The 72,089-nt window shown below is 39.4% G+C and overlaps 1 protein-coding gene and 1 long non-coding RNA gene across 2 annotated transcripts; both read left to right on the forward strand.

The window, feature by feature from the left end:
* Nucleotides 1-23,892: 23,892 nt before the first annotated feature.
* On the forward strand, nt 23,893-33,353 carry LOC124867505. The gene is made up of 5 exons (XR_007038080.1): nt 23,893-24,059; nt 24,153-24,208; nt 24,516-24,655; nt 24,723-24,838; nt 32,254-33,353. It is a non-coding gene; the product is annotated as an uncharacterized LOC124867505 (long non-coding RNA).
* Nucleotides 33,354-60,929: 27,576 nt separating this feature from the next.
* LOC124867249 (protocadherin-20) lies at nt 60,930-64,923 on the forward strand. Its single transcript, XM_047363605.1, has 2 exons — nt 60,930-61,192; nt 61,596-64,923. The coding sequence occupies exons 1-2, from the start codon at nt 61,151-61,153 to the stop codon at nt 64,215-64,217; spliced, it is 2,664 nt and encodes an 887-aa protein (XP_047219561.1). The 5' UTR covers nt 60,930-61,150; the 3' UTR covers nt 64,218-64,923.
* The last annotated feature ends 7,166 nt before the right edge of the window (nt 64,924-72,089 follow it).

Genomic DNA, 72,089 nt, shown 5'->3' on the forward strand with positions numbered 1-72,089 from the left:
GTACTTTAACATATCTGAACCTCTCACTATCCTTCTTAGGAACAAGTTTACGCTCAGACTGCCTTCCCATTTATATTAGAGATGTCCTTGTTCTGTCATTCAGCCGTAGTACCTACCAGTGCTATGCTGATGACAATGAACCTCACCTTTTGTCTCCCTCTGGCAGTACACAATAAGAGGCATTCATTTGCCAAAGCCACATTGACATGTCAGTGAACTTCTCCTCTTTGAAGGCTGTTTCTGCCCTCTGTGAGATTTTTCTATTGTGACTCAACCATGACCCCGGCTGCCTGTCAACAATTTTACTGTAATTCCCCACAACCAGCTGTCATTCATCAAATATGTGCAATCACAAGTCCATACCATACCTCATATCATGTTTATTGGTACTTCACATCAGCCAGGTCTGAGCCTCCTAAGGAAGAGGCCTAAAGAGGCCACCTTTTATTCTCTTAGTCTATTCGAGTACCCTTCATTTAGGCTTCATTTTGTACCAGAAACTACAAAACGTACATCAGTGTAACAAATTACCTAATCATCTAACCATTAAAGTATTTTTTTCTCTCTGAGATTACTTGAATATTTGCAGTATGTATGTTTACTTCCCAAGTTGAATGATTTTCTATATAAAATATCTTCTTCCTGGGAAATAACTGTGTGCATTTGTGTCTGCAATCATGTCAGGTGATGTCTATCACACAACCAAAAGAATTGTTCAAAAGCATTGACACTGAATTACCCCTTAAAACAAAACATCAAATTGGTAATAGCCACAGTAGACTGCACAGTGCTTAGGGAGAACCTTCTAAAGCTATCTTGTACATTTTCTCATCCTTTCATTGCTGTTTGCTTCCATGTTTCATTTGTTTGTTTTTTTCTTTTAGCATCACTTCTTTCTCACATTGCCTAAGGGCGTAAGGTAAAAGGCGGATTTATCAGACCAAACCCCAACGCTGCAAAAGGCTTTCAGCTCCACCAATTGAACCCACATGCAGCGGAGCTGTCAAGCTATGCTGCTGAGCCATGTGAAGGACCAGTGAAGGGGAAGGAAAATGCAGACGCCATTACTGTCTGTTTATGCCACTAGAGGGGTGAAGAGGGGAAAAACAGGGTCATTGAGCAGAACACAAAGGGAATTGTGCTGCGACGCAAAAAAAAGCTTAAGATCAAAAGTCTGTTATCCAAGATAATCAGATCCTTTCATTTCACTGTGCACTGTATTGGCTGGTCATTTTTTAAGTTTTGTAAAATACTTCTTGTTTTGGAAATGTCATAGGTAAAGGTGCATGGTTTGCATCAGACAGAATATTAAACTTGTCTCCAATGTGAAGTATCTCACTAAAGTGACTAATTCATTGCAGGAAAGCATTATATGGTCTTTTACTTTTAAGAATCGTAATTTCTTCTTATTTGTCTAAACCAATATAAATTGAATGCCTGCAAGTCTGTTTCTCTGTGAGAAACAGACTTGCAGGTGTAACTGATTGCAAGTAATGGCAGCCACTGCATAGCAGTGTGATGCACTCTATGTGTTGTTGTGTCTGGAGTGTTCAAAAGACTATTTTTGGAAAAGAAACCAAATGAAGAAATAGGCCCTGAGAGTTACATAAAGTGGGACTCATCTGAGAAAATGCAGTCATCATGGCTAACAGCATTGTTTTAAATTTACAGTGGTGTTGTGATTGGTTTATTTTTCCTCTAGATCTGTTTGTGTCAAACTCTCTTGTGATGTGGTAGTAACTCAAAAGAAATTCAATCAAATCCCTGCCTTCAGTGAAGTGGTTTTTATTGCATTGTAGATTGTCAGAAATAACAAGGCCCACCAACAAATTCTACATCATAAGGATATTTCAGTGTAAGAAACATTCATCACAGTAACATGCCCTCTGTGACAATACTGAACAGTAACTGTGCATGAATGTAGAGGTAGGCATGTAAGAGAGCTATGCAGAATAATATATATATATATATATATATATATATATATATATATATATATACAACTGCTAAGTCATTACTTTGGGAAGAAAATGACGAGGCTGCTTCTTGACAGTTTTAACAAAACAATATCTTGACAACTTTATTGAGAAAAAACTCAACCACTTAAGGAATGTGAGCTGTATAATATTTGGTAATGTCACAAAATATCTTCCTGATTGAAGCATAGCTTAAAAAATGAAACATTCAGGAAGTTTGAATATTTCTTAAACTCAAAGATAAACTCTTTGTCCTGCATGGTACACTTTGTTGTTTTTTTTTCGCTGACCTTGCTGTGAATTTTTTCTTTAGAGTTGCGTTTGAAAACATATTAACTAACTCAGAGTTGTTATAGACCGCCACAAGTTTCTACTTTAGGCATTGAAATTTTCGAATTGCCTGAAGGCATATAGAAAAACAAGGCCTGTTAAGAGACTGTGTCCAGACGGCCTTCTGACTCTGCAGGAAAGCAGATGGTTTTTAATAATGCCCCGCTCCAAGCTTCATGTTCCCCAGCTAGCTAGCCACACAAACACACATTCATGAAAATCCCCTTCTCCCACTATCACACACACACACGCACCCCCCCCCCTCCCCCCCCCAACGCACACACACAAAAACTTCTTAGCATTGTTTTAACTATTATAGTTTGTTCAGACCTTTAAACCAGTTAAGCTTACACATCAGATGAGATTTCCTCTATTATTATTATTTTCCTCTATTATTATAATTCATGAGTCAAAAATGCACATGTTTCATTAAAGATATCCTCCATTTGAATTTAAATTTGAAAATAACATTAAATGCAGTCACAACAAATGAGAAAGAGCATGAATTCTAAGTAGATAGTCCATTTATTTTTAAGGATTGCTTACGAAACATTAAAGTACCAAATTAATGTATTATACTGCCCTGTTAAGTTTAGACTTTAAATCTTTTTCCAAACAAGCCTTAATACAGAAAACTAAGAAAATTTAAATACCAGTCTTTTAGATAGTTTTGATCAGTTACTGCTTTTTTTCTGACAATAACACCGCATAATGCAAAATTGTAAAATAGATTCACAGAATTTTACAATCTTTTTTACTTAAAATCTGTAAGGATTATTATTAATGATTAATTAATATTAATCAAAAATCATAATTAAAAAGCATAATTCAGAAAACTAATTTTCTTAACCAAATACCATTGTTTACAAATAGAAATCAGACGTCCTCTGGTGTTGTGATTATGGTCTCAAAGCACTTAATAATTACAACTTGTTAATTATCATTAATAATAATATTTATTAACCAAAACCACACCAAATGTGGCACAGTTGGTAGCACTGTTGCCTTTCAGCAAGAAGGTCCTGGGTTCGGCTCCTGGCCAGGGGTCTTTCTGCATGGAGTTTGCATGTTCTCCCCGTGAATGCGTGGGTTCTCACCAGGTACTCCAACTTCCTCCCACAGTCCAAAGACATGCCTGTTAGGTTAATTGGTCTCTCTAAATTGTCCTTAGATGTATGAATGAGTGTGTGCATGGTTGTTTGTGTGTTGCCCTGCGATGGACTGGCGACCTGTCCAGGGTGTACCCCACCTCTCGCCCATAGACTGCTGGAGATAGGCACCAGCTCCCCCGCGACCCACTATGGAATAAGCGGTAGAAAATGTCTGACTGACACTAAATGTCACTGTTTAATCAGCTGCTCCACCGATTGGTGGGGGAACTTTGACCTTATTTTGACTCTTGCACAAAATAAACACAAACACTTCTCTTTATATATGTGAACATTTATTGAAACCATATAGCAATACAATTACTATTCTTGTCCACATATCTTCACCTAACTAAATATGCACTATTCTACAAAAAGGGGTAAAAAGACTATCTAAAAATAATAATAAACAAAAGGTCATAAAACTCTGAGCCGTGAACGAGGCCTAGACCGCAGCTGCTTTAAATGAAAAAGTTTCAAAAGTCCAACTTGTAATTCCTGGCTGATTTGTGATTAGCCGGACAAAATCATGAACATGCACCTTGCTGACCGCATCCGCGCTCCACGATCAAGCAACGCTTGCACAGCAAATCAAAACAGCTCAGCCTAAAACACTTCAATCTGTAATGCATGCAACAACTTAGTACCTGAGATTAACTACTGGTACTTAATTATGCCTCACCCTGCCCAGACCTCTAAATCTATCCAATTTAATAAGAAAAAAGAACGAAATTACTTTGGTTGATTTCTCCTCTTCACTAGCGGAACCACTGAAGTCAACTGAATCAACAAGGAGGAAAACTCATCTCCTTGGAAACACCTCTTTGGGTTTTTCACCTAAAGTGTCGGCGTGGTCTTCGATTGGTTATGAATCTTCTGACCTTCTTTTATCAGACAGAATTCCAGCTTTCAAGCTATTCCGGGAATGGCTGTGTGGAGGAAAAGTTTGCCTGCGACCTTTTGTCTCTCTAGATTTACGCCTCCGTTGCGTCGTCCCGTGAGACACGCTGGCAATGGCGGCGAAAACTTTGTTTCCTTAGCTTTTTATAGCTCTGATGACATCAGCTTCAATGTCCGTCACTTCGATGAAGGTTGAACGGCACAGCCCAGCCTGTCTATCCGACCAAAATGGATGACCCCAACAAATCAATAAATAAGAAAATTAGAATATGAAATATCTCTCTGTTAATAGTAAGACAGAAAGCCAAAGGTGCAACATAATTTTGATTTAAAAAAAAAATAAACAAAAAAAACTATATATATATATATATATATATATATATATATTGTTTTTTTTTGTTTGTTTTTTTTTTTGCCATCTGTACAACAGGCACAATCTACAATGCCGAAATTGATGCATATACTACTGGCCCACGTTTCTGAGAAAGGATATAGGTAATCTTCATTATCTATTAGTACAACAGTGTGTGTAGATGTGTTGTAGGACACTGGCATTAACTATAGCTGCCAGATCTGGCAGAGGGCAGGCCATTCACAAACTGTCACAACCACCTGATGTTGTGGAACATTCCAAAATTTTGTTCTGATTAGAAAGGGTTTATTTTTTGCATTTCTTGCATATAGATTCTTCCTAGTGTTATAAACACATAAATCACAATTTGAATGATGTGCAACCATTAAGTTTTGACTAATACAAAAATTAATTATAATCTTGTATAACAGAATACCACTGATTTATTCGTTCCCAGAATGTAAACGTTTGAAATCTATCACTGTGACATTTGTTTGCAAAGACTGGAAAAAAATTACACTGAATTCATTGCTAGTAATAAGTAATTTATGCAGAGATTTAGGTTTGAGAGAGCCACCAAATACAAACAAGTAAAAAGGGGAATACACAGGACTCAAGCAATACTCAGGACACCGATGACAAGATCAAGTAGTGCAAACCCCCTAAACAACAGAAATTAACTCAGCTATCTTGGTGCAAGCAGGCTATCTGCAGCACACGTGCTCAGGTTGTGTGTTTTGAAAGTTAAGACAAACTTTATTTAAAGGGTGATTTTAAACAGAAGATTGATCATAACGCGCCATCTGCGCTTATGCATTTTAACCCTTTTATTAACGGTATTTTAAAGGTGTGTGTTTGATTCTGGTGCTAAGCTATCAGCTTCTTTTGTTAGCTTTAACTGCTAACAGCTAAGAACATGTGCTAGCCTAATAAAGATCATCTACCCAGAAAGGTTGTTAGTTTTCAATCCAGTAAATAATATTTCCCTAAACATTATTTTACTAAACATGATAACTGAGTAAATACCATTAAACCCCATTTCTCTAGAAAGATTTGGCTCTTTTCCAAAATATTTCCTTCAATATTTTACTATTTCCTTAATAATATTTCTTTAAATATTATTTTAATAAATAAAGGCAGCTTATGAGACACCGTTGAGAATTGGTCATCCAGAAGATTGGTTTTATTCAGCAGATCATTCTTTAAAACATTATTTTATTAAAATAATATTTTATCTGATCTTGCATTGTGAATGGTTGTCTAAAGGTTTGCTGATTATTGTCTAAGTTGGTTCTAAGACTAACTTAACTTCACTTCCAGATTCTTCAAGATAATCCTTGGTTCTCAAACATAAACATTGGATGGTAATGTTGCATCACTCTTTTGGTCATGGTTTCAACCATCTTTAATCAACTTGTTTATATTGTACATAACCCATTAGTCTTCGTTATTCTGTAATTCTGCTTGGTAGTTTAGTTGGATTGTTTTAGCATAGTAAAGAGTTTGTTGATTGAAATATGTTTGACTTTGAGTTGACTTATTTTTGTTAATAAATTCTTGTATTTTAAGAAATTGTGTGAATTCATTCCATGTGTACAGAGTTTTGCTGTTCAATAATGTCAGAGCTTGGCTCACCCTATTCGATTTTGTGCTAATACCACCACCTTACTGGGCTGGTATTCACAGAACAACCCTTAACAGACCAAAATATTATTTAATAAAATATTAATATTAAATAATATATTCATATTCATAGTCGTCACAACATCTTCTTTCTTTGAACACTGCAGTTGCCAATAATCATCATTGATGTAATTTGTTTTCTGTCTTTAATGAACTCAGGAATTGGAGTTGATTCAGTTATGTTTTCACATGAAGTATAAAATGTCTAAAAGATTTTTACCTGTGCAAGTGAATACTTCAGACAGTCTTGGCAAATGTCACTCCAGGTAAAATTACAAAGGTCAAATGTACCAGCAGCATAGACTCCAACATAATAATTTCCAAACATCCCAATCAATTGTCCTGTGAAATGCAACCTCAGAACACCAACTGTGTTCTATTTTATGCTGCATTAAATATCTGGATTAAAAAGAGAATGCAGTGACCAAACACAGATTCTACCTTATACAGATCAGTAGAACTGAAAGGAAAGAATATTTCATGTAGCAATTCATCATTTCCTTGTCAAATGAAAAACAAACGTATTCTGTTATTGATGACAGAGATTAATTTCATGTCCTCACTTTGAAGTTAAAGCCAATTCCTTGCTGTTTCTCTGCACTGTTCATAACACAGGTGTAATATAAATACTGTGCAGTCTTAGAAAATCAATTATGAACACATCACAACTAGAAAAAGGTAGACACAATTTATATAGGCCATGCAACTTTCTATTACTTAAGGTTAATATAAAAATATGCTTTACTTTTAGCTTACTTTCAATGCCTTTTGAAAAAGAGCCTTACTGAAATTCTCAAAGGTTCTGTAAATAATTCAGCTATGCATCTCTCATTTAACAACACATTTGCATTGTGCCCGTTTTTAGGTCAATAACACAGAGAAGAAACATCCACACCCATGTAAAAGTATTTTTTGGTGTTACCAGTGCAGAAACGTGAAGGTCTTTCGTAATGCAACACCACTGAGGAGCCCCATGGGCCGGCTCCACTGGCATCTATTTCAAAAAGTGTTCATTTCCGTCATTAAATGCTCATCATTTTCTCCAAAAGTCATCATGGTGCCATTATCTTAAACTCACATGACCACTGGGTTTAATGGCAGCCATGTTAAAAATCTAGTTGAATTGATAGAATGGCTCAAACTGTTAGGTTTCTTCTATTTCACTCTAGTTACAACTTAATGTCTAGATATGCCTGTGTGTGATTCAAAAAAAAGTTATTGACAGCCTAATATCCAACATAGAGTTTAAAATAAAATGATTTTCTGTGATTATACTATAAGGATAAGTGACTGTGTTAGTAGCTTACATACAATCTTTCACTGCTCATCTGGCCATTCAGAGTAGAATCATTCTGCCTGGAGATATATCAAAAACAAAGGAACTTAAAAGGAACCTCATCAATATACAAAATGACTGGATGGAGCATTCTTCAGTGTTAGTAGATATGTTTGTTATTCAGCATTATGACAAGTAAAATTATTCTACTGGGGCTCAAAAATAAAGTTATGTAACTGGAAATGTGCTGCAATGCAGTAGTTCTATAGAGCAGTCATTTTTATTTTACAGCATTTTGCAAATGTCCATATCTCTTTAATGTGTACAATTTGTCAGGTTATAACCATATACTTCAGAGCATTTTGTTTGCATTTTATGTGATTGACAAACACAAAGTATCATAGAATTGTGAAACAGAACAAAAATGATACATGGTTTTCAAAATATTAAGAAGTAAAATGTAACATATATTGTATTTGTATTCGGTCCTCTTTACTCAGGTACCCCTAATTAATATAGCCACCAAGTAGACCAATTAAAGAAGTCTACTATTCTGAAATTCACTCTAAGTATAAAAACAGCATTTTCCTCAGTGGTGTCCAAAAAAGTGTCAGAACCTATATAAAAAAAAAAAAACACCGAAGACTTTGGACAGAGAGCCAGAGCAACATGGAATGGCTTAAATCAAAGCATACTCATGTGTTTAGAATGATCTGGTAAAGTCAGACTTAAGTTCAGCTTAGAATCTGTGGCAACATTTCAAAATTGCTGTTCACAGAAGCTATCCAGCTGATCTGGCTGAGCTAGATTTTTTATAAAGAATAAAAGAATAATGCCTCAACAGGGCCCTCTAAACTGAGTTAAGCCTACTGGTATAAAGTAGAGATTTGACATTTGGTACACAGATAGAACCCCCAGAACAAGAAAACAAGTCTGTAAAGATATGTCCTAAAACTAACAGTTGGCCATTTTGGGTCAAAGGGTCATTTTTGAAGGTTTATGAGAGTTTACACATTTTGAACTTTGATGAACTCCTCCTAGGGATTTTGAGCTATCGCTTTCAAATTTGATCAGACTCAACTTGCTCCAAACTGGATATGAAGGATATTTGTCAACCCACAAACAGCTCAATTGGATTATATTGAAATTAGAATGTACTGTGCCCCTAAAATATTTCAAACAGCTATATCTCCCTGATGCATTATCAGATCCACACCAAGTTTTGGATGACTGTCACAGGTATCTGTAGTGCCTGACCTCAATGAGAGTCTGTAGAGGTTTCAAACTTAGTCTAAGAACAGACAATAGTTTCAAATGACATTATCAAAATACTACAGTAAGTCTTCATTAATCCTTCACCACCTAAATGGAAGTGACTACAGCTTCAATCAGGAAAGTCAGAGTTCAGATGAGGTTCAAAGACTTCTCACCAGAGCTGAACTGAGCCTGACTGAACATAATGTCGCGGCCTGGTTATGGTACTGCCTACTGACGATGTGTGGAATTGTGAAGCTTTGAGATGGCAATGCAGGACTCTTGTTTAATTTTTAGTATTGGTTTTTCTCTTTAAGTTTTTCTGTGTGCTTCCATTTACAGATACACATATTTCCCCCACTGAGAGACAGAAAAGCATATTTCTGTTCTTTTCAATTCTATTCTGTTTTGTTTGTAATGAAGTAGAAACTACTTTATGCTTAGAAACTAACTGACATTTGACAAAACCAACAGATTTTTCTTTCCTCCATCCACTCCAATGTTTGTTGCCAGACAGTTTTTCAAAGAAGAACAAAGTCAAAGGATAAAAAGTCTCTGCCCTGAATTCTTGAATCTCTACTTGACAACTCCATGGAAGCAATAGTGCCTGGGTGGCAACAACTGTCACTGTCTGAATATGCCGTTCTAGATTTTTTGCCAGCTGGAGATGACTGACAATTCTCACCACCCACTTTGCAATATTTCAGCACATAATGATGTGACTGATGTGTCTAGATGAGCATAGGATGTTATGTGGTACCATGTTGTCAGTCATGCCAAAAAAAGCTAAACCAAGAAGGGGATAGTTCTTTGCTAGTTTAATCTTTAAGACATTAAAAAGCCAATACCCAATGGACCAATTAAGAAGCCTATTTTTGTCGACATTTAAAAAAACAGAATGAGGACATGGTTTCACTTGTGGATGTTCATAAAGATTACTGTGAACACAATGGGTACTTAAAGTACAAGTGACTACATGTTCGATAGATACAGACTGTGATGTTAAAACATGCTGCAGTAATGTAACCAGAGCATTCCATTAACAATTTATTTCAGTAAATTATGACAATAGTTATTTAACAACCTCCGATACCCTCACAGAATGGAAAGTAAAATGTCTTTGTAGAAGTCAATAGGTACCAAAGTGACACAAGAGTAGTCTAATATGTGGACTAGCCTAGGCACCCATTAGTAGGTTACTGGCAAGCGGTTCCATAATCATGATGAAACTCACACACTTCTGGCTCAATCTGAGGTTTACCTACAGGCTAAGTTCCCATTTTCAGGATTCCAGAAGGTCTTTGATAAAAAAAAACAAAAACAAAAAATTTAGAGGTCTGATTCTGCTGGAGTTGGAATAAACCAAATGACCTGAAAGTCATGTTCCATAGTCTGATCAAATCTTTTCCAGTTTTTGCTGTTGCTTAAACTTTATTGGGCTTTATCTGCCTTTACCAATCAGTTCCCTTTGCAATATTAAAGTCTAGCCAAACTTGATAAGAATCCATCTTCAGAATGACAGCTCCCTTCACCTAAGGTGTCAGCTAAAATGTTTGGGGGTAGGTGCCCTGACATCGTAATGCCACTCCCTTTGACAACCACATCTGCATTGAAAGCTCAATATACCATTTGAAGAAAACGTTCACATGTTTTAACTCAAATGTCTAAGAGGTGCTGACAATATCATGGCTTGTTTGTAAAACAAGCCATCAAAATGACCTGGGATGTTGTGGTGGAAATGCATTCAGGAAAAGTCTAGCTCAAAATTGTCTTGACAAGCACAATCACAAAACAACAGAATACGAGTGAGTATAAGATCAAGCAGACTGTTTTTCTCAGTTGCAGGACTCCTGGCTTCACTGTCAATAGCCACAGTAATATCTTCCAAACAATTTGTCAAGGAGTTTACATTACATCCCATCCATCTGTGAACTCTCAGCAGTAGACTCATTACACTCATTAGATCCATTACAACTAATAACAGAACCAGTTTACCATTCTAAAGGTGTAAGCTATTGCATTCAGCCTCTCTCCAACAGTTTGGATGCAGAAACTGTGTTGTGCATTAATAATTACTTGACAATAACTAAAGTGTATCTCAGTCTCACACACTTGGACTTTTTCCCTTAAATGAAGTAAGACTTTCTATCTTTGTTGCTACTTTTCCCATGTTCATACTGGTCAAGCCTTTACCTCAGACTGATATGTGGTCTAAGGCTAAAGATTTTCTGAATTCGGATCCAATTCTGAATTGGGCCATTCAGACTACCATGAAAAAGTTGGATATGGGTTGCATATGGGTAAAAGAAAATGGATTTGGGACAAATTCGCCTGCTCTGTGAATGTATTCTATGTCACATTTTCAATCTGGATTCTTGGTAATGAGTAGCATTCTAAGGGTCTTGGGGGCAGATCTCTCACTACAAGCTTCTTCTCATTTCCAATTGCTTAGCCAAGCAAGGTATTTAAGTATGTATATACACCGACAAATTTCAATAGTTCTTAGTTTGTCATAAACTCTACAGGATTTGAATTACAAACATCACATCAACACACCTGACAACAAGGAAAAGACCCAGTAATGTAGTATATACATCAGGTTATTGATTGTGTATCAAACTGGTGTATTAAACTTATGTAATATATTTACAAAACATCCCTTTGCTCCAAGAAGTCATGTTTAAAACATTTTAGTTAATTTTTTCACTCTGCAAAAAATAATGTGTATAACACATCTTGTAAATCTTATGCTACTAGTCACAGGATTCTTCAGGGGTCTGGAACTATTTCTTTTCAGACAATATACAGTTATATATGGCTGTAGTACTTCAAACTGGTACCTTGGTTGGCTGCTGCCAAGCGATGGTTGTCTAAAAACCTCCTGCTACACAATGCGCTCAAATCCCAAATTATTGCCATTGTTCCATCTAAATTACAACATTGCTACGATGCCCTCACTGTGTCATGTTTGGTATTTGGAAAGACCAACATGCAGGCAAAACCAGAGGCAGAGGGATAAAGTGAAGAGTCTTAATAATTAAATAAGCAGGACTTCCATAGTTGATTCAAAAGAATAAGTACATAGGAGTAAGAGAGGTAGGTTGAGAAATAGAACAACACAAAGCAGGAGAATCCAGGAATAAGAACTGCTGTGCATATATGATGAGGAAAGTGAGGAGAAGGATATAAGAATGTGGAAAATACATAAGAGAAAAAGAGGAAATGAGCAGGGCAATAGGACTTCCAGTAACTATGATCAATATATTAAGCAAGCTTGAGTCACATCCTATAGTTAAAGCACAAGTGAAGTATTTTAAGGACACACGATTAGCTGAAGAATTTTTTATTTTTGTTTTTCTTTAAGTAATTTAGAACTATTTTATATTTAGTGGATTACACCTCAGTCTGGCAGATGGCGGTTGACTAAGATTGTAAACTTCTAATAAAATCTACAGAAGAAGAAGAGAAGACATAAAATGCAGGGGTGAGTAATTAGGGGATAACGAGGAGCAGCTGAGGCAGAAGGCAGGCAGAGAAGCTGAGGGTGGGAGACTAATTAACACTCAGGAAACTGAACTCAGACACAAAAAAAATTTCTAATCAAGGGGGAAAGATTTAACAGAGATCTAAGTGGTTAATCTCCAAAAGCAAAAATAACAGAACACGAATAATCTAAGAAACAAAAAAAAATAAATAAACCATCAAGACAACACCTTTCTAACAATAATGAGCACAGGGAAACGAACTGAATAAAGCAATACCTTATAACATAACAGCAAGGAAATTATCAACACATCAACACAATAGAAAAAGGAAACCCCAAACACCTGAAGATCGTGACACACTGTTTTTTTGAATACCTACATGATTTGCTATGGTAATGTACTTAAACAGCAGTAATTTTTGAAAACTTAAAAAAGGTACAGATGCCAGCCCTTTTTCATTTGAGAAATATTCTGAAGATCAGATCAATCCTGTCTTTCAGAATGATGAGCTCTTTAATCCACACCCTTGTTTCTTAAAGGTTGAAATACTGTAATGTTTTTTTTTGTTTGTTTGTTTGTTTTGTCGTGGTTTCCTTACCAAGTCTTCAGATTGTACATAAGGCAGGAGTCTTGACAGGTACAATTAAATATTCAAATATCACTCCGGTGCTGGAATCCCTGCCCAGGCTTCCAATAAAAGCTAAAGCTGATTTGACATTTGGCTCTTAACATATAAAATGTAAAATGGCCTCTTTCCATTGTATTTGTCGGGGATGGTGATCCCTTATACACCTGCTCTGCGATCCCAGGGTAGGCTTCTGTTGAGCATTCTCCAGATCCGCAATTGGACAGTTGGTGAGCGGGCATTATCATTTCATCCAACAATATGAATGAAAAGACTTTGACCAGTCAGTTTATTTTTTAAGGACAAAAACAAAGACAGAATTGTTATTATTTGTCTTAGTCTAATTGTTATTGCATTTTTAATTGTTTACTTTCAATGTAAATGGTTTTAACTTTTTCTGAATATTTATTTACTTTGCGTTTTTGTTTGCTGTTATTTTTATTGTTTATAGTTTTTATTATTTTCATCTTTTCATTTATGTGTTTTACGTCTTCAGCTTAATACACAGCTTTCTCATTGTACAGCATTTTCCAGTACAGTATGTTCATGAATAAACAAACAAAACACTTTTTTTTTATTGAATGCTAAATAATTAATCCAATTGGAGCCCAGTAGGGGTACTTCTTAAGAAGAATTGCTTAATGTATTTCAGCCAACTTTCTTTGACATAAAGGTTGTTTCATGTGTTTGAGTTGGACCAAAGTGCAGACAGGAACTCGGGATTTGCATAGTGAAGGATTTAATAATACAACAGAAACTTACAGGTCATGAGCAGGGTGAAAATTACATGGACCACAGACATCTGTCTGATAGTGGATAGTGTAATGGAGAAATTAACCAAGACTCCAGCAAGAAATAATAAAACAACAGGAGCTTAAATGCTGAGGCAGGGGTGGAAAATTACCAAGGAACCTGATGAACTAATATGAGGAGATGTGGAATTGCTGTAGCAGAATGAAAGCAGGGAAGCTGAGGGAGGAAGATGAATTAACACAAAAGGAGCTGAATTAAATCCAAATGCACAATGAAGAAAACACAAGACTAAACAAAGAAACTAAACACAAAGGAATATACTAACTTGGAAACACCTTACTAACAATAACGATCACAGAGAAATAGAACTGTTTATGGAAAGAACCATAGAACATAAATAGACAAATGGAAAATGATCAAAACACAAACACAAATAAAAACCAAAACCGAAACACCCATGGATCATAACAGGTTGGAACACACTAAAAGAAACAGAGGATCCAAAAGGTCATTGCTCATGAATAAATTATATGGGCACTGGGCTTGAGGGTGTTGTGACTGCAGGTATAAAAAGGACGACAGACTGGGAGTGACAGAGACATACTAAATTATCTGAAAGGGGATTTAAGGAAAAAAAGCATTCTGAACTAAAAGATTTAAACTGAAATAGTTTAAATGTCTTTAAACGGGTCTTAAAGTTAATTTAGTTAGCTGTTTTCTTCATGCAATTATACTTTAAACCTCTTGAATTTATACAGATTTAATCTCAACTTTTGTTATAATTGCCCTCCAGTTATTTTTTCCCAACATTAGTAACTATGCAACATTAATGATCATGGTATTAAGTATCTTGCCACTTATCTTTTTTGTTCGGAATGCACTTAAATTGTGTGGCCTATAGAAATATGAATAAAGACACAGTGTGATAAACAGATCCTCTTAGTTATAGACCTTGTGCCAGCTAGAAAACCCTTCACACAGGAGAGGTCAAAGTGGTCAAGGTTTCCCTTATGTCCACACCAGCAAGCCCCTGTCTGTTGATTTATGCTTTTGCTGGGCGGTCAAATGTTTGTTTAAACCATCAGTGCAACATTAATGGCCAGAGTGGAGGTTATCTTTTCTTATTTTGATGATCTTATGTGCAAAAAACATATTTTCAAAACCCCAGTGATTTTAACTAAGTACCCTTGCAGCTAATATAGGCAAACCATTTGTCTAGGGGACCATATGAGAGAGAGTCCTGCCACTTCCTCATAGATGAAAGAACCATCAGTCATGCTCCCAATTTTAACAAGAGTACCCCAGAAAAATTGGGTAAATTACTCTACAAGACTGTTGAGGGTATAGATTCATCGCATTTGCTGCAGATAGAGGAAAGGGAAAAAAAAACTCCCTATGTCAAAAAAATCTGTGGACAGGTGAAATAAAAAAAACAACAGTTTTTCACAAAAGAGGTGGTGATGAAATTGTGCTCCTTTACTCGTGCCTTTAGTAAAAAATATTAATTGATAGATGGCTACAGCTGCTTCATAGCAACATTTTGAAGAATAATATGTGAAACTGGCATACAGTGGGAGATAAAGGAATTTAGCTGTTCATTTATTTTGCAGAATTTTAATCATTTCAGTTTTTAACCTTTTAGTTAAAGCAATAAGATGGATGTTGACAGAATTTAAGTCTTTCTGTGCCAAATAAGGGGGATTGCAGGCTTGTTCTAATTTAAAATACTTCTAAATGTGGGAACCTTTGCTAGAGCCATAATCCTGTAGAATGTCTTATTTGTGACACCCTCTTTTCACAATCATGCTACTTTGAATGAAATGTATTTTTAGATAGTGGAATTCTGTTTTTTATTAAACAAAATATGCAGGTGTAAGTGTTATTCTTTACTGAGAATACCTTCTTGACAGTAGTATTTTAATGACACATACAAAAGGCATTTTTTTAAATAGAAGTAATATACTATGTTTCAAATTGTGTGCTAAAAAAGGTTTCTGGTTCAAACCTTTTAGCAAAACGTTTACAATGAGACTTTAAAAAAATGTTTTTTTTGTTATACGAAGTTAAAGGAAAATAAATACTAACAGTCTGCGAAGCGTGTGGAGAAGTGAGGTGCCCTCTAAAGTGTTCTGATCTTTAGCTGGAAGTGAAAGGGATGAGGTTATAGGATAATGTGAAGCAGTTGAACCTTGGTGCCCTGACCAACTGGCTAGAGTGCTGGCTTGCAGAGGCCAAAGACCTTCTCCAGATGCCGTTTAACCAGGTGCTGTTTTAAATAAACAACATTCTGAGATAAATATTTGACAAAAAAACAGTATACAATGAATATTTACAAATTCACAACAAAGGTAACCATGTGGCGTATAAAGAATAAGGGTTTATGTGGGTGGAGGTCAAACATGGCAAATTTTTTCCCAGATTAAAAAAAAATATATTGCCTGGCTGGCTGGTTTTAATGTTAGGTCTAAATCGCCACTACCTTCATATTTTCGAAGAATAAATACTAATTGCTTATTATGCAGTAGTTTGATTTTTGCACCTTTTTAAAATATTATTTCATTAGATAACACTAAGTCAATGAAAAGAATGTATTTTATGGACAAACAAAATTTAAGCTGGAATTTGAATGGGTGACTAAACAATATGTTTAACACACAGACTGTTTCATTAGGTAAACCTGTTTTGTACTATTAACACAAAGAGTGACTAAGCCATTCACAGGAGAGCAACTTGATACATTTAGTCACCTAGGCATGGTGAAGATGATTTGCTAAAGCTCAAAATAAGCATTACAATATGAAAGATGGAGGATTTAAGTGTCTTTGAACATTGCATGGTTGTTGGTGCCAGACAGGCTGGTCTGAAGAATTCAGTAACTGCTATCAATTGGGATTTTCACACAGAAACATATCTCAGGTTAACCCAGAATGGTCCAAAAAAGTGAAAATGTCCAGTGAGCTGTAGTTTTGTAGACTAAAATCCCTTGCTTATGTCTGGGAATAATGAGCAGACTGGTTCCAGATGACAAATTGGCAATTATAGCTCAAATAGCCCCTACAACCAAGACATGTATTATATCATCTCTGAATGCATAGTACTTTGTGGCCCTTTGTAACCCACAGCCATCCTGAGTATTGCTACTGACCATGTTCATCCTTCTGTGACCACAGGGTACCTACCTTCTGACAGTTACCCCCAGCGAGATTATGCACCATGTCACAAAGCAAAAATCAACTCAAACTGGTTTCATGAAAATGACACTGGATCAACTGTACTCCATTGACTTCCAAAACACTACATCTTAATCCAATAAAGCCCTTTTGGAATGTGGTGAAACAGAAAATTTACATTATTGATATGGAGCCAAGGAATCTGCAGCACTTTCAGGATGCCAACATGTCAATATGGACCAACTTCTCAGTGGAATATTCCAGATACCTTGTTGAATCTGTACCATATAGAATCAAGGCAGTTTTGAAAACAACAGGGGATTTATCCAGCTACAAGGTGTAGCTATTACAGTAGGTGGTCAGTGAGTAAATGTGAAACCGCTCAACAAAAGGGTAACATATATACAGTACATTGATAAATGAATACATAGTCCACCATTCTTTCAATGAATCATGTTTGTTCTATGTGGTTCTGTTTTCAGTGAGGTCCTCTTGATTTTTGTGTTGTAGTTCTTCTTTTCCATTTCCTACAGTCTGTTTCTTATTTTGGTTTTGCTTTCTGTTCCCTTCTTACACCTGATCCTAATTTGTCAATCAACACAGCTGCCCTGTGCCTGTCATTTATTCCCTTGGTGAAAATGTAGTCTGAGCTTTGCAGTAATTCACTGTCATATTGTTGTTATTGTTGTTTTTGCTGTCTGCTCTGACTTCCTGTTGGCCCAGCTTGTGTCCAGCTGTAGTTCAGTAAAATTTTATTCTTGCTGCTTCCGCAGCAAACTTAGTTTTGTTGGCCAGCCTCCTGCGTCCTATTCCTGCAGCTGGGCCCTTTTCTATCTTTTTTTTTTTTTTACCAGAAACTCAATATTAATTTATAAAAAAAATAAAACAGCAGTTTACCTTTATGTAAGACAGTCTATTGTCAGATCATGCATGGTAACTCTAAATAAGGGAATATAATAGAGTGGAAAAAGAAACACTAAGGACAAGCACGGATAATGATAGAAGGTTTCATGAGCCACATCTGCTAGGAATAAGGCCTGCAGTGAGGCTACTTGCTCTGTGAACTGTAATCTTCAGAGTCTAGAACCCAATGACAGCAGGCATTGTTCAGGGTTTGGGTGTGGCCGACAGTGCATTACACAAGGCAATAAGTGTCATTATGGCAGGTAGGGGATACAAATAACACTCATACAGAATAAACACAGGGGGAGGGCATCAGACCATGTACAAGATCAGCATGAAAGGTAGATCAGTGGTGATATAAAGAGAAAACTAGATGCTAGAGATCGGACTCTGAGGAAATTGGCCGGAGGGTGTGAAGGGATGAGAGAGAGAAAACAGAAACTAGGCAGTGATGGTAAATAGAACTGAACTGCAGATGCAGAGATGCAATAGGAGGAATGATGGACAGAATGATGAAGAGGGTAGCTGTGGTGTGAGGAGTGAGAGCTCAAAAGATAAAAGAAAAACAGCAGCTCAAATAGGGAAAAAATGAACTTATAGACTTAGTAGAGAGATGCTGCAGGATCAAGTCTTTACAATGGTAATTGTGTAGTAGAGAACACCTACACATAAATGGGGTACAAATGATGCAAGCCTACTTTTAGTTGATTAAGTTTATTTTCCATTTCTTAGACACAAAATGTAAAAATATGTCCTTTTTTATTAGCTTGAAGTCAATTCCTGTCATAGGTGCATGGTCATGCCTCTCAAGTCATTGTTTCCAAAAGTAACTTAAGAGTTGGAGTTTAGCCCCTTTTCCCATGACCTTCCACCTTGATGGCCCTACAAGTGCCTAACCTTTAAGGAAGTGTTTGGTGATAGGAAACAGGGAGGGGATTACAGGGCAGCTCAACAGATGTGTGCACTCCCTAGGGAGATGGACATATAGTAGACATAGGTAGTAGAGACAGTTGAAAGCTAACGGGAATCGGAATGAAAACAGAGGTAGAGCAACTGGTGCCTTCAAGGGTAGAAAGATGTTGTTTGGTGTGCACCACTAAGGTGGAAATATGTGTATTGCCTGACATAGTTGGTGTGCCATGCCGTTTTTAAAGTAAAAAGAAAAAATCATGGCTCTGCCAGTGAAGATTTTACCACACTGTGTTTATCAAATGTAGAGTGAGTAATGTTGCAAAGGAAAAAGGTTAATAGTTGGTATTTAAAATGTGTTATTTGAACATTTTATGTGCCAAAAGTAAAGGTAAGATTTAATCTATTATGTTGCTTATTAATAATGACAAAATGTGTATGATCTGTTGTTACATTTTCTTGCTGTGAAAATGACACATCTGGCATGCCATTTTGTTCTTATTCAAAATGTTTAGGTTTTTAGCAGCATTTTCCAGCAAAACAGAGCAAATCTAAAGTGTGGCTCCATTCTGATAAATGACAAAGCATTCTCTGAAGTTTGATCAGCCTTAACTTGGAAAGGCATTTACTATGCAGTGCTTGTAAACATCTGATTAATACTGCCTGGGCTCAACACAAACAATACTGCAAACATATTCACATCCATGCCATGTAAATAAGAAATAATCCCTTGCAAAGATGGCTGCACACACACACACACACATACACACATACACAATAAATATATACTCTGTAATGTGCAAGGCGACAGCTCAGAAGCTATTCTAAAAGCACACATTACTGAAAAGCAAGCTGATGGGTGCATAGATCCACAACAAATAACATTACTTCAATACAAACATGTAACCTCTGTTTTTAAACACTGGAGAGCAACACACATCTTTAACTGTCACCCCCATAATACGCCCTTTTAAAGGAACATAATGAAAGATGATTACAGTGGAGTTTCAGTAGAAAGAACCCTTTTCCTTGTTGAAAAAAAATCTAAAGCTCTCATTATTAAAATCTAATTTCAAAGCCAGAGCCATCTGTTTCCATCAGCAGCATTACCCATTCCCCGTAAAAAGGGTTATTGATTTGGGTTCTAATCTACAAATAAATATATTGTTTGACTTTATTTTTTTTTTCCTCTTGTTGTCAACAATGGTAAAAGGACACAGCTCATCTGGCTGATGGATGAGAGCAAATGTAGCCCAGGGCCTAAGGGGTGCTTTGCAAGAGAAATGTACCTTATAACACACAGTTACAAACACACAGATACACACATAAACAACCCCTCCAGATGGGTCCCCCCTTGTAACTGCTGTGCTGGGTCCAATTATGTCTGTGTGTCTGGGATTGTGTGCAGTTGTTCGGTGTGTATGTATAGGGGGAAGGGCGTGTGTGTGTGTGTTGGTGGGTGGATGGGGAGGGGGGTACTTATGTTGCAATATGTTTAGAAAACTAGTAAACTATTACTTTCATAGTTACTCGCAAAATCCTCCAACTTTAAACTTTGTTTTAATTACAAAGCTTGGTTAGGTAAAAAAACATAAATATATATTCAACCACAGTGTGTGTAGGTCAGGTAGTCGAGTGCTGTGTGTTTGGATGCTGTGCATTATTCCTCAAATAAAATAGCAGTGCAGTTGTACAGTCTGACCAAACAACATTGCAGTTTGGGGTTTTGAGGCACTGATAGAAAAACATATTTTAACCAGAGGCTGATGCACAAGTGAGGAGCAGATTGTAAGCAAATGCAATAAAGTACAATTGGGGAATATGCTCCTTCTCTTGTTGCAAAGCTTTTAGTGTCTTCAGAAAACCACACAGAATTTATGCTGTGGTGGCAAACAACTTGCCACACTTGCCTGTACATCATTTTTTCCCATTGTAGTCAAAGCACGTAGTTGTAATACAGGCAACACACCCACCAAGTGGCAAAAAGACCCCTGACTAAATGACCATTGAGTTGTAGTTTGAAAACAGATAACTGACATCCCTAATGGGCTTGCAGTCAACTCTTACAACAAGTTTTGTTGTTTTGCATGGTAAAAATCTAAATTTTACCACATTTTGTCACACTGTAGAAAGACTTTAAAGCAACTTCCATTTGTAGAGCATGTAATCTCAATATTTTGCCAGTTTTTGACAAAGAAAAAAAGATGTACACTCCTTTTTGTCTGCATTATGGACAAGGGTGTGATGTTGGCGAGTCACGTCAGCCTCAGGACATTAGCTTGTGGAGTCTGCTTTTGAAGAACTTATATAATTAAACAATGTCTTAACTTTTCCATTTTTTTCCATTGGGGTAGTGTGGAATCAAAACACTTTCAGTTTTCAAACAGCTGTGCTCTTATTTTATTATATTTTTGAGCTGCATGGATGATTATGTAATATAGTTTCACTTGCCAGAGGAAAAAGAAACATTTTCTACATCTAATTGCTGTAGAAAGTGACTGTTTTGCCACAATAATAAAAAATTAAGTAATCAAAAATGTCATTCTCTTGTACCAAGGGTATTCATGAACTATTTCCCCTCAGATGTGGTAGATAAAACTGCTCTTGGAAAGGAAGCAGCCACTGTCACACCTTCTGATGCCCAGGTAGCAAAGGGAATTGTCAAGGAAATCTTAGTGATTTCTTGATCAGCAATGTACCTCCACCAGCCTATGTCCAGAGTCACCATGGTAACCAACTCCTTTACTGACTGATGAATGATGGTAGTCTAAACCACCTCTATTAATGATTCATAACCTTGTTGGAAGGATGTTTGCTGGTAGCATTCCAGCTAGATTTGGAAATGTTTTCCTAAATAGTAAAAAATAACAAAAGCACAGCAGTCTGCAGTTTGTTGATATAGAAGCGATTGTGTGTTTGCCACTGTAAAACATTGATCAAGGCATGCAAGGAACATTAGTTTTGTAGTTGTTTTATCCAAGTGAGCTCTAAGTCATGTCTAAGTTGTGACTCTTTTGCCCAGCTTTTGTCTTCAATGGGGTGGGGCATCTCTGGTTCCACTAATTTAGCTACATTTTAGATACATTGATGAAAGAAAAACAGTACAGTCCAATACAATACAACCCTCTACAATGATGTCAGATTCGATTTTAATGTAAACAAAGAGTAATTAAATTCCTATGTTTATTGCTCAAACTTCCCTTGGTTAAACATAGACATGTGTGGTATCCTCTGAAACATCAGAATCTTGGCTAAAAGCTGATATAAACCATTTATATGAACACCAAACACAGTTAAAACTACAAGCAGTTGAATCAGAAAGTAAACACACCCTACAAAATGGAGTCACCGGAAGTCTCGGCCTCTCCTTCCTGATTGGTGGGATTGACGTGAAAGACTTAGAGATAACTTTCTAAGGATGAAAAGAAGGGCTCGTTTGTGGAATTGGGCCCATCCAAACTCTAGTTATGGGCATGCATAATGGTGTGTATTTCAAAAATCCACATCGAGTTTAAACAGGGCAGAACTGATTATGCAGCTGAGCATGTATGTGTTTTTTTAAATAATTTTTATGTTGGATTATTTGTTTTTTTAAGCCCAATGGCTTCTCAAAAAAAGTTTTAAACCGTGGATGAAGCATTGCCCCAACTTACGGCTGAGTTTTGTGCTGAGGACAGCAAATGAAGACCCGGACCGTGTTTTTCTCTGACAATGGGACAACAAAGAGTGCTGCAGCTTGACAAACGGTATGTTCATAAAGATGCAGGTGTATTCACTCCTGCTACTTTTGGTCCGCTTTAAACGGAACAAAACGTCTCTTCGAACTTAACAAGCCATTGTCGCTGGTATCAAAGGTGTATAAAGTTATGAAATCATACCTGTTCATCTGGGCATTGCTTATCAATACGTTGTGGGAGAGGACGCCTTATCTTGCTTGTTGCACGTATTTGTCGACTCCGTTCCAAAAGTAAAAATAGAACGCCGCAAAATCTGTGTAGAATGAGCTGCTCTTGGCTCTCACAATAATATTTCTCCTTAAAAAACGGCAGAAATATGCAGAACAGAGCAGCTGCGTGTTGTTGAGTTTGTGAGTCTCAGCGGGCACACTAACATGACGGTTCAACCCCCCACACCACGGGCCGCAGTAAAATTGTCGAGCGTTGACCGGTCCACGGTGATATAAAGGTTGGGGACCACTGATCTAGACCAAACATGAAGCACTGTAAGGATCATGTTCTTTGACTTCTCCAGTGTATTCAGCACAATTCAACCTAATTTGCTTTGTGAGAAACTCCAGGTAGCAGAGATGGTGGCCTCCTGTGCCTTCACCTCTGCTGCCAGGATCCAGGACTTCCTGACAAACAGACCACAGTTTGGGAGACTGACATGTCATGTGTGTGACAATGTAGACAGTAAAACAGGAGCACCACACGGTACTGTACTCTCACCATTCCTTTTCACACTGTACACATCAGACATCCATGAAATGAAAAGTGTTGTGAACTGGTGCTATATAAATAGAATGAATTGAATTTACTTCCACTACAAGTCAGAGGCCTGTCATCTGAAGGAATTCTCTGATGACTCTGCAGTTGTCAGGTGTATCAGGGATGGGCAAGAAGCTGAGTACATAGAATCGGTGGACCACTTTTTGGCATGGTGTGGAAAGAATCATCTTATCTTGAATGTGAACAAAACAAAGGACTTGATTATAAGTTCAGAACAAACAGGAATAGGTCAAACATTATTTCAATCCTGGGACAAGTGGAGGTGGTGGAGTGGTGGAGTATACCTTGGTGTTCACCTGGACAACAGACTAGGCTTGAGATGCATGTAAAGTTGTCTAAAAGAACAGAGCAGACTGCACTTCTTGAGGAAGCTTTAGTCCTTCAGTGTCATATCCACAGTGGTTTGTGTACAGGTTGTGTGCAGACTGCATGCAGGCTGTGTTTGTGTGCTTTGTTTTCTCTGTGCAGTGTGTGACTGGTAGGTGCTGCTGCACAGGTGTTGCTCATCTGAGAGCAATCAGCTGGGCTACCTATGGAGTGGAAACCCAGAAGGAGGCGTCAGCTCGTTTTCTCACATGGCGTGGTAACAGCTAGACCTCTGCTTCTCTGCAGTCCTGCTTCCAAGCAGTTTTTCCTGATCTCCTTGTTTTTCTTCCCCTGCCTTGCAGATCACCCTTCTGTTGTGTTGTGCTATTACATGAAAAGCCCATAAGGGGGAGCTCTGACGGTGTATGTTGGAAGATTCTGTATGTTGGAGAGGAAAAGAAGAACGAGGTAGAAGTAAAGGGTAATTATGTCATAGTGTTAATGGCCGACTTGATCCACATGCAGAAAAACACAACTAAACAGAGAAGCGTTTAGTAAGAAGTTTTATTTGCAGAACCAGGTACTGGAAACCGAGGATGCTGAGCGACTGCAAGAGAAAAGCGAACGCAGGTAAGACACCACCAAAGCAACCTTAACAATGTGCTGTATGACCCTGAGTTACCAATCTATGTCACTACTGATGCCTCGGATTATGTACTGGGTGCGGTTTTAACTCAGTTGTATTCAGATCAAAATGAGAGAGTTGTCGCTTTTGCATCTAGAACACTCTCTTCTGCTGAGCACAAGTACTCCACGGTTGCACGTGAAGCTCTTGCCTGCATTTGGGCTGTGGAAAGTTGGAGAACCTACCTCTGGGGTCGTCACTTTGTCCTTCTTACAGATCATCAGGCACTTACGACCTTACTTGCTTCTAAAGGTTCTGGACATGCTGGACTGAGGATCGCCAGATGGTCTGCTTGACTGCTCTGCTTCACATATGATGTCACTTACCGTCCAGGACACCAAAACGTCACTGCTGACTGCCTGTCCAGACTGCCACTAGCTGCTGCAAATGAGGTGACAGAAGAACCTGACATGATTGCTGCTGTTTTCAGAGAATCACTATGTGCCATTTCTCTTCTAGAGTTCACGTCTGCCAGTGAACCCTGCCCAGAACTGTCACTACTGCGCAACCATATTCAAAAAGGTTGGCCCAAATGCAAACAAGGTCTGCCTGAGAACCTTGCTCCATACTTTCAGGTACGACATGAGATGTCAGTTCATGGTTCACTGATATTGAGAGGGACAGATCGACTAATTGTTCCTGTTTCATTACATGCCAGAGTGGTTGACTTGACACATGAGGGACACCAAAGCATAGTCCATACCAAGCAGAGACTGCGTGAACTGTTCTGGTGGCCACAATTAGACAAACTTGTACATTCTGTCATTGCTTCCTGTGTTAACTGCTAGTTCAGTGATAAGATAGCCATAACTGCTCCTGCTCCACTTACACCAGTTGAGTTGCCCAGCAGACCATGGGAAAAAATTGCGATAGACATTACAGGTCCATTTGACAATGCTGCATGGGACTGCCGCTATGCTATTGTTCTTACAGATTACTACAGCAAATGGCCTGAGGTTGCATTCACCTCTACTGTCACTACAGATGTTATCATTTGCTTTTTAGTCACTGTGTTCAGTAGGGAAGGTAATCCGATGTACCTTTTCTCAGATAATGGTTGTCAGTTTACTTCTCATGCATTTCGCAATTTTCTGAGGGAGAGAGAAATACAGCACTTAAAGTCCAGTGTTTACTACCCTAAAGCAAATGGTGCTGTAGAGAGATTTAACATAGTACTTAAGGATTGTATACAGACCTCTGAAAGACGTCATAATTCATGGAAAAAAGCGGTAACAGAATTCCTACACAACTACCGAGCTACTCCTCATGCAACAACTGGAGTAACCCCATTTGAGTTACTGAGAAATAGGAAAATGCGCACCAAGTTGAACATACTTCCAGTAGCACTAAAAAGCAAAACACATGCTGAAATCAAAAAGAGGGTGAAACAAAAGCAAAATAAAATGAAGGCATATACAGGTCCTTCTCAAAATATTAGCATATTGTGATAAAGTTCATTATTTTCCATAATGTCATGATGAAAATTTAACATTCATATATTTTAGATTCATTGCACACTAACTGAAATATTTCAGGTCTTTTATTGTCTTAATACGGATGATTTTCGCATACAGCTCATGAAAACCCAAAATTTCTATCTCACAAAATTAGCATATCATTAAAAGGGTCTCTAAACAAGCTATGAACCTAATCATCTGAATCAACGAGTTAACTCTAAACACCTGCAAAAGATTCCTGAGGCCTTTAAAACTCCCAGCCTGGTTCATCACTCAAAACCCCAATCATGGGTAAGACTGCCGACCTGACTGCTGTCCAGAAGGCCACTATTGACACCCTCAAGCAAGAGGGTAAGACACAGAAAGACATTTCTGAACGAATAGGCTGTTCCCAGAGTGCTGTATCAAGGCACCTCAGTGGGAAGTCTGTGGGAAGGAAAAAGTGTGGCAGAAAACGCTGCACAACGAGAAGAGGTGACCGGACCCTGAGGAAGATTGTGGAGAAGGGCCGATTCCAGACCTTGGGGGACCTGCGGAAGCAGTGGACTGAGTCTGGAGTAGAAACATCCAGAGCCACCGTGCACAGGCATGTGCAGGAAATGGGCTACAGGTGCCGCATTCCCCAGGTCAAGCCACTTTTGAAACAGAAACAGCGGCAGAAGCGCCTGACCTGGGCTACAGAGAAGCAGCACTGGACTGTTGCTCAGTGGTCCAAAGTACTTTTTTCAGATGAAAGCAAATTCTGCATGTCATTCGGAAATCAAGGTGCCAGAGTCTGGAGGAAGACTGGGGAGAAGGAAATGCCAAAATGCCAGAAGTCCAGTTTCAAGTACCCACAGTCAGTGATGGTCTGGGGTGCCGTGTCAGCTGCTGGTGTTGGTCCACTGTGTTTTATCAAGGGCAGGGTCAATGCAGCTAGCTATCAGGAGATTTTGGAGCACTTCATGCTTCCATCTGCTGAAAAGTTTTATGGAGATGAAGATTTCATTTTTCAGCACGACCTGGCACCTGCTCACAGTGCCAAAACCACTGGTAAATGGTTTACTGACCATGGTATCACTGTGCTCAATTGGCCTGCCAACTCTCCTGACCTGAACCCCATAGAGAATCTGTGGGATATTGTGAAGAGAACGTTGAGAGACTCAAGACCCAACACTCTGGATGAGCTAAAGGCCGCTATCGAAGCATCCTGGGCCTCCATAAGACCTCAGCAGTGCCACAGGCTGATTGCCTCCATGCCACGCCACATTGAAGCAGTCATTTCTGCAAAAGGATTCAAGACCAAGTATTGAGTGCATAACTGTACATGATTATTTGAAGGTTGACGTTTTTTGTATTAAAAACACTTTTCTTTTATTGGTCGGATGAAATATGCTAATTTTGTGAGATAGGAATTTTGGGTTTCCATGAGCTGTATGCTACAATCATCCGTATTAAGACAATAAAAGACCTGGAACATTTCAGTTAGTGTGCAATGAATCTAAAATATATGAATGTTAAATTTTCATCATTACATTATGGAAAATAATTAACTTTATCACAACATGCTAATATTTTGAGAAGGACCTGTACAGACAAGAAAATGAGAGCTAAAATACCAACAGTCAAAGTGGGTGACGTTCGTTTTCGCAGACCTGAGCACATTCCCAAAGGATCTTCAAGATTTAAGGAACAACGGACGTTCATGAAGAAAGTTGTACAAAAAGACGTACTAAATGATGGACGCAAGTGGAATGCTTCAAAACTTGCACACTTCCCAAAACAAGCCTTAACAGATTCAGACCAAAACAATTACACTGTATTTGATACCTTTGTACTTCCTGGGAACATTAATGCTGCACTTAGAAGAAGTCAGAGATCTAGAAATGCACCAAGATGGTTAACACGTTTTGTAAGATAAAGTGAAAGCCACTGATACTAAGACTCGCATAAATGTTCTTTAAGACCAGTAAAGTGGTACTACTGTTTTGCTAATGTACAATACAGTAAAACAAATAGTTCATACTATGAAGATTACGGTTGCCAGTGAAACTGTTACTTTTTTATAATGCTGTCATTCATTTAATGGACTATTCCGACCTTAGTTAATACGGTTCGTGTACCTTTCATATTACTGTTGGTTCATTAAAATACAAACTTAGTTTTCTGCAGTGAGTTTTGCAGTGTAAATGCAACATGTAAGAAATTGCTTCAGTGAAAAGGAAAATGTTGTGTTGTGCTCGTACTCGTACTCGTACTCGTCGTCTTCCGCTTTATCCGGGACCGGGTCACGGGGGCAGCAGACTCAGTAGAGACACCCAGACGTCCCTCTCTCCAGACACCTCCTCCAGTTCCTCCAGGGGGAGCCCAAGGCGTTCCCAGGCCAGCCGAGAGACATAGTCCCTCCAGCGTGTCCTGGGCCTCCTCCCGGTGGGACGTGCCTGGAACACCTCCCAAGGAAGGCGTCCAGGAGGCATCCGGTATAGATGCCCGAGCCACCTCAACTGGTTCCTCTCGATGTGGAGGAGCAGCGGCTCTACTCCGAGCCCCTCCAGGATGGCCGAGCTCCACACCCTATCTCTAAGGGAGTGCCCGGCTACCCTACGGAGGAAGCTCATTTCAGCCGCTTGTATCCGGGATCTCGTTCTTTCGGTCATGACCCAAAGTTCATGGCCATAAGTGAGGGTAGGAACGTAGACCGACCAGTAAATTGAGAGCTTTGCTTTTCGGCTCAGCTCTCTCTTCACCACAACGGACCGGCACAGCGCCCCCATTACTGTGGCAGCCGCACCGATCCGTCTGTCGATCTCCCGCTCCATTCTTTCCTCACTCGTGAACAAGACCCCGAGATACTTAAACTCCTCCACTTGAGGCAGGAACTCCCCTCCAACCTGAAGAGGACAAGCCACCCTTTTCCGGTCGAGTACCATGGCCTCGGACTTGGAGGAGCTGATCCTCATCCCAGCCGCTTCACACTCGGCTGTGTTGTGCTATTACATGAAAAGCCCATAGGGGGAGCTCTGACGGTGTATGTTGGAAGATGCTGTATGTTGGAGAGGAAAAGAAGAACGAGGTAGAAGTAAAGGGTAATTGAAGCTGATCCACGTCTGAGGCCTGCTTATTTTCATGTTTGAACCCAGCACACCTCAACACCTTCGCTGAAGGAAGTCGTGGAACCTTTCTGGTCTCCGTTTTCACTCGTGTCATGTTCAGAGGAGTTTGGGAACTCCAGCCTTGACACCTAAGCTCTGAGCCTCCTCTCTGCTTCCAACTCCAAGCCCAGCTTCTCAGGAGCCACCTGAGAACTACCCGTCAACCTGCCTGTCCACCCTCCAACGTTAAAACTCTCCAACCATAGTGGAGTTTCCTGGAAGAGAAGAAGCAAAGCACTTCATCCTCCAAAAACTGTTCAAAGCCCCAAGAACCCAACCCCTGTAAGTCAGCATCTAATGAACACATTCACGGTTTCTCCGTTTCCACCCAGAGTGTTTACCAGCTTCTGTCTTCTCCTTCAGAGAGATTCCGTGGCTGGTTCTGCTTTGGGGACCGCTCTGGAGCATTTGGAGATTGTGCAAAGAATAACTCTTCATAAAATGAATAATATTACGAACAATCCTGAGCATCCTCTAAATGAAAGTCTCATACAACAGTGTTTTCTGTCAGACTTCTTCAGATCTACTGTAATACGGACCTCTAAAGATCATTTCTGCCCATAGCCATCACCATGTACAACCACTCTTTGAAGAAACTTGCATAATATTAGTTACAGCATTTAATTTACCTTGGGGATTAATAAAGGGTGTCTGAATTGAATTGACCAGGTTATATAGATAATCTGAAATTATTTATAATTGGAGCCCAAATATTTGGCTCAAAGTAACTTGTCAAAATTTTGCATAAAACTATACATATATTTTACTTTCACTGCTCCCTCATCCAGCGTCCAGATAACACAAAGAGGTCAAAGCTGACCAGAAGTCCCTGTGGGAGCTCTCCTGCCCTTTAACCTTTTTGTGCTCATTGCCGATGTTCATTCTCTGTAGGTGTCAGATGAAAACAACCAAGAGGTGCTGTATGCAAAGTTGAGAAAAGTAGGTGTTAGAAAGGGAACTTGAGAAGGTGAAGGAGGACAGAAAGTGCTCTGAATGAGTGCGATAAAAGAGTCAAGATGTAGAAAAGAAGGTGGGAGGAGAGCAGGAAGGGATGCTGAAAACTGGGTATGTGGAGTTTACAGACAGAAAAGAAGGGGGAGGACAAGTAGTGCTTGAAGAAAGAATACAATGAAGGCTAAGCTGCATTAGCAGCATGTCTCAGGCCAATTATTCTCCTAGCCCTAGCCCTCTTTTCTACCTTTTCTCTGCTTTCCTTCTCTCCCTGTCCTCTCCTACGTCCCTTTTTTCTCCCTCTCTCCACTTTCTCTATCTCTGCTCTAACTATCCATGTGCTTTCAGCAGCAACAGATCACTATATGATACCGGTCTGCACTGGCAGGTTTTATCTGCCTGTGCTACAATAGGAAAGAAGGGTCTAAGAAAAGATAAGATAGAACCAACCAAGAGTGACAACGGACAAGGAAACCAGATGTTTTGAAGTAGTGCTTCACTGCCATCTAGTGGCAGTTAGTTCTGCAAGACCTGCATCGAAAGGTGTTCACATTTAGTTTCAGACAGTTGCGTTACCATAATGTGATCAAAGCCTCATCTGAGACTGAGTTTTACAGATGAGTGTTATGCAAGACCTGTGAACGGCAGGAGGTGTAATTCAGTTGATGTTTTGAGGGTTTGTGCTTACTGTACCTGAAAAATGAGCTGAAACATCCATGGCTGAATTACTTCTAAATGACTAAAATTATTGTTTCTTAGGCAGCTGGATAACATTACAATATGTACAATAAGGAGAGACCTATTTACTTTATGACAGATGTATTTTTACTTTTTGACTTTTAAAATGTGTCAGAGTCCTTTCATGTGACCTTTGATAACTCATATAAGTAGATGAATATAAAAAAGGTCTATTCAAAACAAAGGAACTATGAGACAAATTTTGCTTTTGTATTTATAAAATAACTGGTTGGAAACATATAATTACTTTTCATAGTACATTTTTCAGCTCAGACCAACTCTGGCAACTGCAACTTGTTTTTCTTTCTGTGGTAGTTTGGTTGCATTTTGTGGTGCTAGCAGAAAATTTTGTTGTCAGTTATTTACAAAGTAAACAAAAAAATGTGTGTGATGCTCAGGAAAAACAGCCAAATGTTGTTGAAGCATGTTGTTCTTCGTTTTAAACAGAAGCTAGTCAAAAGAGAAATAAAATGGAGAAAAAATTAAGATAGAGAATAAATTTAAGCAAAGAACCATGGACAGGATCAAGAAATGCCAGCTACCTATAGTTTGTTCTATTTATTTTCTGTGTTGGAACTTGGCTTTGGGAATAACGCCACACCCAATTCAAAAATATTGTAGTTGCATGTTGGAAAATTTGGGGATTTTCCTGTAGATGTTATTTGTAACCAGGCTGACCTCATTCAGCAATTAGCTACTAAGCAAAGTATGCATACCTTTGCATTTTGTACTTTCAAACACTTTATCAACATGTTGAGTAAAATATGCTTTACAGTGCTATGTGTGTGAAAGATAAATTCTGTTTAAACAGTGTTTTACTGGAAGCATCAACAAGTTAAATGTTAAGATTTTAACAGCTTGGCCATTTTACATTGCATAAGAATGACACTGACATTTATAAAATAATGTAGTGTACACAGTTTTCAGCAGTAAACCTTTAGTTGGAAGATGTTTAAGTTAGTTGGAGACACAGGTCTCATCTCCAAAGGATGGTGAGCATTTGTATAGGTGCAAAGAGCAGGAAACAGATAAAAATAAATTCACAGGCCCACTCCAGAAATAACAGGACATCTGGTCCAGACATCTGGAGCCAGAGGACTTTTAGGAGCTTCCCAGCACCCTGTCACCTTGCGGGTAAATTAGCAAAGTGAGAAAATATGGCCCGGGTAAGCGATGCTGACAATCACACAGAGGGGGGATAGTTGAGACAGGTTTCTGGGAAATTCATCATGTGGTGGTTCTTTTTTTGTTTCACTTGAATAAAAGGTAATAAAGGAGGGACAATGAAGGGATTAAAATGTGAATGTGTGAGTGGCTCTGTGAGAGAGACAAAGAGGTATTTCAAAGCAGATGGAGGTGGTAACCACCTCATTACTCTTTGGCAAGTATTAGTCAATTTTCTACATTAAGCTAATGAATAAAAATATGTGTCTCAAAGGGGATTATTGTTCTGGGGGGGGGGGGTTATCCAGTATGTAATTGACAGTTCTTTTCTTCCTTCAGAGATCAATAAAAAATCTTTGCTGCAATTGACCAGCAGAATGAGCTTTACTATGGATTTCTTGATAAAAAAAACAACAACAAAAAGTCTCTGAACTGTGTCACACATTTGCCAGATTGTCATGTTGTATTTTTGCTAACTGTTAAATCTGTTTATGATGCAACCATGAGCAGAGACAGAGGTCATCATTTAAACTACTTCTGTTCTTGCAGTACAAATGGAGCATCCAGAATGCAGTCTGGCTATGCAAGTGTGCTACGTGGACTGATGAGATGACATGCGTCTGCCAGAGAGAAAGAAAGACAGAGACTGTGAGAGAGCAAGAGCAAGATTGTGTCAGATGTGATATTGATGACAAGCCTGTGTGCTTGTTCCTTGTTTCCCCTTGGCCCAGTGTAAGGTCACAGTGGAAAGGTGGGACAACAAATGCCACCAAGTCCCACTGACAGCTTGACCCCTGGGAGAGAAAATGTGCCTTTCATCAGATGCCCTGTTCCATCCCAGCCCTACCCTCCTCTTAATTGGTGCAATCTTTCTTCCCATCATGTTCAATTCTACTTAACCTATACTTGCCATTATCTCTAGCACCGCCAACTGTTTTGCACTTTTTGCTTTTTCTCCTTTTATCTCCACATAAACTTATATATGCCCTATATATACCCACAGTGTGATACAGAGGTAGAGCCTTCTCTACTCCCTGGTGGTTTCTTTGGACTCTCCATCTAATGTCACAAATGGGTAGTAAATATGCCATCAAAAGGACACCAGAGGATCCACATTCTGCTTTTGTTTCCTCCCACTCGTAACTCTCCAGAGGGCAGAAGGACATACATCACCTGGAGAGCCTTTTGGCATAGAATTATGTTGTTTATAGCAGGCTTTTTCTGAGTGATCCAGATGTGCAAAGCTCTTGCACGGGGAAGGAAAAAGAGGCATACAGCGCAAATTCAACTAATGCTAACCAAGGAGTGTAATCTAAAACATCATGTAAATTGTAACTTAGATGGGCCTGCTCAGCATGCTAACCACAGAGAGAAGAAAACATGTGAGTAGAGGATAGAAGAATATTGTATTTATTCCACTCTTTGCCTCCTCAGGGCGTCAGATGGGCTTGGCTCGTAATGTCTAGTCAGATATGACCTTGAGCAAGTCCATTGTCTCATAGGACATTCACTTACACTATCACATCAAGTCACCTCAATAAAAACAACACTACAACAGCATTCCAATGATGTATAACTGCACATCAGTTGCATTAGCAAACAGCTGGGACCGGTTTGTCATTTTAGGTTATTGGAGTGCGACAGTACGCCAGGATCAAATGTCCTCCTTGTGAAATCTTTATGATTTAACCTGTCTTGTCCTTGTGCTACCCTTAAATGACATTATTCAATGGCTGTCCTTGTAAAAACCTTTCCAAATAATAACAAATATCCTTGAGAAGCTCCAGAGCTTAGAAAATAACAATGGTTCAATCAGTGTACAATCAAAGTAGAGCTGACATTTATATCAAATAGATGCTGGTTTGCCAAAAACTTTGAAACTTAAAAATGTGTCCTTGTTTATAGTTATAAAAAAAGTCACTTTTAGCCATTTTTACTAGGAAACAAATCCAGACAACAGGTGGGCTTGGGCTGTTATAACATGTTGAATATAGACTGAACTGTTACCGTATTAAGTAAGTAAGAAAGTAAGTAGGTTTTATTTATATCGCACCATTCTCAGACAACAGTAACAAAGTGCTTCACAGTAGTAAGACATCATTACATACATTTACATGGAATTTTAAAAATACACTATAATAAATTACAGTCATACCAGCCCTGGGGCTGGAGAAGCTACAACGCAGTGCATTTAAACATCAAGATCTGGAAATGACAACTTGCTGAAGTTTAGCAAGAGAAAAGAGAAGAAAGGGGAGTTTGGAGACACTGAACACAGCATGGTTGTTGGTGGAAAGTGGTGGCTAGTCTGGGTTTTTCAAAAACTGCTGATCTGCTATGATAAAAGAAAATTCCAGTTGTGTAGATAAAAATGCCATACTGACTTGAAAGGTCAGGGGACAGTGGCAGACTTGTACATGTTAAATAGAGAGACGACAGCAGCTCAAACAAACTGTTGCTACGAGATATTTGAAATATCAACTCTTAATGTAAAATGCGTCAAACCTTGAAGCAGATGGGCTACAGCAGCAGAAAACCACACCAGTTGTCACGTCTGATAGTTATGAACAGGAAGCTGAGGCTACAATTCAAATATCAAAAAATTAGACAATGGCAGTTTCAAAAAATATACCTGGTCTGAGGAATCTTGATTTCAGCTAAAGCATTCAGATGGTAGGGTCAGAATTTGGAAAAACTTGATTGCATTGATCCATCCAACCCTCCCTCTTTCAGTGGTTCAGCCTGGTGGTTGAAGTGCAATGGTCTGAGGCATATTTTCTTGGCACACTTTGGTCCCCTTAATACCAGTTGAACATATTTTAACACCTGAGTCTACATAAGTATCGTTGCTGAACAAGTCCATTCCTTAATGACCACAGTGTACTGTTACATCCTGCCATCCTCTGTTGGATTTATCTATGCTGAGGGTTGCATATAGCAATTAAGACAGGCAAAGAACAACTGTGTAAAGTCTGACCATATTTAAACCCTGTTTCAACCAGTCTCTCTCTCCCTCCCAGGGACACCACCTCCAGGTTTGAGTTTGCCTTTGTTTTACACACATCTCTCTTTTCCAAGCTCTCCTTACATGACTGATAGATCTATAACATACCCTCAGAATAATATAAATTAACAATATTTCTTTATAATAAAAACAGTATTTGGTTAAAAAATCTGTTGTCTCCCTTCCTTGTCAGTATGACCCAACCTGAGATGGGTACCAATAAGTGTGCAGCACCATGTCACAAAGCTCTAAGTATCACAAACTAGTTTCTTGACAATGATAATGACTTCACTGTTCTCCATTGGTCTCCAGAGTCACCAGATCTCAATCCATTAGGGCACCTTTGGGATGTGGTAGAATGGGAAATTTGCATCATTGATATGAAGCCAAAACACCAACAACAACTGTGAGATGTTATCATGTCAATATGGGTCAAAATCTGCAAGATCGAAATAATCGATTTGTCCAGTGCAGTGAATAGCAATGTTGCCTGGGTTCAGATCTCAGCCACTGATATTTTACAGTACTCAAACTCCCTCACATAGTCCAAACACACGTTAGGTCAGAATAGTTTTTGAAGTTTGTGCAAATAAAAAGTATATTGGTTTAACTGTTCTTTAAACTGGAAGACATGGTCCGTAACTTAAAAATGAACACATTTTAATTAAATTGGTCTTCTTACCACAGGAAAGGCAATGACATTTCAAAAATGTGTTTATATCTTTTTATGGTTGAATTTTAGTTCACTCATTTTATATGCCACAACAAACCTATTTGGAACTAAGTTTTCAAAAATTCTCAAAAGCCTTTAACTGTATTTTTTCCACAAATAAACTACATTAATTGTACCATACATAACTGAAACATCTGATAGTTTTGCACAACCAGAAAGACACTTTCCCTCTCTATTTCTGAAAGGAGTTTTTTTAATACCTGACTTGATGCCAGCTTTAAATATAACTTTGATGGGTTTCAAGTTTATTTTCTCTGTTCCACTTTTTTCCTGTTATGTCCCAACATTTTGTATAAACTTCAAATGCAACCTATTGCTCAAGTAAACATTTCATCAATTTCAAGATTGCATACACTGTCAAAGTACCGTGGGTCAAAAAATGCAAGATTGATGATAGTTGTTTTATCTTTTACTGAAAATTTGCAATCACTGCAATGACATTTCGTATATAAGCCAACCTCTACCCACGTGCTCTTTGTCACAACCCAGAGTGTTAGCTGTAGACATATTTTTGGTGACTCATTCATGGTGACTCACTTATCAGTTTACTGCAAATGTAAATGACCTAAAAGTTTAAATCATCATAAGTCTGAAATGGCTTTTAAATTTCGGCACCAAAAGAAAGCTCTTACAGCTGTTTTTTGAGAAACCAGGGCTTCTATGGCAACTTTTCTTGGAGCAGGAAGGCATCACATGAGTTTTAAACACATTTTCAACCTCTAAATTGATTGAACTCACGATGGTGTAACCTAGTTCTTTGTGCTGATACAGTCATGAGATAGGAACGTAAGGTTATGTGTAAGTTTTACAAGGAGGCACTTCTATTAATGTAACTTATTAATAGAACTGCCAACATGCAAGATTTCCTGGCGATGGTACATAGTTGCTTTGATGATGACTTTCTTCTTAATATTTAATTTGATTAATGTATTTGAAAATGTGAACTTTGAAGCTCTAGTGAGCAAATCCCAGTGACATTTTGTGACCCCAGAACCAGTCTTTGAAATATGCATTCCGGATTCCAGGCACAGATAAACTTGACATCTTTACTCTCTTTTGTGCAAATTCTTGCAGGTCCATAGTGTTCATCAGATTTTTGCTATTTATGAATTTATTTTTGACTATGTTTGACCTTGGAGTCAAAACATAGTGGACTGCATTACGTAGCAGTTGATGTGCAACTACCTGTTTTTACCTTATTAGTTTTATGAAACACTCCTTTGTGGTTTTGCTAACCTTGTGTGTGATCTGGACTCCCGTTCATGCAAGAGTTCGATCCATCATGTCAGTGTTCCTTCTTGGTGTTCTTGTGAAGTGTACTTAACAAGCAGACTATGTTCAGCACTGACAAACTCGAAAGGCTTCAGATAGAAATAACACCAGAAAAAGGGGGAAATTTGCCGAAAATCCAGTTTAATTAAGCTGCAGAGGCAAAACTTGTAGTAGAGGTGAAGCCTTGCCTATCATGCAATTTATGTGTAGCTAAAGTATTCACATCGTGTAAATTATCATGGTTACAGCCCTCGCTCTAAACTTTAAGTCAAATAATTATTATTAAACATCTTGTTCTTCCTACAGAGAATTTGAGTATGTTTTGAATTGTTCTTATTTTTATCGTTCTACATGATGACCACAAATAAATACTCATGATGAACATCGGAGGGAATAAGCGTTTAGCACATCAACATTTATCTATTTAAATATATTCACTAAATATATATAGAGCTTTACCAGTCATACTGACCACTCAAAACACTACACTAGAGCCACATTCACCTAATAACACTCACAAAGCATAAACATTACACTTGATAGGCAGATCAGTAAACACATCAACGTGACAGGAGGAAGCCAGAATCGAACCCACTTATAGATTGCAAGACTAAAACATTTCCTTGTGAGTCACATTTGCCGCCATACATACACACATATTGACATGATATTCCAAATTGATTTCAGAAATCCACACATACAAAAGTTAAATGTCACATGTGGAATGCATGGGTTCTCTCCAGATACTCTGGCTTTCTCCCACTGTCCAAAAATATGACTGTTAGGTTCATTGTTCTCTCTAAATTTCGCTGAGGTATAAATGGGTATGTGCATGGTTGTTTGTCCTGTTTTTCTGCATGTTGTCCTGTGATAGACTGACAACCTGTCCAGGATGTACCCTGCTTTCACTCATTGACTGCTGGAGATAGTCACCTGCTCCTCTGTACCCTGTACAGCAGAAGCTGGTATAGAATGGATGGATGATAGATTATTGCAAAGGTTTCTCTCAAGGCCCCTCAGTATCATAATCCGGAAGTGCGGATATCAAACTTTCATTATAAACCAGCCACAATCAGGGCTGATCCTCACAAAACGTTTAACAGAGGAGTTAAAAATCCCTCTGAAGAGTTGTCTAAGAGCCAAGGACTACTCACAGAGAGCAGTGGGGTTAGCAGGGTCAGCTGTTTCAAAGAAAAAAATAGGTAATGGCATCAAATGTCAGGGCCTTGATGCACGCTTTCTACACAAGGTTCCACTGCTGAAGAAAAAACTTGTTAAAGCACCTTTTACAATTTGCTGGAGCCCATGAAATACTGGGGGAATACATACTGGTCAAATAATACCAAGTTAAACATTTCGGATGCCAAAGTTTGGTGCAAGAACATCATGGTGTGAGGCTGTGTTTTCACATATGGTATAGACATACGTCATATAACTGAATGAAGGACAAATGTATAAATAAGATAAAACAAGGGTAGCTTTTAAGCTAAACACACAGCCATAAAAGCTCAATTGTTTAAGAGAAAGAAAATAAAGCAACTAAAGTGGCCCACTCAATCACCCAGCTTAAATGGATGAAAATAACTGAAGATCAGACAGCAAGATTTGAAGACAGTTTTTTGAATTGGTCCAAATCACAACTAAGGAATGCATGCAATTAATTTCTCCATACAAGTTTTATGTATCTGAATTGTAGTTGGACTAGTTTTTGCACTGGTTTTAAGTTTTAAATCAATTTTAATAAGTGTGTTCAATAATTATGGACAGGCTCACACTGAACGTGGAGCAGGTGCGATGCAGATGTCGCAAGGAAGCCAAATCATTAAAATCAATGTGTACACTCACATCAGCCACGGTGCAGTGCGGTTGTGGTTTCCGAAGTCGTGCAGCTCAATGGAATGTCAGTAAGTCATTTTCTACTGCTTATTCCATAGTGGGTCGCGGGGGAGCTGGTGCCTATCTCCAGCAGTCTATGGGCGAGAGGCAGGGTACACCCTGGACAGATCACCAGTCCATCGCAGGGCAACACACAAACAACCATGCACACACTCATTCATACACCTAAGGTCCATTTAGAGTGACCAATTAACCTAACAGGCATGTCTTTGGACTGTGGGAGGAAGCCGGAGTACCCAGTGAGAACCCACGCATGCACGGGGAGAACATGCAAACTCCATGCAGAAAGACCCCAGGCTGGGAATCGAACCCAGGACCTTCTTGCTGCAAGGCAACAGTGCTACCAACTGCACCACCGTGCAGCCCAATGAAATGTTTCCGCAAAAAAAAAGTTTGGCCGGACGCCACAGTGGCTTTTCTTTCAAGCTCCTGAATTTTACCAGCTAATAGGAAGCCAGACAGGAGAGAGTTCTGGTGAATTTCATCCTGAAATCAACTCACCAACATACGCTAACTTGACTAGTGTAAACAAAACGACAAAAAACAGAAGAAAGAGGAAACAGATGTGCTATTTCAGAAAAATTTATGAAAAAGGATAGTTTTGCCATGGAAAATGAAATCCATAGCTGTTTTTACTCATTTAGAGATAGCAACAGAAATGAGCAGACAGGGATGTCCCTTTCTTGTTTTGCATGCATGCTGCAGAACACTATGAGATAGTGGTTGTGTGGGCAAATACAGACTTTGCTTATGAGAGACTTGCTAAATGTTTGGACTAGTTCTCGCGTGAACTCCCAGAAAGCACGTGAACCCACGTGAACTTCTGCGCTCGGGAGTGCCGTTTCCGCAGCCGGAGCCGTAGCTGGGCTGGCTGCAGCACAGTGTGAGTGGCTTTCTGCAGCAAGACCGCACCACAGCTGCACCACACCATGAATCTCTGTGTCATTCTACTTCATTATTATAACCTGCATGTTCTGATTTTTGTTGATTTTTATGAGTCCTGATTTCGAAAATCGCACTGACATTTCATGCAAATTTCATGTCTATAGGGAAATTAGAAACATATTTATGGAGAAAAACATTGAGGTGTTCACTACTTATATACTGTATTTAATATAACTCTTTTTTTACTTTTATTATTCCTAACATTATTTTTACGTTAACATTCCTTTAAAACAAATTCACCTTAATGCTCTGCTTATTGTGCCTTTACCTCCTGTTGTTGTTTAGTATTCTTGCTTTTCAGAACCTGGGCCATAATTAAGCCACAATTTTCTGCTCTTGGCTGGCAGAAGTGGACTGTGGTCCTCCACTGGAATATCAGGGCTTCTCCAAGGTTCCAGCTGTTGTACATTCAGCATGTCTGCAACACAAGGCCATAAGTACTATTGTCACCTTCCAGTCATTTTGGGCCAGTTTTGCTATTAATTTAAAATAATTACTGCCGGGAAAATTGGTATTTGAGATAAATGTATTCACAAAAGGGCCCTCAAATCTGTAGTGTATGTAATTCTTTTTTTAATTTTTTATTATTCACACTTCTTAATGCGTTGTAAAATATTTTATTTTGCCCTTTGGAGTAAAACAGTCATCATATATGTATTACTGATGAAAATATACACACAAATACAACTGACAATTCTCACATGTTTTAGCTGAAACTTTAACACAACCGATATAGAAAAATGATGATGGAAGTGTAGACATTAATTCTAGAGAAAGGATTGATTTTTCTCTCTCACATGAAGCAAAACAGGACAAGAATTTGAGATGTGGATGTATAAGAAGTCACTGAGCAATTATTTACCATCAACAAATCGAAACCCTTCGCGAAACTCTATTTTATACTTAAATGATGTAGTCAAAAATCTCAAACCGAGGCACTGAAAAAGTCACACTGTTAGCAGGCAAAAACAAGAACCTGTGGTGGGCCAATCAATAGAAACTTCATTACAAGGAAGCCTGGCAAGTAATCTCCTTGGCTGCAGTTGTGAGGGACATACATTCTACCACACCACCTGTTCTCAATAATGTATCCAGCCTGCACCTGCAGGAGCATAAAGGCACATGCACACAACTGCATGGATTAACACTTTCCATCTTTTTCCCTGTATCTATCAAATGCAAGCTCACAATGTGTTATTTTGTACTCTTACCCTGTTTCTGTCCTGCAGCTCTGGATGAGCTTTCACACATTTGTGCTAAGATGCGTTTTCAGCAGCTTACAAGAGCAGAAAGGGAGAAAACTATGGGTGCAAACAGTGAAGGTAAGAAGCAGTAGCAGACGAAGTGTGAGCAGAGCAAAGCAGGGGAGAGTTAGTTTCTTCCCTTTTTTGCTTAAGATAAATTAGCCATTTGGGGTTCAGTTATTATGTAGTATGTTATCATGTTTGAACAGCTTAACTTTCCACCAAAGTAGGCCCTATAAAGCCAATCCACAGCAACATTTAAAAGCACATTACCATTGTAGTTTTCCTACTTTGAGAAAATTAGGTCCCTAAAGGAAAAACAACATAATCTACTTGTTAGCTTTTTAGCCTTGAATTTAACTCCTAACGTGCAGCAGTGTTAAGCTGCAATAGAGAAAAAGGTAAATATTACAAAACCTTTAGTTTGATCCCAAAATGCATTTCTTGCCGTCAATTGAAGCAGACCATAAAAAGATTTTTGGTCTGTACAAGTAATGATTGAAACATAGTTGATTGTGTATATCTAATTTTTTATGCTAATCTAACCAGTAGATGGCAGTGTCAGAGCAAGTGCAGTTGTACAAGTGCAGTTTAAATCACAACAACAGAAGTACATGCTTTATAAAACAACAAAAAGGCATTAAATTGGAATCCAGTAATTGTTAAGTAATTGTTTTGTAGAGTAGAACAATTCAACGTTTTCTGCTTCTAATTGAGGCCTCTCTCATTGATAGCACTAAAGTCTGTAACATGACAGCTGTTGTCATAAAATATAGTTTTCCTTGAAAATCAACAAGGTTGGGGACTATTTTAGGACTATTTTAGGACTATTTTAAGTTTTTTAGGTATATCCTGAGAATGTTGATTACAAGGATGTCTCAATAAATCTGAATATCACCGAAAAGTTAACTTATTTCAGTAATTTGTGATACATTTATTAAATAACAATATATGTTCTAAGCATTTATTTATGTTAATTGTGATTATTATGGCTTTCAGCTGACAAAAACGGGAAATTTCATTTCTCAGAAAAAATTGAATATTACACAGGATTAAAAAATCTAGTTGTAATAGAAATGTTACAGAATTTCTATGTTATGGCATAAATACTTTGATGAAGACTGCTGATATAGTATTTTAAGACACATAGATAAAAAAATACACTGGCTGGACCGAAGCTTGCAGATCAAGGAAAGCATAAAGGTAGCGCTTTACACCAGATAAAGTTAAATTTGCTTTAGTAATGATGTGTCTGCCCTTTCTATAGTCAATGTGGACAAAAGAAGACTGCTCCCTTGTCCTGTCACAACCTTGAATTTTCTGGGTTTTGAGTTTCTTTTGTCTGTGTACTTGATTTTTATAGGTCTTGCCTTCTTTTAGTTAATTTTCATGTGCTCATTATTGTTAGGTGTTTTCCATATTAGTCCATTTTTGTGTGTTTAAATTCCTAGTTTATTTTTGTGTCCTGTCATTTTCTGTTATTGGACTTCTTTCTTTTAGATCTCAGCTTGTCTTTCCCCCATGGCTTGTAGTTTCTTAGTATCTCTGTTTAGCTCCATTCATGGTAATTAGTTTCCCACTCTTAGCCAAAGCCCCCATGCAATCAAGTAGATTCTGCTTACCTGTGCCGTTATTCCATAGCCTTAAGCTCTCTGTTGGACTTTGCTCTCTGCTGGATTCTTCCATTTTCATTACTATGTTTTTCCATCCAACATTGTTTTGCCTGTTTTTCTTCACATGCTTCATGTCAGGCTCTCTTTGTGTCTTTTGTAAGTTTTTTGCCTTTTTATCATTAAAATCACTTAATTTACCATGCCGCTCCTGAGATCCAGTCTGCTCATTTGTCCGGCTCAAAAGCCACACATTCTGACATGTCCAATAGAAATACATTGTCACCCTCCACAAGTAGGGTAAACCAAGCATATGACTACATAGTTGAGTGGAAAAGATGCACATACAAAAGGGATAACCGAACAATGTCCGCAGCCTGTTAACTGGGCTAAGGGGAAAGGGACTGCTGCTCAGTGGTCCAAAGTAAATTTAGCATTTTGTGGAAATCAAGGTCTCAGAGTCAAGAGGCATAGGATCAGAGTTGCTTGAGATCCATTGAGACATTTTAACAGTTGGTGATGATTTGGGGAGCCATGCCATCCAGCGTTGGTACACCAGCATCATTTAGAGCACCCCATGCTTCTCTCAGCTGACAATCTTTGTGGAGATATTGATTTCATTTTCCAGCAGGACTTGGCCCTTACTCATAGTGCCAAAGGTACCATACCCAATCTAATGACCATAGTATCAATGTGCTTAATTGGCCAGCAAACAGGCCTGACCTAAACAAAACACAGAATCTATGGGGGTAATGTTAAGAGGAAGATGAGGGACCAAGCAATGTGGCCACTATCGAAGCAACCTGGGCTTCTTTAACATCGCCACAGAGCCAGAAGCTGATCGCTTCCAGGCCACCCAGCATTGAATTATTATTGTTATTAGTCTTACAAAATATTGTGTACATGTATTGTACATTACTTGGACATATTTTCTCATAGATTTCAGTATTTAAAATCTTTTATCGGTTCAAATAAATCTAATTTTCAGATAAACAAAATTTTTTGATTGTCATTAGCAAGCGAGAAATATCATAATTTACAGAAATAAACACTCGAAATCATTCTCTACAGAGCCGGCTCTAGCCATTTTGCATGGAAGATACAGTTCACATTGTTTTCTATCTCTATAGAAGTTTAGATTAGAAAAGTGTAAAGGTTTAGAATTTTTTATCGACATAATAAAAATTGACTTTTAAAAGAATTGTGTGGACAGATATAGCAAAATTTCCTCAGTGCGACTAGGACAGATCTAAATTACATTTACCTGTTGGTGAATAGTACAAGTGAACCAAACAGCTTCAGCAGACAGACTGCCATTTAATCTCAACTAAATAACATAACAGTATTTAGTTGAGATTATGGATTTATTAACTGAAAGAGGTTGCAAAAAACTAATATAGTTGCACAGCAAATACAGTATCTGCGGTAGCAATATTAGGCAACCATTAATTAAATCTGCTAACTATTTTATGAAGAATGTATAAATGGTGGCAAAAAATAACGTTCTCTACTCTTTTATTCAAAGCTTTGTTGTGCTGTTCTGTTAACCATAAGAATGTGACAATCAGATTATTTTGTAAAATATACACTATATAGCCAAAAGTATGTATCTGCCTACTTTTAGATGTACATAACCTTTGATGATTTGCTGGTGGACCCACCATTGCCAGCAACGCAACTTAAACTATTCTGTAAACATCTTCCACAAGGTTTAGTAGTGTGTTCATAGTAATATAGCAAAACCAGAATTGCAGCCTCCACTCTAATTTATCCCAAAGGTGTTCAAGAAGGCTGAGGTCAGGTTTCTCCACACCAAACTTTATACAGGTCCTTCTCAAAATATTAGCATTTTGTGATAAAGTTCATTATTTTCCATAATGTCATGATGAAAATTTAACATTCATATATTTTAGATTCATTGCACACTAACTGAAATATTTCAGGTCTTTTATTGTCTTAATACGGATGATTTTGGCATACAGCTCATGAAAACCCAAAATTCCTATCTCACAAAATTAGCATATCATTAAAAGGGTCTCTAAACGAGCTATGAACCCAATCATCTGAATCAACAAGTTAACTCTAAACACCTGCAAAAGATTCCTGAGGCCTTTAAAACTCCCAGCCTGGTTCATCACTCAAAACCCCAATCATGGGTAAGACTGCCGACCTGACTGCTGTCCAGAAGGCCACTATTGACACCCTCAAGCAAGAGGGTAAGACACAGAAAGACATTTCTGAACGAATAGGCTGTTCCCAGAGTGCTGTATCAAGGCACCTCAGTGGGAAGTCTGTGGGAAGGAAAAAGTGTGGCAGAAAACGCTGCACAACGAGAAGAGGTGACCGGACCCTGAGGAAGATTGTGGAGAAGGGCCGATTCCAGACCTTGGGGGACCTGCAGAAGCAGTGGACTGAGTCTGGAGTAGAAACATCCAGAGCCACCGTGCACAGGCGTGTGCAGGAAATGGGCTACAGGTGCCGCATTCCCCAGGTCAAAGCACTTTTGAACCAGAAACAGCGGCAGAAGCGCCTGACCTGGGCTACAGAGAAGCAGCACTGGACTGTTGCTCAATGGTCCAAAGTACTTTTTTCGGATGAAAGCAAATTCTGCATGTCATTCGGAAATCAAGGTGCCAGAGTCTGGAGGAAGACTGGGGAGAAGGTAATGCCAAAATGCCAGAAGTCCAGTGTCAAGTATCCACAGTCAGTGATGGTCTGGGGTGCCGTGTCAGCTGCTGGTGTTGGTCCACTGTGTTTTATCAAGGGCAGGGTCAATGCAGCTAGCTATCAGGAGATTTTGGAGCACTTCATGCTTCCTTCTGCTGAAAAGCTTTATTGACATGAAGATTTCATTTTTCAGCACGACCTGGCACCTGCTCACAGTGCCAAAACCACTGGTAAATGGTTTACTGACCATGGTATCACTGTGCTCAATTGGCCTGCCAACTCTCCTGACCTGAACCCCATAGAGAGTCTGTGGGATATTGTGAAGAGAACGTTGAGAGACTCAAGACCCAACACTCTGGATGAGCTAAAGGCCGCTATCGAAGCATCCTGGGCCTCCATAAGACCTCAGCAGTGCCACAGGCTGATTGCCTCCATGCCACGCCGCTTTGAAGCAGTCATTTCTGCAAATGGATTCCCGACCAAGTATTGAGTGCATAACTGTACATGATTATTTGAAGGTTGACGTTTTTTGTATTAAAAACACTTTTTTTTTATTGGTCGGATGAAATATGCTAATTTTGTGAGATAGGAATTTTGGGTTTTCATGAGCTGTATGCCAAAATCATCCGTATTAAGACAATAAAAGACCTGAAATATTTCAGTTAGTGTGCAATGAATCTAAAATATATGAATGTTAAATTTTCATCATTACATTATGGAAAATAATTAACTTTATCACAATATGCTAATATTTTGAGAAGGACCTGTACACCTGCAGCCATAGAAGTGATTGGAACACCGGAATTCATTGATTTGGTGGTGAGACCCAATACCTTTGGCAATATAGCATATAAATAAGATAACAATAGATTACAAAAATATGTAAAAACATCACTAACATTGGCTCATCTGATATTATTTCCCTAGTTAAAATAAAACCTTTGGCTATTTTGGGCAACATGAGGATGCAAACTCTAAATTATAATGTGGCTGATATGGAATAAAAACATATGTATCTGATCTGGCCTTTCCTTGGCCTATTTGCAGGAGACAGTACTGTCAAACAACCATTCACCAGCTAAACTCATATAAGGCTGTTCTAACATTAGTTTACAGCTTTTTCAGGTGGAAAACACGACACTGAAACTAGCCTCAGATTCATAGCTTCGAATTCAACTGTTGAATGAGTGAAACAGCTTTTTCAGAAGCTACAGATCATATGTTGCTTGTAACAGCAACAAAACCTGCCTGTTAAAATTTATTATCTCAACTGTAACTTAAGGAACATCCTAGAAAGGTTAGCAATCTCACTCAGACACTGCAAGTTTATTTAACATGAACTAATTCATTTAAACATTTTTCACCTCCTTCCATCGGATCAGCAGTCCCTCAAAATGAGAAACAACAGGGCACAGGTGGCAGAATTGTTGCTTATATTTTGTGCATTTTAATTTTAAGGGCACCAGTCAAGGCTGCACATTGTTGCTTTAATTTATTTTATTATATGACTTAGTTTTCTTCTTTTGGTGATTGTCAGTTCCCAAATATATCTCCCAAACGGACTTGATCTACTGAATAGAGCATTGATTGCTATGTCAATTAAACTATTGCTTTTGGAAAACAGGCCAAATGTTTGGTTATTTATGCCTCAAAGAATAACTGTTTTGAACAGCGATGTTCACTTGCCAACATGCAAAATATTTATGATGGTTGTTACTTAAAGACATTTTAAAGTTGCAGTGGCACCACTTCATGCTGTACAGAAATGTAACACTTTCTGGCTTGTTAAGAATTACACAAATTAGGTTGTTTTGCCCTCTGGGTAATTTGTATTGTTTGAGATAACAATATTCATTAGCCTTCTAATAAGCAAATGACATGTCACCCAAAAAGTCTGAACCATTACACATTTAGACTGATTTCTCCAAAAGTAAGACTAAGCGTTGTGTGTTTAAGAGCCTCTGGTCTAGTTTAAACTTTGCAAAAAGCTTGGCTTTCATAGACCTCGTCATTTTGCAAGATCATATTACTTCGTCACAAATTTAACGCAGCAGTGTGGTACTCACCTCAACATGAAGGTTTCTTGAACTGACAGCACCTCCCCTATTTTCTAATTAATTCATTAATCATCTGACCATTGTAGAGCATTGAAATTTAATTCCCAGATGGTTGATCCTTTATTCTAAAAATACAAATAACTCAAGATGGTGATGTTAAAGGAAAGTAATATACCTAATAATGACAGCAGATAGCTGTGAAGTGTTGTGCCATCATCCATTTGGACAGGAAACAAACAAACTACTACACCTCCCAGCATGCACTGCACCTCTGACATCACCGCCAGAAGGGATAAATACCTGCTAAAGCCATTGCTTGGTGCCATTTCCAGCCGTGGTATTTTGCCAATACTGCGCTCGGAGGTGATCTCTGGAGAAATAGAAGCTCGCGGGCGGGTTAACGTTTTCTCCACACTGGCCATTCCCAGAAGAACTTGACAAAGTTGGAAATGTGTCTGATATAGGAAGTTTAATCCAAGAGAGATTCATTTCCTCCTTGTTTGTCCAGTCGACTGCAATGGTTCATCATATTTTCCAAAGGACAAAGGAGGAGAAGGTGACCATTTAGAGCGTTTGCGGACGTGCAACTTTTGCCACTCATACATTCATTCTTTCCTAGAAGGAAGCCCACTCGCCTGCATCCCTTTTCCCAGAAGATTCCACCAAGTAAATTCATTATGTTTCCTATTTTTGAAATTTTGGATTCTACCCTGGGCAGGGTGAGGTAGGAAAGTAGAGTGATCTAGAATCATCACATTGAATCCATTGTCTCATTGATGCACTTTTGTAGAATAGTGCATGCTTAATCAGGTGAAAGATGTTGGACCAGGATAGTGGATTGCAATAGTGGACTACATCGGTCAATATATTTTCACATAAAAAAGAGTGTTTGTGTTTATTTTGTGTAGGAGTGTTTATCTGTCAAAATAAGGTTAGTATCCCTATCATTCGGGAAAACACAGGTTGATAACACAGTGACATTTAGCATGGTTTTGGTTAATAGTTATCAATTATTAATGAAAATTAACAAATTTTCATTAAAGTACGGTGAGCCAAATAATCCCACCACAAATAATCCCTGAACGGGAGACGCGAGGCCATCCCCCAGTGGGTCCACCAACTGCAGGGGGAACCATGAGGGACCGGTGCAAAGAGGATCAGGCAGCGGACGAAGGTGGAGAACTCAGCGGTACATTCGTCTTTTTTTTTTGCAGATGACGCGGTCCTGCTGGCCCCCTCTAGCCAAGACCTACAGCACGCACTAGGGCGGTTCGGAGCCATGTGTGAAGCGGCTGGGATGAAAATCAGCTCCTCCAAGTTCAAGGCCATGGTTCTCAACTGGAAAAGGATGGCTTGTCCTCTTCAGGTTGGAGGGTAGTTCCTGCCTCAAGGGTAGGAGTTCAAGTATCTTGGGGTCTTGTTCACGAGTGAGAGGAGAATGAAGCGGGAGGCCGACAGACGGATCGGTGCGGCTGCCGCAGTAATGGGCGCGCTGTGCCAGTCTGTTGTGATTAAGAGGGAGCTGAGCTGAAAAGCAAAGTGTCAGGGTTTTGGAGTCTGTCTTTGTTTTTTTTTTTGCCTGCTGCTTACACTGTTCCACCACTAGATGCCGTCTGAGCTTCGGAGGTGAGAAGGAACAGGTTCTCACAATTGCTCATCAGTGAGGAGGAGGATAAGAGAGCATCTCGCCAGCACTCCTACGCCTGAGTATTTGCTTATTGTGGTAACAAATGCCGGCCAAACCTACCTTAGCTTTCTGAAGCTCCTTTGTGATTCCAAAGTAACCTGCCTTGTCTTTATGTTTTTCTCCAGGCTTGACTCCAGTCTGGTTACGGCTCTGTTGATTCCTCATTTGTGCTGATTTCCTCATCTCAAGTTCCAAGTTCCTGGATTCCTCCTCCAGCTGGCGGCTGCTAAAACCTCCTCCTTTCTGGCTCAAGAACCAAGCGAACCCTGTCCACCCTCCAACTTACTTCTGAGCCCAGCACCGATATTCATCACTCAGTAAGAAAACACACCTCAGATAAACCACACCACTGTGTGTTCTGTGTGAAGGAACTAACTCTGTATGCTGTGTGAAGGATCTAGTGGAATTCAACTTCAAGCAGGCAAATAATCAGGCCCCGCTTTGTCTCTCTCTCATACAAAGCTCCATCCACCCAATCAGCAAGTCTGAAAGAGTTCATCAAGAAAGTCTGACTACTATTTCCCATCACTTACCAAGCCTTCTCTCCATACAGTGGGTGCAAACCAGTTCCAGTTCCTGTTATCATATCACTTCATCAAAAATAAACTCTTTAACTTTTTCTTTGTCTCCTGAGTGTTCTCTGCATGTGGGTCAGATCCTTAAACAAAAAGATGACACAAAGCTCTCGATTTACCGGTCAATCTACGTTCCTACCCTCACCTATGGCCGTGAACTTTGGGTCATGACCGAAAGAATGAGATCCCGGAAACAAGCGGCTGAAATGAGCTTCCTCCGTAGGGTGGCCAGGCACTCCCTAATAGATAGGGTGAGGAGCTCAGCCATCCAGAGGGGGCTCGGAGTAGAGCCGCTGCTCCTTCACATTGAGAGGAGCCAGTTGAGGTGGCCTGAACATCTATACTGGATGCCTCCTGGACACCTAAGTCTGTTCATTAATTCTGGCGAGCAGTCAGCTTTTTCTTGTCAAATCTCCTTTCCACAGATCCAAGTACAGACATAAAACATAGGTACAGACATAAGACATAAATTTGGATTAACAAAACCTTTGTCAGTTAGATTACTTGATTCTAGTTGAACACTATGTTTAGAATAATTAGACTTAAAGAATTAGACTGCTCCTCCACATCAAGATGAGCTAGTTGAGGTGGCTCGGGCATCAATACTGGATGTCTAATGGACGCCTTCCTCGGGAGGTGTTCCAGGCACGTCCCACCGGGAGGAGGCCCAGGGGACGGCCCAGGACACGCTGGAGGGACTATGTCTCTCAGCTGGGCTGGGAACGCCTTGAGCTTCCCCCGGAGGAGCCGGAGGAGGTGTCTGGGCAGAGAGATGTCTGGTTGTCCCCGCTGAGTCTGCTGTCGTGGACCCGGATGAAGCGGAAGACGATGAGCTCGAGAATTATAATTTTAATAAATATTTATTTATTACCAATAATCATAAATCATTACAGAACTTTACACCATTGATCCCAGAACGCACGTATAATTCAGTGCAGGGGCACATCAAAAGCAACACATATACTTAAGAGATGTGATGGAACTGGATGTATCACAAATTCTTTTTACATATGTCTAATTTTCATATGTTTAGACCCACATAACAAGCAAGACAGCCAACAAGCCAACAAGGGAAATCAGGGAAGTTAACAGAAAGGCAGAACTTTTAGTAATAAAGCTACTGCTGCTGCAATGTTTTATTTTATGTAAAAGCTGAAGTTCCATCACTTTGATGTGGTAAAGAGTATCTCACTCAACATTAAGCTGTCCTTTTGCTATCAGCATATCTTAGGAGCTCTTTGATTAAATGTAAAGACCAAGACACTAACCAGACATCTGTTAGGGAATCTGTGCAAAGATTACACAGCCTCATCTCACTGGGACTAACAGCAACAAATGACATAATTAAACCAGAGCAATACTGCCTCTTGGCCTTGGCTTCTATCCTTGTACAGCCTTCAGTTGTATTATTTATTTATCCTCTAACTTTTTTAAATATATACAATATATTATATACACATTTTAAAGGATTTAAATCCATACTAAATAGACTCACAGGGAACTGTTAATGCAGCTTATATAAGCACTATTTTATAATTAGCAAACTGGTCTTTCAATTTCCATTTATTAAAGAGTCCAATTATCAGACTGACATGAATTACTTTCCTATTCCATTGAACAATCAATTATTATATGTTTGAAAAAGATCTGGGCCCGTATTCAGAACGATTCTCAGAGGCCTCTCAGAGAGCTCCTACCTTAACCTAAAATTCTTGCCAAGCACTCCTAACTTAAGAGTGATTCTGTTCTCTGCTGAGAGTGACTCTAAGCTAGGAGACAACAGAGATTCCTATCTTAGTGAGGAGGGGACGTGTGGTTGACCCCGTTGCTAGGTGTGACGCTGTCTCCAAAGAGCTGTGATCAGTGGTTGCAAAAAAAAAAAGAAACAGCAAACGAATGTACTCCTAGTAATCAATGGAGAGAAATTAACAAATGGTAGAATTTAGACTGGAATCAGTAATGTGTAAATTATGATGATAAAACTTAGAAAGATTCAAATTAATTGTCAAACAGCATCTAAACGTTTGAACATAGCTTATTTACATGGTTGTCATTATTTGATTAGCTTATTATTATGTTTACTCACAATGCTGGTTCTTTTCATTATTAATAATGAAATTCAGCATTTTACTGTGATGTCCTTATTGTATAATGAGCTTTAATTTGGAGAAAAAAAGGTGAAGAAAACCAAACTTGAAACAAATAGGCCTTCCCAAGCAGATCAATGCATCATTCCTTCTGCTTTCAGCACCAGCCTGGAATGTGAGCAGCTCTGGTTTCTGCTGCATCAGAAGTGAGAGAGGAGATAGCAGCACACCAGCAAACTTCTCCAGAGACGGGGAGTGTTGAAGATGACCATTTAGGCTTAGGCTACTGACATCATCATGTACAATACAGCAAATACTTATTAACCTTATTTACATCTTCCTTCTATGTATATGGTGCTTAGAGTATTGTACTTTTGTCTAGAGTTTGTATTTATGTTTATATACAGTACAGACCAAAAGTTTGGACACACCTTCTCATTCAAAGAGTTTTCTTTATTTTCATGACTATGAATATTGTAGCTTCACACTGGAGGCATCAAAACTATGAATTAACACATGTGGAATTATATACTGAACAAAAAAGTGTGAAACAACTGAAAATATGTCTTATATTCTAGGTTCTTCAAAGTAGCCACCTTTTGCTTTGATTACTGCTCTGCACACTCTTGGCATTCTGTTGATGAGCTTCAAGAGGTAGTCACCTGAAATGGTTTTCCAACAGTCTTGAAGGAGTTCCCAGAGATGCTTAGCACTTGTTGGCCCTTTTGCTTTCACTCTGCGGTCCAGCTCACCCCAAACCATCTCGATTGGGTTCAGGTCCAGTGACTGTGGAGGCCAGGTCATCTGGCGCAGCACCCCATCACTCTCCTTCTTGGTCAAATAGCCCTTACACAGCCTGGAGGTGTGTTTGGGGTCATTGTCCTGTTGAAAAATAAATGATGGTCCAACTAAACGCAAACCGGATGGAATAGCATGCCGCTGCAAGATGCTGTGGTAGCCATGCTGGTTCAGTATGCCTTCAATTTTGAATAAATCCCCAACAGTGTCACCAGCAAAGCAACACCACACCATCACACCTCCTCCTCCATGGTTTATGGTGGGAACCAGGCATGTAGAGTCCATCTGTTCACCTCTTCTGTGCTGCACAAAGACACGGTGTTTGGAACCAAAGATCTCAACCTTGGACTCATCAGACCAAAGCACAGATTTCCACTGGTCTAATGTCCATTCCTTGTGTTCTTTAGCCCAAACAAGTCTCTTCTGGTTGTTGCCTGTCCTCAGCTGTGGTTTCCTAGCAGCTATTTTACCATGAAGGCCTGATTCACACAGTCTCCTCTTAACAGTTGTTCTAGAGATGTGTCTGCTGCTAGAACTCTGTGTGGTATTGACCTGTTCTCTAATCTGAGCTGCTGAAGCTCATCAACAGAATGCCAAGAGTGTGTGGAGCATTAATCAAAGCAAAAGGTGGCTACTTTGAAGAACCTAGAATATAAGACATATTTTCAGTTTTTTCACACTTTTTTGTTCAGTATATAATTCCACATGTGTTAATTCATAGTTTTGATGCCTTCAGTGTGAAGCTACAATATTCATAGTCAGGAAAATAAAGAAAACTCTTTGAATGAGAAGGTGTGTCCAAACTTTTGGTCTGTACTGTATATTTTTTCAAGTGTATAACTTTTTCTAAAAGTATTTTTTTAAAGCATTTTACAGTCCGTAAATATTTAAATAATTCTGCACTATATTGTTTGTAATTTTGTTCATTTTTTATTCATGGTTATTTGTTTCTATTATTTATATTTTCTTCCTAAAAATATCTTACTAGAGGTGCACCGTTAATCTGTCCTCCTGCTGAATGTATTTGATTTCGCCCTAGGGGGATGATAAAGTTAATCTTATATCTATATTAATAGTTGTATGGTTATTGTAGATTATTATAGAAGTTTATGTGCTCATGTATTTGACCGTTTACAGGGTGGATCCCTGTGCAGTCAAGCCAGTAGCGTTTTATTAATTTGATGTTACTCATTTTTCAGAGAATATCTCTTTTCTTTTGGTCTTTGCACCAACTTGCCTGCTTAAGACACTCTTAGGCTCACTAAAAGTCCTCCTCGCTACTCTTAACATTTCCTTGCTTTAGGAGCTCTCTTAAGGTCTAAGATATTTTGTGAATGACTTCTATTTTACAGAGGGAAATTACTTTCCTGGGAGCAACTTTTAGGATAATTTGTGAATACAGGCCCAGGAGTTTGAGCTATTCTTGGTACTGTAGTTTATTTCCATCAGATAAAAAGCATCATCCAAAGTCTGTAAGAAAAACCCCCAAGAGCTTTAAACAAATGTATTATTTATCAAACTAATCTTGTTTACAGGTATTAACTGATAAGAGGCATGAGTAACAAACTGTACTAGCACAAACTGTCATAAGATGCTGTTTTGATGGTGGACCAACATGCAGAAAGGGCCGTGGAAGTCACAAGGTGAGTAGAATAGTCTTTAATTTAACAAACTGGAAGATGTACAGGCTGATGTAGGACATGGAGTGCAGGTAGGGTTTACAGACATGGAGCACGTAATAAACAGGGTAACGGTGCAGGTAACCAACAGTAAAATCCAGCAAATGAGCTATATACAGGGGAGAGTAACAAGAAATGGCATGGAGAACAGGTAAATGTAATCAGGTACAGTACACAGCTGAGACCAATGAGGGCTGAGTATCACCTTCTGTTTTTGCCAACTGTCTAAAAACACCAGAAGAAATAGAGGGCTGAGACTGAGGGATATAACAGTAAATAAGCAGGAGCAGACAGAGGCAAACACAGGGAGAAAATGTAGGAACATATCTAAATGTAAACTAAGGAATTAGTAAACAATAGATGACCTAAAATAACAGCAATGAAAGAACATAAGCAGGAAACTCAAACATCTAACAAAGGAGGATCATGATACAAACTTTTCAAAACAAAAAAATGTACAGTATTTCTATTGATCTGAATAAGAAGAGGCTTTTGGCCAAAATAATAAATGAACATCCATCAACTTATCATTCAACCAATTTAATGTGATAAAAGACGTGATGGAAAGACCCTTGGTGAAATAGTCTCCTCTTTTTATCTCATATCGAGTTATCTCTCAAAGAAATCAGGGCCAGAGGGCAGGCAGAAAAGATTGTTTCGGTCCCATCCCAGTAGACTTCTTTTGTCCTTAAGTCTCCCTCTAGCCAATATTATAAACAATCTCACTTCTGTGGCCAAATATGTCATTTTTTCTTCTGTTTAGGGGTCATACCCCTGCATCTAGCTCCAATACCTCACTTCCATTTCTCTAAGATGGGAAATATTTGCACAAATTCCTTTGAGTCTGCTTTGGTCTATAGTTGCATGGAGGCTAGTCACAGTTCTTGTCCTAAAAATAATAATTCCACAGTGCAAATTTGTGAGCTAGGAGAAAAGGATGCCTTGTCTCTTCATGGTCTTCTTTCTGCGTCTGTGAAGAAAATAATGTTATTCTGCTGCAACCCAGTATACTGTAAGTGACACTGTGCATGACCTGACAGGGGAAAATGTTGCATCATAGGGTCCTATGCAACAGTTCTTTCAATATGTCATTAACTCAGAGCAAAGAACAGTTTCAATTTTAGTTTCACTCATATTCTGTGGATTGAAGTTATGAAAAATATAAAATTCTGCTTTATAGAGTTTAAACGAAAATTCAACATGGAAGACTCACCACCCAGCCTCGTCCAATCACTTCTCTCTGGCTACTCCAATCAATGGCAGGTCCGCTCTCCTCCTCGGCCAATCATCTCCCAGGGCATCACTTTTAAAGACCTTCTGCATGGAAGACACCGCTCTTCTGCTGAGCTTTGACCCTCCTCCACCCATTCTCCACAATGGGTTCCCAACTCCTTCCATACCAAGGCCTACGCCTCCACCAGGATCGCATCCCAGGGGGGAAAACGTACCTAATCATAATCATAAGATGTTTATTCAAACTCATTTCATCCTCAGCGTTCACGGCTTCCTCAGGGGTCCGAGCGCCAAAGAAATAATATTTCATTAATAAACTCTTTAACCGTCTTCTTGTTGTTTCTCCATTATGTGAGTCTTTCCAGGTTGAATTTGTAGTTGGCATGTTTAGTATTTTTTAATAAAATCGTTCCCTTTGTGAATTACTGTCCAGAGAAACACAAGGAAGATAATCTTAGAGTTAGCTTCTGTTATTTGACAGGTACAAAGGTAATACTTTGAGTAATTTCTGAACACTTACGCTTAAACAGTACCATAGTAACTTAACGCAGGTGTCAATTTCTGAAAAAGCTAATAATGTTTCCAAAAAGGCAAGAGTCTTGACTAGATATTTGGTTGCATCTTTTTCTTTTTTTGTTATAAAAAAAGGAAAAAGGTTTTCTTCTGGTGACACATGTTTGTGTCACAGAACAATTAAAATCCACTTTTAGATTATGTTTCTTTCCAAAGGTCTTGTAGTAAAACAAGGGTTTTCTGCCACTGCTTTTCTGTCATCTATTCTTGGTCTGGATTGTTCAACATCTCATTTTGACTTCCACTATTCATATTAACTTCTGTCTCTTAATTAAATCATGAACCAAGAAAAGTTAATCTACTTTGCTATCTGTAATTTGATTTTTCCAGTTACTTATCATCAGATTGCTTGGCTATGTGTTTTGCTGCAGTTGGTTATACTTTCTTTCCATTGAAAATGTAGGAAACTCACCACCATTTTAGGCAGTAAAAAATAACTGATATCAAAATCACACCTTGTAAATAATTCAAAAGCAAAACTGTAAACATATACATAAAACAGATTCTATCAATAAATATTCAGAGTAAAATAATTAAGCACCTGCAAAGAGGATTGGGTGGCGGACGAAGGTGGAGACCTCAACCGCCCGATCCCCGGATGCTTAGGCTGGCTCTAGGGACGTGGAATGTCACCTCGCTGGGGGGGAAGGAGCCTGAGCTTGTGCGGGAGGTCGAGAGATATCGACTAGAAATAGTCGGGCTCGCCTCCACGCACAGCGTGGGCTCTGGAACCCATCTCCTTGAGAGGGGTTGGACTCTCTTCTACTCTGGAGTGGCCCACGGGGAGAGGCGGCGGGCTGGTGTGGGTTTGCTTGTTGCCCCCCAGCTCAGCCGTCTCGTGTTGGGGTTTACCCCAGTGGATGAGAGGGTTGTATCCCTGCGCCTCCGGGTTGGGGAGAAGTCTCTGACTATCATTTCAGCCTACGGGCCGAGTGGTAGTGCAGAGTACCCTGCCTTCTTGGCGTCCCTGTCGGGGGGGCTGGATAGTGCCCCTCCCGGGGACTCCATTATTCTGCTGGGGGACTTCAACGGAACGACAGTGACACCTGGAGAGGCGTGATCGGGAGGAATGGCCTCCCCGATCTGAATCCGAGTGGTGTTTTGTTATTGGACTTCTGTGCTAGTCACGGATTGTCCATAACGAACACCATGTTCAAACATAAGGGTGTCCATCAGTGCACTTGGCACCAGGACACCCTAGGCAGGAGGTCGATGATCGACTTTGTTGTCGTATCATCAGACCTTCGGCCGCATGTTTTGGACACACGGGTGAAGAGAGGGGCTGAGCTGTCCACTGATCATCACCTGGTGGTGAGTTGGATCCGCTGGAGGAGGAGAAAGCCGGAAAGACTCGGCAGGCCCAAGCGCATAGTGAGGGTCTGCTGGGAACGCCTGGCGGAGCCCTCGGCCAGGGATGTATTCAACTCCCACCTCCGGGAGAGCTTCGACCAGATCCCGGGGGATGTTGGAGACATAGAGTCCGAGTGGACCATGTTCTCTGCATCTATTGTCGATGCTGCTGCCCATAGCTGCGGCCGTAAGGTCTGCGGTGCCTGTCTTGGCGGCAATCCCAGAACCCGGTGGTGGACACCGGCAGTAAGGGATGCTGTTAAGCTGAAGAAGGAGTCCTATCGGCTGTGGTTGGCTTGTGGGACTCCTGAGGCAGCTGACGGGTACCGTGAGGCCAAGCGTGCTGCGGCCCGGGCTGTGGCAGAGGCAAAAACTCGGGCCTGGAAAGAGTTCGGTGAGGCCATGGAGAAGGACTACCGGTTGGCCTCGAAGCGATTCTGGCAAACCGTCCGGCGCCTCAGGAGGGGGAAGCAGTGCTTTGCCAACACTGTTTATAGTGGGGGCGGGAGACTGCTGACCTCGACTGAGGACATTATCGGGCGGTGGAAGGAGTACTTCGAGGATCTCCTCAATCCTGCCATCACGCATTCCGTGGTGGAAACAGAGGCTGGGGACTCGGGGTTGGACTCTTTCATCACCCAGGCTGAAGTCACCGAGGTGGTTAAAAAGCTCCGCAGTGGCAAGGCTTCGGGGGTGGATGAGATCCGCCCTGAGTACCTCAAGTGTCTGGATGTTGTAGGGCTGTCATGGTTGACACGCCTCTTCAACATTGCGTGGCGGTCGGGGACAGTGCCTCTGGACTGGCAGACTGGGGTGGTGGTCCCCCTTTATAAGAAGGGGGACCGGAGGGTGTGTTCCAACTACAGGGGGATCACACTCCTCAGCCTCCCTGGTAAGGCCTACGCCAGGGTATTGGAGAGGAGAGTCCGACCGATAGTCGAACCTCGGCTTCAGGAGGAACAGTGTGGTTTTCGTCCCAGCCGTGGAACACTGGACCAGCTCTATACCCTCTACAGGGTGCTCGGGGGTTCATGGGAGTTTGCCCAACCGGTTCACATGTGTTTTGTGGACCTGGAGAAGGCATTCGACTGTGTCCCTCGCGATGCCCTGTGGGGGGTACTCCAGGAGTATGGAATCGGGGGCCCTTTATTAGGGGCCATCCGGTCCCTGTACGAGCGGAGCAGGAGTTTGGTCCGCATTGCCGGCACTAAGTCGGACCTGTTCCCAGTGCATGTTGGACTCCGGCAGGGCTGCCCTTTGTCGCCGGTCCTGTTCATAACTTTTATGGACAGGATTTCTAGACGCAGCCAAGGGCCTGAGGGGGTCTGGTATGGGGACCAGTGGATTTCGTCTCTTCTTTTTGCAGATGACGTGGTCCTGCTGGCCCCCTCTAGCCAAGACCTACAGCATGCGCTGTGGCGGTTCGCAGCCGAGTGTGAAGCGGCTGGGATGAGGATCAGCTCCTCCAAGTCCGAGGCCATGGTACTCGACCGGAAAAGGGTGGCTTGTCCTCTTCAGGTTGGAGGGGAGTTCCTGCCTCAAGTGGAGGAGTTTAAGTATCTCGGGGTCTTGTTCACGAGTGAGGGAAGAATGGAGCGGGAGATCGACAGACGGATCGGTGCAGCTGCCACAGTAATGGGGGCGCTGTGCCGGTCCATTGTGGTGAAGAGAGAGCTGAGCCAAAAAGCAAAGCTCTCAATTTACTGGTCGGTCTACGTTCCTACCCTCACCTATGGCCATGAACTTTGGGTCATGACCGAAAGAACGAGATCATGGATACAAGCGGCTGAAATGAGCTTCCTCCGTAGGATGGCCGGGCACTCCCTTAGAGATAGGGTGAGGAGCTCGGCCATCCGGGAGGAGCTCGGAGTAGAGCCGCTGCTCCTCCACGTTGAGAGGAGCCAGTTGAGGTGGCTCGGGCATCTATACCGGATGCCTCCTGGACGCCTTCCTCGGGAGGTGTTCCAGGCACGTCCCACCGGGAGGAGGCCCAGGGGACGGCCCAGGACACGCTGGAGGGACTATGTCTCTCGGCTGGCCTGGGAACGCCTTGGGCTCCCCCTGGAGGAGCTGGAGGAGGTGTCTGGAGAGAGGGACGTCTGGGCGTCTCTGCTGAGTCTGCTGCCCCCGCGACCCGGTCCTGGATAAGCGGAAGACGACGAACGAACGAACGAACGAACAAATAGCTAAAAAAGAAAAGATAACTGCATATTGTGTCATTTGTAATCAGTGTAATTATTGTGATGTATTACTCTCAGTTGATCAGCAACATATTTTGTCAAGACCTTCTAGTGTGACCAAGCAATGTAGAGGAAAACATTTATTTCTACATCTTCACCCAGTGCCTGTTTTTTTTGTATTAAGCCATTCATATTTAAAATGTTATAAATCCCAAAACTAACCAACTGGTTGCAACTAAAACGAGCAACAACAGTCGTAGGGTGACAAATGTGGGACAAATGTAATGGATTTATGTTGTGTAACCATTGTAAATTTATGCCTTTAGGCAATTAGTCCTCCCAAAAACGACCATATGTTTTTAGTATTCATATGTTTACATGTAATTGTATGTAGCATGTTGATGATATATCGTTATATTTCAAACTATATGGATTTATGTCTCTCTGATATAGTGCTGATATTTAGCATTCAAACTAAATCCTTGAAGGAAATCACCTCCCTACAGCTTTTTTGTTATATTGATGACAAATCTTCTGTTGGGGCTTCACCCAGGGAGACAAAGTGTATGAATAACTGCAAAACACAGTTAACATGACAGCAACATCAGCATGTAATATTGTTTTTAGGTAAGCACATCTCAGGGCCTCTGAATTTAAATTCAAACTCTGCCTGATCTGCAGCTTTCCCACGCTTCAAGAACCCCTAGCCTTTCTTGCCTTAAGTCTTGCTTTGTAGAAATATTTCTTGGCACTCTCCATGAGCCAAAAATGATGCAGGATGAAAGATGCATTTGTCATTAAGTCCAATTTAATATACTCTTGCCTCTGTGGCAGCAGTGTACTGTGTATTTTACAAATGAGTTTTCACTAAACAACAAAGGACAGCTGCACCACTATGCTTAGATTTTAGTGTTTCTCAGTCACAAGCCTCCTATTATGAGTAATGGTAAAGATATTTAGCCCACTGTGAGATAAAATAAGTGTGAGTTACAGTTTCAATCCGGCCTTGTCCAGAGAACTTCAATCACTCAATTTCTCTGAGCAGTATGTTTCCAATCCCGGCAAACAGCTGGCCTGGCATTTAGAACACATGGGGATTAGGGGCTTGATTTAGTTAGAGGCTCAATCCAGAGTGAGACCACACAAGCACTTATGATGCCACGTTCTGCTCACTGCTGGCTTTGTGATTATGTCTTCCTTTTTGTGTTTCTTGCAGGCATACAGTACACAACAAAAGATGCCACACATAATTTTATCATAACCATTGTAACACACACCTCTAATAGTTTTCCCTCTTCTTATTATGCATATTTAGAAACAATGCATATTTAACAAAAAAGTGGTCAGAAGCAGTTTTCAGAATATCAAACGTTTAACTTGGTACCTTAGACTCAAACTTTTTCAAACTATAATGATTTAACCACAGCTGGATTTAAAATAATATCTTGGCTCTTTATATTTGCTGTCTTTCCCAGTCCCTTGTCCCATCATAAGCCCTGCTGATAATCAAATGCTTTCACTCTGCCTCAGGACTACAAGGTATGCAGCTGCCGATGACAACATTGGTGCGTGTGAAAAGTACAGGTCTGCGTCAATGTCATTTGACAGGATACACGAAAGAGGAATCTATCAACTCAAGATTCCTCACTGGCTATCACCTCTCATTGGTTAGTACAAGGAACTGATTTGCATGTGGTGGGAGTGTCCAGAGCCAGCACTGAGATGAATGACTTGTTCAAGTCAGAGAGAAATAAGGCATAGCACTCGGCAGAGGTCTGCTCAGCTCAAAATGCCTGAGTTGGTTAAGCTGCCACTCTTCCTTCTGTAAGTGGAAAGTGCTGGACGAGGACATAAACATGTTCAGGAGCAGGCGCCCTAGCAGAAGAGCAAGGATATGGGTAAGTTTTAAGATCATTTCGATGTGTTAGACAAAAGTAATTGCAACCTAACTAAAAACCCATTTGTTACACATGAAAAAGGCTGTTTTTGTATGATCAACATGGAGACATATAGTTTTTTCTCTTGTTATCTACTTTTTTAAACTGGTAAATAGTTTAATGAAAATATAAACTCTTACCAAATGTAATTTTAATCCATGATTTAGATTTTATTTCTTAACCATTGCTTGTAATGATGCTTGTAATAATTGAATCACTCATATTTGACAAGTTCTAAAACTAAATATAAAACATATAAAATTTCAGTGAATTACAAACCATAAATACTTACTCTCACCAAAATTACAGTTTTCTGCAACTTCTTTTATCAAACTGAATTATCTTTCATCTTCTTGTACTACAGGGTATCTACATCCTTATACTGTACACCACCCCCCTCTCCTGTCTGGCAAATTTCAGTCAAGCAAAAGAGCTCATCTATAAGATAAAGGAGGGATTACCTAAGGGGACTTTCATTGGGGCTATTGGAGTGGACTTAAATTTGGATTTCACAGTTGAGCCCCCCTTTTTATTTAGTCTCACTCAAAAGAAGGTCAGTGAGCAGTACGTGAACATAAATAATACTACCGGGGAGCTTTACACATCCAGTGCTGAGATTGACAGGGAGACCCTCTGTCCTTACAGCTCAGAGGAGCAGGGATGCTTCCTTTCAATGGACGTGTTTGTGTTGCCTCAGCAGTACTTTCAGCTTGTCAAAGTAAAGCTTTTAATTGAAGACTTAAACGACAACAGGCCGAAGTTCCCCACAGATGAAATCCGCATGTTTGTCCCAGAAAACACACCAGTCAATGCCCGTTTTGCGGTGGAGCTGTCTGCTGTGGACCCTGACCTTGGGATTTATGGAGTTCAGACCTACTGGCTGGTTAATGACTTTGGTGTGTTTACTCTTGATGTTGAGGAGAACGATGGAGGTGAGCTGACACCATTCCTCATTGTGACAGATTTTCTGGACAGAGAGACACAAGATGAATATGTTACAGATATCATTGCAGAAGACGGAGGGACCCCTCCTCAACTTGGAGCAGCTACTTTAAAAATTGCCATTACAGATGTAAATGATAACTGCCCTAAATTTACAGAGTCACAAATTAATGTCACTCTGCACGGGAATAGCAGCAAAGGGGCACATTTGGCACATTTGCATGCTTTTGACCCTGACCTTGGTGCTAATGCTCAGATCAGCTACGCTTACAGTGAACGTGTGCCAAGGGACACTAGGAGCTTGTTCCATTTGGACAAAATTACAGGCAGGATCAAGCTAGCCAGGAAAATAGACTCTTTCACATCCACATTCTACAAACTGACAGTTCTGGCCAGTGGACCCGGCTGTATTCCTGCTGCTGCAACTGTAACCGTCTATGTCATCAAAGTGGTTGCAGGACCCCCTACAGTCATGCCTCGGTACATTGCACCTGAAAAGGATGGAGTGGTGACATTGAAGGAGTCGGAACCAGCATTATCTCCAATAGCATTTTTTACTATTAAAAACATGGACAAGAGCCAAAGGTTGGACTGTTATTTGGAAGGGTCTGGTCCCTTCAGACTTGTTCCATATCAACAGTTAGAGAATGAGTATTTACTAGAAACTACAAACACTTTGGACTATGAGATGACAAGTGAATATGAGCTAATTGTGGTTGCTAATAATACTCAAGGTCTAGTCATTAAGGCTTTTCTGAAGGTGCAGGTTTTGGATGAGAATGACAATGCACCAGTGTTTCAACAGTCTCTGGTGGAAATATCAATTGAGGAAAATAATTCGCCAAACACCTTCTTAACCCAGCTCCAAGCCTCAGATCCAGACAGTGAAAGTCGAGGGGAGGTCATCTACATCCTTGGAGGTGATACTCCTGGGATTTTTGTTGTGGATCGTCTCACAGGGGTTCTGACTGTTGCTACATCTCTTGACAGAGAGGAAAAAGAAAAATATCGGTTTATAGTTAGAGCAGTAGATCAGGGGACACCCAGGAGGGAGTCAGTTGCTACAGTGGTAGTGACTGTTCTGGATCGCAATGACAACAGTCCACGTTTTATTAACAAGGATTTTACCTTCTTTGTGCCGGAAAACTTTCCTGGGTATGGGGAGATAGGTGTCCTCTCTGTGACAGATGCTGACACTGGTAGAAATGGGTGGGTAGCCCTGTCCATCATTAATGGCAGTGACATCTTCATGATAGACACTGGCCGAGGTGCACTGAGGGCCAAAACACCCTTGGACCGTGAGCAGCAAGGAACGTACCAGCTGTGGATTGAGGCCGCTGATGGTGGGGAGCCAGCACTCTCCTCTGTTACTATGGTGACCGTGCTCTTGTTGGATGTAAATGACAACCCGCCAATTGTCCTCTTCCCTCAGTCCAACCAGTCCTACATGCTCGTGCTACCCAGTACAACACCTGGAACATCAATCGCAGAAGTTTACGCAGTGGACAAAGATACAGGGATGAATGCAGTAATTGCCTACAGTATCATTAAAAGGAAAGGTGGTGAGCCAGGGTCATTTGCCATTGACCCAGAAACAGGAAACATAACATTAAAGAGAGAGCTCAGTAACAGGGGGCTTTACAGCCTTCTGGTAAAGGTTAGTGATCATGGCCAACCTGAACCTCTTTACTCAATGGTCATGGTTAACTTCTTTGTCAATGAAACAGTGAGTAATGAGAGTTACATCCAAAGTCTGCTGACCAGAGACATTGACATAGAAGTTGAAGAGAAACCCTGGTACATCGGTCAGATGACAGATGGGCCTGAGAGGTATGAGCTGTTCCCCTGTCGACCTGTCCTCATCGCTCTTTCAGTGGCATGTTTGGGTTTTTTTTTCCTGGTTGTCATATTAATATCTTATATATGCTGTAAAAGATTAAAAAAGATTAGGAAGGAAAGGTCAGAAGTGGAAGTACCTTTAAAAATGAAAAATGGCTCAACACATTTTTTGAACAGAAAACTCAGGCAGATGTCCAACATCTGATCATCAGTTTTGTGCATTTCCAAAAACTACAACTGTTTACATGAATGTTTACAAATATAACAGTAAGAAGTTCAGCTCTTACATGAAGTTGCTCTTTCTGCTTTAGTCATTTTATTATTATTACTGCAATACACCCTAGGTTCATCATTCTAAACAGGATGCACAGAATTTATGATTCTTTTCAATGAATTCAAATGTGACACATCAGAAAATTGTTGGCAAGGAAATAATAATGGCATTATAGCAAAGCAACAAGAGCAACTGATTAGATTAACTTTGTAAATATTGTAAAAATTGTTTTACAACTTTATGTAACATTTTTGCACTGGTTATGAAAATAGCAAAAGACAAGCATTCTCTTGAATGAGTTCAAGTTCATCCATTGTGGCTTTCAGTGGAAGTTAGAGTATTTGTAAGATATTTATTTTTTTAAGAAAATGTCCATGTTTATTCACAAGCAAAAGGTTTTACTTCCAAACAAATGTTCTGAAACAGACCAGATCCCATCCAATACAGCTGAAAGTTCATCAAAGATAATAAATTAAACTGTTTCCACAATTACTTTGTCATACATGTGCCTGAGTGTTACATATGTCAATCTAATTTAAGAATCATGCCATTTTTAATGTGTCTGTAAAATATATACTGCAGGTGTTTGAAAGACAAAATCAGAAAAACTATTAAAGATATTTATTTTTATAATATATTGGATAGTATCCTGTGTTGGTATGTCTTATATGTTCTGTATTTTTAAAGCTGTGTTTGTATGAAATACTTTATCAGATCAAGAAAGGCTTAATGGTCACATATAATCCCAATAAATGACAGGTTGTTTAATACAGCAACACACAGATTGAGGTTTACTTATATTACATGTGTGGCTTCTAGTGAGCTTACAGATCTTGATTGTCACTTAACATATACAAACCAGTTGAGGAAATAAAATTTTTTTTATTTTGTTTTGGGTTTTTTATAGAATAGTTAGATTCGCTCAGTGAAATTAATTCAAATTTAGATTCATATTTCTGATCTGGTATAGAAATAATTAATGAATTGCACCACACACAATGCAAGTAACATTAAAAACAGCCTGAGATCCTGTATAGCTGTCATCACCTGCATAGGTCAGAGCTGGTGCAGTAACACCCAGAGTAACACTTTACAGGTAAAACACTGCTCTTGTCTGGAATGTCAAATCAACTTTCCTCACCTTTTTTGAGTTGCATTGGTGCACTATTTCTGCTACAACCAGAGCAAATTTGTGAAATATCACCCATGAAATTGTGAAAGTGACCATGACACTTTCCCCTCCAACATACAAACACCTAATCTTCTGCTTTATGAAGGTGCTGCTACCCTGAGCAGTGTTTGTTTGTGTTTGCTGTGAAAGCTGTGCCAACACAAAGCTTTTAGGACGCTGTGTTTTCTTGTTAACGGGATGTACACTCCCCAGGGAGGAATTCTGTTGTATTAAGCACCACTGAAACCTGTTTGGCTCTCAGAAAGCAGCAAACATCCAAACAAACCTGTGCTTATAATGTGCTCACCCAAGCAGCTTCTTAAGTGATCACAGGCTTTTCTGGACGGAAGTGTGCCATGCAGGCACAGAGCACATCAGGAGCTCTCAGCTCAGTGTAATCCTCAGTAATCACCACTGGCCAAACTGTGCATTACACAAACAGGCGGAAAGATGATATATAGCATGGACATACAAAATGTCCACACAATGATAACAGGTAATAATGGAAAGTGCCTTAATATGAACAAATCATCTCACAGGTGTGACATCAAGGGAATGCATTTAATCTGCCTTATGTTCCAAGACAAGTAGAACTGGATTTTAGTGTTTTTTCTACATCAGTGAAACTATTTTCTTAAAGGAACAGTCAGCCAAGTAACATGTTTAACTTAAGAAGCCTTATTGTTTTTGTCAATAATATTTGTCACAGCTAGGAAAATTAGGTGCTATGTCTTAACTTCATTCATCAAGCAGGATCCCACCAACTCAATACCCTGGTGATACATTTCAATCAAGGCTGCACCAAAAAAACTATGTGCAGCCAAGCAACCCGTAATTTGGTATGGTGTCTGGATAATTTAACATTTGTTTTTCGCACTGTGCAAACACTTGCAGGATATGATTAATTGGAGAAATAACAATGGAGGTCTTACTTCACTATGTCCCATTTCTCCCCCCTTCTGCAACTGAGTTTTTCAGTTGGACCTTTTCTGCCTTAACATGCCTGGACAGGAAGACTGTTGTGTTATTATTGCTCTCATGAGCAAGGTCCTTTTTAATAAACGCTAAAGTTGATAATGATACCAGGTTTCCCACAATAATACGATATTTGTATTTTTTGTTTACTTGAGTCTTTATTTTGCTAACAGATGTTACACAGTTTAAATATAATGACAAACATACAAAATAATACCCATACACACTTTTTTGGGGATCCTCTCTACTCTTTTTCAGTTATTTATTTTCTCACAAGGTGTTGTTCTACAGAAATGCAAGAACTCCGTGCAGAAAAACTATCAACATTTAATAACTAAATGAAGAGGTTATACAGACTTCAGACGTCTGTGAAAAGGTACCTGAGCTGAATATTACTGTCAATATACTCATATGACCACAGAATACCAACTAGTCCCTGTGTTACACTTAAGAAAATCAAGATGGGAGATGAGGTTATCACAACAGTACCTTAGGTTTGTCCCTCAAAAGGAAGTTAAGATGATCATGTTCTTGAGGAAGCGTAAAGATACACCTCCTCAAATGCTACTTCTCAGGATTCAGGGACACAACTAACTCGGCCATCAGCTCAATTCTTTGCTTTAATCAGTATAATACTCTTTATACACCTTTGTTATACAACTTGAGCTCAATGGAAAAACTGTCTTCTGTTGTCTGTTGTGACTAACTTTTCAATCAAACCATTTGTTTTCTTTTTTCATTCTATGCAGCAAAATAAGTCAAAATGATTATCTTCCAATTGAATAAGTAATGTTTATCTTCACTAGTATACACGTCAAATCTTGTTTAGGAAATATGTGAAACCTTGCAATATAGTGTGGTTGACACAGTCTATTCTCTGTACAATCACTATATATGATAATATATAATAATATATATAACGTAATTTACTTTTGCTTCTTTTGGCCTTGATTTTTTAATATGTTGTGTTTATCTTTAATTTACAGCTTCATATGACCTGTAATTCCCAGACCTGACAGACCTGTGGGTTTGTGTCAGTCTTGATATTTGTTCCTCCTGTCCAATCCTGTCCCCTCTGGTATCTAACTTATGATTAAGACCAAATTTTGTTTTACCGGTAGCATAAATTAGTTCAACAGTAATCAAACATTTGAAAGCAAACATCGGAAAATGAATTGCTAAACCACTAAAGGACTGTTTTGAGCCAGGAGCTTTGTGGCAAATCCCCAGCAGGTTCTTTATTACACCAGGTTTAAAGCACCTGCACGGCTGAGTAGGTACATTTGCATTGCTAAATTGCTGCATCACACCTGCTTGTGTGCATTCTTATTTTGAGCCTTTGTACCACTGTAATGCTGTGAAGCATATGCTCCCTGAGCACTCTTTTTATTTTGGGTCTGGCAATAAAGAAAGACCTTTGTGCAATCTGTGATTGATTTGTTGCAGAACTTGCATATCGGTTTTGCAACGCACAGAATATCAAGCAGGTGTGGGTGCTGTAATCTATTAGCAAAAAGTTTCCCACTGCTGATGTGAACATATCTTCATTGCTAAATAAACATCTGTTTAGTAACAGTACTGTTAGGATAGATTATTTAGGTGCTGATTTTCACAAAGGAAATCTAGTCCTTATCAGTTGTAACCACAGTATTGGTGCTATTCTGGCCTTTATCCACCTACAAAATATGAGTAGTTTGCTGGTAGTCAGACTTTTTTTAATATGAAAGTACTAAAAAAGGTACAAAAATGGAGATGGTAACACAGATTTTTTAACCTGTTAAATGTCATAGAAACCATCTTTTTGTTTTTTCTTCAGAGATTGTCCTTTGTTCAACCAGATTCTATAGGTCAACTGAACTTGGTTTGCCTTATTCCGCAATTTTGCCCTGAAATATAAAATCTGCTGTGAGATCTCATTGATCTTAACTTGAATGGTTTTTAATCTTCAAGGGGCTGGTTTGATATCTGTCTTGTTAAATGAATCCTGCTCTGGGTTTTACAAGGCTGGAAACAGCTGAGAATAGTTTGGGTTAGTACACAGAGACACTTTTCCATGACTGATCCTCATTGGTCATAATTTTGCTGAACGTCAGTTTGAAATCATCACAACAAAGGCAGAACCGGATTTAGAATAGTAACTAAGCTTATATTAAGAAACTTAAATACAGCGACATACAGATAAATAGATCCACATACACATTTAAACCTTTGCCCCTGCATACTTTCTCCATTTTCCATCTCCAGCTGGGTCTTTTACCCCCTTCCAGGAAAGTCTATCTGAAATTACATTAAATTCTTAATGGTGTAGACAGCAGGTAATTATCGTCAGTCACAGCCTGATCCCATTTCCAGATTGGCTTAATTGTAGATCCTTGAAATCAAACAAATAAAGACACAAAGAGAGGCCCAGGTTAGGTTACACAGCTCCACTGAATAGAGGAGGCTACATTTCCCAGGTTATGACATCAAATACGGCCCTCTCTGACAAGAACACACACACAGGCGCTTTGTTCAATCTTCAATATTGCATCTCCATATTCTCCCAGTGAAAATCATTGCCTTTGATCTCAAACATCTTTCATTTGCTGTGATGCAACAAAATATAATCCAATCGCACTCTTCTGATCCTGCTGTGGATTACGTTACTAATTTCCTTTATTCCTCCGTCCCCATTTCTCTCTCAGTTTCATCTGTTTCATCGCAGTAAAAACACAAACTGGCATCCAGGGAATTAACTGTGGCAACTTCTGAGCAAATTTGTTTTTCCCCACAGCTGCCCTGATGATTTATTATGATAATGTCATACCACAGGATTTATTTTCTATTCTAACCCTTATTCCAGGCCTTTTGGAAAATGATGACAATAATAATTATAATGATAATAATAATGATGATGCTTTAAAATAATTGTACTAACAGCTGAGTGACATTAAAATTATGTGAATTTATATTGAAAAAAATATATATATTTTTTTTTGTTTCCTAATTTCCTAATTTGTTTATCTCTAAGTTCACAATTTTGAAGAATAAATAAAATCTGTCTTAAGTTTCAGTCAAACTTGGATGCCCATTTATAATTAAAAGCAACATCCTTTTTCTGCAGCTGTTTAGTCCTATTAAGGGCCACAGAGGGCTGGAGACTATCCCAGTAGTTAACAGGCAAAAAGAAAGACCCCAAACATGACACCCACCCATGGCTAAAACAAACAGCCACACACACATATAGGGGCGAATTAGTAGGAGCAAACATAACTTGTATGGTTTTTCACTGCCTGAGGAAGCTGGGCAACCAGAGAAAACCTTGAAAGCCTGAAGGAGAACATAAAAAATCTAAATCTCCAGCAAAGTTTGGCAGCAACTTTCTACCTGAAAGGCAACTGTCCATACCATCAAAGGTAACGTAGAGTCAAGTACAGGACAAATGTTGTGATTATGAACAATATGGCCTAAAAAGATTCAAGAATATTTTGACAACTTAATTTAATTCCTTTCTTTCCTTCCTTTAATACATGCTTCCATCCTCAACTAAAAGTGTTTTTTTTTCTTTGTTATTCACAGAGAACATCAACAATGTACTCCAGAACTGCACTCTGAAAAAAAAATTATTTCAGATGAAATTTCTATCTTTATGTCTGAATTATAATTGCATTTCTGTGTTAATAAGCTCCTAGCCCTAATAGGATTGGTTGCAGTGTGACTGGAATTGAGTGCCAATTTTCACTAACTACTGAAGTAGCTTTTTATGAAACTGATACACTTCATGCTTGGCTTTGGGTGCTTGTGTTTAATTAAAGCAGCAAACACAATTTTAAATTAAATTTAAATTTAATATTCTGGTTGGCAGGCAAAAAAGGCCAACTGGTTCATCAGTATCTGAGTCCAAAGTGTGTTTGGAAGCAATGAACTATCTAAACTTTACTATCTACATTTTAAAATGATCTAAAATATGACATTCTTGGGTCGTACAGTTGAAACAAGATATTTTCATACTACATAGCTTTTCAAATATATGACCTGGCTCAAACATTTTCCGCATCAAGCTTCTCACAAATGTGTGCTGTAACTAAGTGAGGCTTCTAGGCTGTCTTGCTCACACACCTTTTCAACTCGACCCACTGATTTTCTGTGGGACTGAAATCAGGGCTTTGTGATTGTCACACCAAAACATTGACTTCTTAAGTCACTTTGTAGTTAATTTGGCTGTATACTCAGGGTCACTGTTCATTAGAAAAACCTTACATTTATGTTTTAACTTCCTGGCCACTGTCTTGAGATGCTGTGTCTTTCCCCATAATGTTCTTTTCCCCTGATGCAATTAATTTAGTGGAGGTGCATCAGTCCCTCGTGCAGAAAAATACCCACACAACATGATGCTGCCACCCCCAAGACTCAAAGATGAGATGGTGTTCTCAGGCTTTTTCCAACAAATGTAACTATAGTCATTATGGTCAAACACCTAAATGTTAGATTTATCAATTCAATTCAGTTCAGTTTTATTTATATAGCGCCAATTCACAACACATGTTGTCTCAAGGCACTTCACAACAGTCAGGTTCATACATTCCTATTAATCCTAATCATTGAACAGTGCAGTCAGAGTTAGTTATTTATTCAAATTGGATAAAAAGTTTTTCTGTCTAAGGAAACCCAGCAGATTGCATCCAGTCAGTGACTTGCAGCATTCACTCCTCCTGGATGAGCATGTAGAGACAGTGGACAGTCACTGGCGTTGACTTTGCAGCAATCCCTCATACTGAGCATGCATGTAGCGACAGTGGAGAGGAAAAACTCCCTTTTAACAGGAAGAAACCTCCAGCAGAACCAGGCTCAGTGTGAGCGGCCATCTGCCACGACCGACTGGGGGTTTGAGAGAACAGAGCAGAGACACAAAAAGAACACAGAAGCACTGATCCAGGAGTACTTTCTATGGGAAGGAAAAGTAAATGTTAATGGATGTAGCTCCTTTAGTCGTTTCACCTAGAAAGAAAGAACAGATAAACTCTGAGCCACTGTGATTTTGAGTGGTAATGAGGAAATTAAATGAGGAAATTAAAAGTGGAACAGATTCTTATCAGACCAGCGGAAATGTCTCCAAAAAATTAGGGGCCTTTCCCTGAGTTCATTTTTAAGCTGTAATTTGTATTTTTAAATACTGTTTGGAGTAATGGTGTCTTCCGCTCTGGGTGGCCATTCACCTTATGTCAAAATTGGACTCATTTCATGTTGATAGCGACTGTCTCATATCAGATTCAGTGATCATCTTCACAAGGTATTTTGCTTTTGTTTTGGGGATGATATGCACATTTTGTTCCAAAACATGTCCAGGTCTGTGACAGATAAACCATATTTTTCCCCAATATAAGGATGACTCAACATTTCCATTCTCCTTATACTTGCATATACAATACAAGTATATAAATATATATATATATATATATATATATATATATATATATATATTTATATATATATATATATATATATATATATATATATATATATATATATATATAGATATATATATATATATACAGTGCCTTGCAAAAGTACTCGGCCCCCTTGAACTTTTCAACCTCTTGCCACATTTCAGGCTTCAAACATAAAGATATAAAATTCTAATTTTTTGTGAAGAATCAACAAGTGGGACACAATCGTGA

The sequence above is a fragment of the Girardinichthys multiradiatus genome, chromosome 4 (genome assembly GCF_021462225.1).
Source record: "Girardinichthys multiradiatus isolate DD_20200921_A chromosome 4, DD_fGirMul_XY1, whole genome shotgun sequence".
NCBI lineage: Eukaryota > Metazoa > Chordata > Actinopteri > Cyprinodontiformes > Goodeidae > Girardinichthys > Girardinichthys multiradiatus.

Bases quoted from the DNA above. Each gene is read 5' to 3' on its own strand.
- LOC124867249 (XM_047363605.1), top strand. From the start codon at position 61,151: ATGTTCAGGAGCAGGCGCCCTAGCAGAAGAGCAAGGATATGG. The intron at 61,193-61,595 runs GTAAGTTTTAAG...CTTGTACTACAG, and splicing joins GCAGAAGAGCAAGGATATGG to GGTATCTACATCCTTATACT.